General features: G+C 36.2%; 1 protein-coding gene, 1 long non-coding RNA gene and 1 pseudogene across 2 annotated transcripts; all 3 read right to left on the reverse strand.

Moving 5' to 3' along the window:
- Nucleotides 1-15,083: 15,083 nt before the first annotated feature.
- On the reverse strand, nt 15,084-15,540 carry LOC145048178 (uncharacterized). Its single transcript, XR_013682769.1, has 3 exons — nt 15,406-15,540; nt 15,256-15,311; nt 15,084-15,132 (listed from the first exon to the last, which is right to left on the reverse strand). It is a non-coding gene; the product is annotated as an uncharacterized LOC145048178 (long non-coding RNA).
- Nucleotides 15,541-25,565: 10,025 nt separating this feature from the next.
- On the reverse strand, nt 25,566-28,016 carry LOC144997666 (thermospermine synthase ACAULIS5-like). The gene is made up of 10 exons (XM_078957543.1): nt 27,803-28,016; nt 27,400-27,466; nt 27,194-27,288; nt 26,965-27,067; nt 26,759-26,847; nt 26,499-26,655; nt 26,323-26,398; nt 26,166-26,224; nt 25,933-26,069; nt 25,566-25,839 (listed from the first exon to the last, which is right to left on the reverse strand). The coding sequence occupies exons 1-10, from the start codon at nt 27,916-27,918 to the stop codon at nt 25,743-25,745; spliced, it is 996 nt and encodes a 331-aa protein (XP_078813669.1). The 5' UTR covers nt 27,919-28,016; the 3' UTR covers nt 25,566-25,742.
- A 12,115-nt stretch (nt 28,017-40,131) lies between these two features.
- Nucleotides 40,132-40,902, reverse strand: LOC145046619 (peptidyl-prolyl cis-trans isomerase CYP28, chloroplastic-like; annotated as a pseudogene).
- Between the last annotated feature and the right edge of the window lie 31,187 nt (nt 40,903-72,089).

Below are 72,089 nucleotides of genomic sequence, written 5' to 3' on the forward strand. Positions count from 1 at the left end.
TAACCAAAACCAATAATAATAATAATAATAATAATAATAATAATAATAATAATAACTAGATATGTTGCCAATGCTCCGCATGGGCCATGTGCGTTTGATTTGAGTGTTGTTTTCGTTAAAAGATGCAGATGGGATAATTCGACTCCTAATTTTCACAGACGGAAACAGATAAATAGAGGCAGGAAAAAAAAACAAAAAAATAGATATGCGGACCAATATATAAAAAATAGACCAAAAGAAGAAAATGAGAGCTGACATAAAGTGCAACGGACAGGAAAAAACAAAAAAAGTTAAATATGAGGACAAATCCGGACTTTGCCCCGGACCGTTTTTTGTATTTTTATGAAATAATATAAAAGTTTAGACTGTAAGGACCAAAAATATCAAAATAACTAAAGAAATAAAGGGTTGAAATTAGAAAGTTTTTAGAAAAGTGGTCAAAGTTGTAAATTCCTTAAAATTTTGTGGCTAAACTTTGAATGTTAAAAGTTTCTAAAAAATGTAAAAATTTTGATTGTAAGGACAAAAGATATCAAAATGACTAAAAAATAGGAAGCAAAACTGATAAAAAAAAAACATGTATATATAAAGGAATGATCATTTTTGCTAAATCCTTGTCAAAGGTAAAATAAGACACAATTGAACATGTATATATATAATAGAATGACTATTTTTGTTAAATCCTTAGCAAAGTTACTGTAACCCATGTAGAAGAATTTTAATATATATATATATATATATATATATATATATATATATATATATATATATATATATATATATATATAATAATTATTATTGTGAACAAAACGTTTTATATAGTCTTTGGGGGATGTTAAAAGAATTTTCTTCTTAATGATTAGCTTTATGGGTGCCCTTGGAATTTCTAACGGCAATTGTATGTAAAAATATTAGTTCATGGTTATATCTACCACTAATCATTATAGTCGTTGTTACCACATAATCATCATATTTTCTAGCGCTAACCATGAGATACCTACTATTAACCATCTCATTTTTTAATTAAATTTAAATAAAAAATACATAAAAAAATCATATAACTTTTTTTAAGGGAAAATGACATATATAGCCTACGAATTTTTTAGAGTTGACCCTTTTAGCCACTTATGTTTTTTCGTGGCTTTACAAGGGAACCAATTTGTGACAACCTGTGCTTTTTGTCCCCTTTACTTGTTTTAGTCAGTTTAGAGGACACATAAACAAAACTTGGAACACACCTCTCTCCCAAAGTCAAACCTGCATTCTCATCATTAACACCACCACTACAACATCACCCCTGCCATAGACCCACCACCGGTGGCCTTGGTGGTCGGAACTCACAACAGCAGTAGTGGCAACAAGCTGTTCGGTTGGCGGAGCGACAGGAGGAGCTGGGTTCTGTTGCTCCTACTTGTCCTTATGTTGATGAAAACGAAAGGATGAAAGGGGTGTTATTAGACGATGAAGCACAACAGAGCAGCGACGGAGGTTGGGGAGTTTCCTCGTCGGGGATGGGTGACGGGTGGCGATTTCCGACAGTAGAACACGATGGAGAGGGATGAGTTAATGGTAATAGTAGTCGATGGACTCAGGGGGGTGAAATGGGTTTGTTGTGATCGACACAAGATAAATAGAAAGAAAGAAAAAGGTACGGTGGTGGTGGTCATTCATGGTGGCTCACAGTCGATGGTTCAACACCCTCGATGTTGTGTTTCTCCGGCAGTGGGTTACGAGTTGGTCCGGTATCAACAGCATATGTGAGTGTGTTTGGCTAGCTCCGACAGTCGAAGGAGTGAGGAGACACGGTGGTCAATGGTGGTGGTAATGGTAGTTAGGAGGTGGTGATGTGTGGTCGTTAAGGGTGGAGAAGGTGGGAGAATGTGAGCTGATGACTTTTTGGATGTTAAGTCTTTTGTTTATAATCCCCAAAGACGATGAAGGTAGTGATGGACATGGTAACAGGAAGAAACAAATGTTTCATGTCTTTGTGTAATGCCACAATCGATCAGGAAAGAAAGAATAGTTATCACCTTTTTGCATTTAGTGTGTCGACCTTCAAGGGGGGGGGAGAGAGAGAGAGAGAGAGAGAGAGAGAGAGAGAGAGAGAGAGAGATGTGGGTCCAAATGTCAATGTTATAGGAAAATTGGTCAACAAATGTCAACGTGTCAAAGAAATAATCGGGTGACCCCTTCACTTTGGCAAAAAGGATGTAATCGACCTGACAAAAACAACTTCGTTCCCTTATAAGGCCAAAAAAATTGTTTAGTGGCTAAAATGATAAACCCTAGAAAGTTTGTAGGGCGTGTCATTTTCCCTTTTTTTAAATACTAATTTTCATTAATTTAAAATACCAAAAATGGAGTTGGAAGAATAAAGAAACATCGGCCTCACCAGAATTTGTTCCTGTTACATTTGAGGTCAATAACTTCACAGATCCAAAAACAAGCAATTCTAAAAATGGAGATAATGTTACACCACCTTCAAATCCACCTTCTTCACCATCGGGATCTTCTTTACCTTCAAGCTCTTCATCTGAAAGTCCTCCAAAAAAGTTTCGATCACTGGAGGATATCTATGCCTTATGTAGCTTTGCATTATATGCATCTGATCCTGATCCTATCTCTTATAATAATGCAACAGAGAAATAGGTGTGGCAAGATGCAATGAAATATGAGATTATAGCTATTAGAAAGAATGAGACTTGGGATTTGGTTGATTTGCCCAAAGAAAAAAATGCCATAGGCCTCAAATGGGTGTATCGTACAAAATACAATGTTGATGGTACAATCCAGAAGCATAAAGCTTGTTTGGTTGTGAAAGGGTATGCTCAACAACACGAAGTCGATTATGAAGAAACCTTTTCTCCGGTTGCTCGGTTTGAAATGGTTAGAATTTTCTTGCCTTAACCTCACAATTAAAATGGAAAGCGTACCAATTTGATGTTAAATCGGCATTTCTAAATGGAGATCTAGAAGAAGAAGTGTATGTGTCTCAACCGGAAGGATTTTCATGCGGCGATGATAGAAAAGTGTTAAGGTTGACAAAAGCCTTATATGGGCTTAAGGAAGCCCCCCGAGCATGGTACAACAAGATAGATTCGTACTTGAACGAAAACGGATTTGATAGAAGTAAAAGTGAGCCTACTCTCTATGTGAAAAAGCAAGGTAAAACTGATTTTTTAGTTGTCTGCATCTATGTAGATGACATTATTTATATGGGGTCGTGTGAATCTATTGTTGCTGAGTTCAAATCTTCGATGATTAAAAATTTTGAGATGTCAGATATAGGCTTGTTATGTTACTTTCTTGGCCTGGAGGTGAACCAGTGTGATGATGGAATTTTTATTTGTCAAAAAAAGTATGCTACTGACTTGCTTAAACGATTCAGTATGTTGAATGCGAATCTGTGTTCAACACCAAGGAATATGAATGAATCGCTTGTTGAAAATTATGGCACAAAGTTGGCAAATGTGAAACACTTCAGGAGTATAGTTGGAGGCTTGAACTACCTAACTCAAACCAGACCTGATATTGCATTTCCAGTTAGCAAAGTTTCAAGATTTATGCACAGTCCTTCAGTTCATCATCTAGGAGCAACAAAGAGGAGTCTTCGCTATATAGCTGGAACGGTTGAGTTTGGGATTTGGTACTCAAATGTACCTAATCCAAAATTACATGGGTTTACTGACAGTGATTGGGGTAGCTATTTGGATGATCGAAGGAGTACCTCTGGTTATGTTTTTTCACTTGGTTCATGTGTTGTTTCATGGAGCTCAAAAAAGCAAGATATTGTAGCACTATCCTCATCAGAAGCATAGTACATTGCAGTAACATGATCAACTTGTCAAGCAGTGTGGTTAAGAAGGATACTTGCTGATCTTCTCCAAAAGCAAGTTGGTCCAACAAAAATCTTTTGTGAAAATCAAGCAGCAATTGCAATGACAAAGAATCCATCCTTCCACAATAGGACAAAACCCATAGACATCTGTTATCATTTTATTTGTGACTTAGTTTTTGAGAAAGAAATCATTTTGAAGCATTTTGGAACTAACGAGCAAGTTGCATATGTGCTCACAAAGTCTCTTCCAAGTGTCAAGCATAATTTATTCAGGTTCCGTATGGGAGTAACAAGTTTTGAAGCAAGGGGGTGTGTTGAATAATGGTGCTCAAAACTTCTAGTAGCTTCTGTCCCACTACTTAGTATTTAAGATTTTAGTTTTGTTTTTGGTAGTTGTTACTTAATTTCAATTAAGTGGTGCATGATTACCCATAAATTAGTATTAGCAGTTGCCTATTTCTAGCTTTGTCAGTTTCATTTTTTTTGGTATTTATATGGCTGTGTACTCAATCAAATGTGGGCAGAATATTGAATAAGAGATCTTTTCACAGCAAATTGTTCTTGAGTTTTTTCCTGTTCTCCCTATTATGTATAAGAATTTCTTGTTTAAGTCTTTCTTTCTTCCAACATACGTGGGGTGTACTCAGGAGGTATGATCAACATACGTAAGCCTCACACTGATTGATTACGGGGTGGCTGACCGAGTACACAGAGCGTACTCCCACCTACGCGGGGCTTACCCTCCAAAGCCCATAACTTTATTAAGTGCTTAATGGCTTAAGCACTTAAGCCCAAACTTCATATCCATGGTCTAAATGCACCGCAGAGTCATAAAGTCTCCAACTTTATGACTTTACACATCCAAAAAGTCCTTAATACATGGTCTTAATTCATTAATACATTCCACAAGATACATGAGACACTTCTAGCCATTGGGATCTCATTTTTATAACTAAGGACCCCTCCAAAGGTCTGAAAGGACAGCTCAAAACATCTAAAACATGACATGCTCAAGACGGAGCATTTGGGACCAAAAAGAAGCATAAAGCCCCCAATAAAGAGATCTAGCAAACAAGCCATCAAGGTATGAACTTTATACCTCGGAATGATAGAGAAAAGGGCAAAACTTCCAGCTCCAAGCCTTGGTTCAAGTTTCCAAGCTCCTTGATGCAACATCTTCTTCCTTGAACACACCAACAACACACTCTTTAGCTCAAAACACATTCACTAAGGGTTAGTGTTTGCTAAAGACGACTCACAGGGTATGGAGGATGAAAATGCGGCGTGAAACGAGCCATATGATGCTTATATACCACCCAAACCCTAAAAATTTAGGGTTTTCTCCTGAAAAGAGTACGCCCTACGTATATAAGTGTACACATAGCGTACTAGGGCGCACCCTAGTATGCTCAGCATACCCTCCTGTACACTCAACATACTCATCCTACTCAAATTACCAAATTGCCACAAGTCTTCAAGGCTTATTCTCATGGACTTAGGGACTAAAATGCCATATGATAAAACATGAGGAGGTGCATGATCACGCATTCACCTTCCCGCGATCATCATAAGTACCTGTAACTTAATCCAACAAATATAAGCCCAAAGCTTAGTGAATTTCCCCCAAAATACCAATACATAACAAATAACACAATATAATAACAATATGCAATGGGTCCACAACTTTATAGACTGGATTACCCTTGAGCCCACAACATTGTTGGATAAGGTGTCTAAGTCCATAACTATTTCTGGTATGTACTTGACCCAACCCGGCATGGTCCATTTGGGTTGCATGGCACCATGCAATTGGATAGACTAAATGAGAGAAATAACACTTGGAGATTATTAATATATTATAAGTTCTAATATATTAATAATATTATTTGATTAGTTTGATCAAGAATTAATTTAGAATTAACTATGTGATCAAAAGATAACTAATTAAATATATGGGTTGATTATGTAAATCATCCATATCTTGTATAGTGGGCTAAGAGGCTCCATGGATTATCAAGTTGGGTTCCACCCATAGGATGCTCCATGGGAGTTACAAACCCATGGGTCATGGAAATGAAGAGTCATGACACATTAGGGTTTAACCCTAGATGTGTCAACACTATATAAGAAACATGTTCTCCACCTAAAATTGGCTACACTAAGAAACAAGAGGGCTTGGCCGATTTTTGAGAAGTGTGTGTTCTCTCATAAGTTCTTCCAAGAGCATTTGGTGTTGTGTGAAGCATTTGAGGCATCACACTTGGGGTGCTAGGCTCACAAGGTTTCAAGGAACACAAACAACAACAAGGTAAGTTATTCTATCTATACTTTAAGTTAAAATTGTTCCCCATGTATGCTAGATAGGAATATAACCTTGGAATTCAACTTTGCATGATAATTAGACAAACATAGATCCAAGGTTATTAGGGTTGCATGTACACTTAGGAAGTGTTAGAATGCTCAAAACCCATCAGTGGTATCAGAGCCTAGGCTTGTTTGTTTTTTATTTGTGCTTAAAAGTTGAAAAAAAAAGTCGAAAATCTTGCTGACTGCGAGTGGAATCGTCGAGTCTATAGGGGGGACTCGTCGAGTTCATGTGTATCTTCAACCAACTCGGCGAGTGAGTTCATGCACTCGGCGAGTAGAGTCGACTGATTGCAGAATTTCGATTTAGTTGCTGGAAATGAATTAGAAACATTACCCTAAACTGTTTTGGTAATTGAAAACTTGTTTTTGGTGGTGTAATGTCTTTGCTAATTCATTTACAACAACTAGTTATCAAAATTACAAAGTTTTAAGTGTAATTTATGAATGTGTTCATATTCATGTTCTTGTTCTTATGATGTTTTAGATGATCATAGGAATTATTTGTAACCTATGTGGTAGATTAATTCTTGATCATAATGTGTTTTAATGGAGTCCATAACTTGTCCTCAAGTTATGGAAAACTAAGAGTCACACTTGAATTAAAACCATTAAAAGAACACAAGAGTTAGAAAAATGAAGAGTCTTCATTTTATTACTCTATTAAACTCATAAGTTACAAGAAATGAAAAGTTTTGAAAGTTACAAAACTTGCCCTCAAGTTTTGGAACAAGTAAAGTTAAGTTAAAACTTTAAGTTCCAACCCCTAGAATTTTAAAAGTTAAAATTCAACCCTTATACTTATATTATGATGATTTAATAATTATATATATATGTATAAGAATAAAGTCGTCTTACCGCTAGTACGCCTCATTCACGAAGCCGGTCTATAAGGTGGGTATAAGGTTGTTGCCTATAAAATGGTGACTTAATGGGTTTCTACTCTCACCCACCGCTTGCTTGACTGGTGGAGGGTCGTTAGCCGAACGGGTAAGACAAGGACTTATAAATTCTCATTCAAAGTATGATGAATATTATAAAGTAACTAAATGTTTTATTTCCCAATCATAGTTACTTTAGGAAAATGTGAATAAGGTGCTAATCCATGAAATTACACTTTACACTTTGTCTAAGTCGTTGGCGGAGCGTGTGTGGTTAACCGGCACACTAACTTGGACTTAACAAGGTAGGTAAAGGGTGACTTAAGGTTTATTATAGTATCGGTGGAGCGTGTGTGGTTTACCGGCACATCGATTGAGTGATAAACTTTAAGGGTACCAAGTGATTTGCATGGTTACTTCACACCTCGTTTTGTGATCCTCGGTATCCCAGTCACAAAACTTGGAGGGCACTCTCGAGATTGAAACATGCCTTTGAAAAGTTCATTGAATCTCAAAGAATCTAGGAATTTCTAAAAAACCAATAAAACCTAATATCTAATATTTCAGTTTTCGTGGTGGAAATTGGTGAATCGTCATTCACCTACCTTTCAAATATGGTATAGCTATGATTACGACATACCTATTCTAAGTTATATTATATTGTGATTGGATCCTAGATTTAATATTACATTTGGGTGTTTTATTAAGGACTCTCTTATATCTACACTAAACTTGTTCTTCTCCTTCAGATGTCTTCAAATAATGCTTCTGGCTCGAATCCTAATGGCTCCTTTACTCTTATGAGTTTGTGTGGGAAAGTCACCTTCGATGGATCCAACTTCAATGAATGGATCAGAAACATCAGGATGATTACTCGCTACGAGGACAAAGAATATGTCCTTGACAAGGAGCTTAAGGAAATTGATGAGTCCACTGCAACTCCCCAGGAGATCGCTGACTTCCATACTCATGAAAGAGATGCTACCAAAGTAGCTTGCATCATGATGGCCACAATGACAGCTGAACTCCAAAAGTCTTATGAGGATTTCTACCCTTATGAAATGCACCAAGATTTGATGGAAAGATACCATCAAAGTGCACGAAAAGAGAGGTACGAAATCATTTGCTACATGATAACAACCATGATGAAGGACGGGGATTCCGTCACGAGCCACATGCAGAAAATGCAAAGATATGTGGATCGATTGCTGAAGGTTAATGTGAACTTCCCTGAGGAGCTTGCAATAGATATAATTTTGCGCTCCTTACCATCGTGCTATGATCAATTCCGCATGGCATATCACATGAATAAGGAAGAGGTCACTCTCAGCAAACTTCAGGGACTTCTCAAGACTGCAGAAACAGGTCTTAAGGGGAAGTCGGTTGCTATCACTTCTACTCCAAACTCAACTCCTGTCTTGGCAATCGGGAAAAGTCGAGGGAGGAAGAGAAAGAGATCTTCGAAGGGTACCAAGGCTCGGACCCTTGATGGCTCTTCTTCAAGTGGAACCAAGAAAGATTTCATTACTCCTTCTTCTGACCCAAAAGAGGCTGAATGCTTCTATTGCCATGAAAAAGCTCATTGGAAGCGGAACTGCCCAAAGTACCAGCATGATGTGAAGGATGGGAAAGTCAAACCCAACCATGCAGGTATTTACACTATCATTTCTAATAACTCACCCCATTCGAAATCTTGGGTCCTTGATACCGGTTGTGGTATTCATATTTGTTGTGACTTGCAGGGACTAAGAAGAAGTGAGGATGTGGAGCAAGGAAGAATAAACTTGATCATGGGGAACAGGAAAGCTTCACCTGTCACCAAGATTGGAGTTTATACTTTATCGCTAAGTAGTGGGTTTAGTTTAGATTTGAATAAGTGTTGTTACTCGCCAGGAATGGCAAGAAATATTATTTCCTTTCATGCTTTGTACAAACAAGGGTTTACCTGTTCGTTTAATAATGAAGTTGGTTCTATTGATGCTTTCTTTAATAATGTTCTTTATTTTAAAGCATTACCTTCTGATGGTGTGTATGAAGCTGTATCTATTGTAGATAACTCAGGAAATAATGTTTTAGTGTATTGATTCTACTAATAATAATAACTTGGATAAAGCATCATTATGGCATTGTCGTCTTGGACATATAAGCAAGAAACGCATAGGCCAACTCCAAAAGGATGGAGTCTTGGAGTTGTTTGACCTAAAGTCAGATGATAGTTGCGAATCATGCTTACTTGGAAAAATGACAAAGTCACCCTTCACAGGCTCGTGTGAAAGAGGTGAAGGTTTGTTGGACCTTATACACACGGATGTGTGTGGACCATTCAAACATGCCACAAGGGATGCTAATCATTATTATTTGACTTTTACTGATGATTACAGTAGATATGGATATGTCTACTTAATCAAGCATAAGTCAGAGACTTTCGAGAAGTTTAAGGAATTTAAACAGGAAGTCGAGAATCAATTGGGCAGGAACATTAAGATGCTTCGATCCGATCGAGGTGGTGAGTATCTTAGTTCAGAGTTCCTCGACTATCTAAGGGAATGTGGGATTGTCTCACAATTGACACCTCCCAGGACACCGCAGTTGAATGGTGTAGCTGAGAGGCGTAATCGAACCTTGTTGGACATGGTTCGTTCCATGATGAGTCGAGCTTCGCTACCAATCTCATTCTGGGGGTATGCCTTAGAGACTGCCGCCCATATCCTTAATCTAGTCCTTACAAAGAAAGTTGCCAAAACTCCTCACGAGATGTGGACTGGTAAAGTACCTAAACTAGACCACATCAAGATTTGGGGTTGCGAGGCTTTCGTAAGACGCGAGACTCATGATAAGCTCGAACCCCGAAGCGAGAGGTGTATTTTCATCGGCTACCCACAACAATCCTTTGGTTACCTCTTCTACAGACCTAGTGACAATGTGGTCTTTGTAGCAAGAAGAGGAGTCTTTCGAGAAAGAGAGTTTATAAGCCAAGGAGAAAGTGGGAGGCAAATTGATCTTGAAGAAATTCAAGAGTCAAGTGGTGAAGGAACTTCAAACTCTAGCCCTCAACTTGAGGAGGAAACTCCTGTTGAGCCAATTGACGAATCTGTACCTCTGAGGCGTTCCACTAGAGTTAGGAGTGCACCTGAGCATTACTATGGATTCCATATTACTGCAGAAGGTGAGACACTTATTAGTGATGGAACACTAGTAAGTCAAGATGACCCTAACGAGGAAGCCATGGCAGGCCCCGAGTCTGCTAAATGGAAAGAGGCTATGGATAGCGAGATACAATCCATGTATGACAATCAAGTTTGGAACTTGGTTGAGAATGTACCAGGTCGAAAGACTGTAGGGTGCAAATGGGTCTTCAAGAAGAAGACCGACATGGATGGTAAAGTACACACTTATAAGGCTAGACTGGTTGCAAAGGGATTCTCTCAAATTCCTGGAGTGGATTATGATGAGACCTTTTCTCCGGTAGCCAAGATTAAGTCTATTCGGGTTCTGTTAGCCATAGCCGCATTTCATGACTATGAAATTTGGCAAATGGATGTCAAAACCGCTTTCCTTAATGGAAAGTTGGCTGAAGATGTTTACATTAGTCAGCCAAAGGGTTTTGTCAGCAACGAGTACCCCAATAGAGTGTGTAAGCTTGAGAAATCCATTTATGGGTTAAAGCAAGCACCTCGCAGATGGAATCTTTGCTTTGATGAAAAGGTCAAGGAATTTGGCTTTTCTAGGAGTGAAGATGAATCTTGTGTGTATGTCAAGGCTAGTGGGAGTATAGTTAGCTTCTTGGTATTGTATGTGGATGACATACTACTCATAGGAAACGACATTCCAACCCTGCAGGAAGTAAAATCCTGGCTTGGAAAGTGTTTCGCTATGAAGGACCTTGGTGAAGCTGCCTATATTTTAGGGATAAGGATCTTGAGAGATCGGAGTAAAAGACTAATTGGACTTAGTCAAAGTACCTACTTGGATAAGGTGCTGAAGAGATTCAGCATGCAGGACTCCAAAAAAGGAGAATTGCCCATCCAGAGTAACGCCAAACTGAGTAAGACACAAAGCCCTAGTACTGAGGCTGAGATAGCACAAATAAGTCGAATACCTTATGCTTCGGTTGTAGGATCGATCATGTATGCTATGACGTGTACTCGACCTGATGTAGCTTTTGCCCTGAGCATGGTTAGCAGGTTTCAGGGGAACCCTGGCAAGGCACACTGGACTGCGGTAAAGAATATTCTTAGGTACCTACGAAGGACTAAGGACTGGGTCCTTACCCTCGGTGGGAGTGATGACTTGAGAGTTGTAGGGTATAGTGATGCTAGCTTCCAGACTGATAGGGATAATTTCCGCTCTCAGTCGGGCTGGGTCTTTACCCTAAATGGAGGAGCAATTTCTTGGAAGAGTTCCAAGAAAGAGACAGTGGCAGATTCTACTTGTGAATCAGAGTATATTGCAGCTAGCGAGGCGGCAAAGGAGGCGTTATGGCTGAGGAACTTCATTGGAGACCTTGGAGTTGTACCAGCTATTAAAGATCCAATGGAAATTTTCTGTGATAGTGAAAGTGTTGTTACCTTAGCAAAGGAACCAAGGGATCACGGGAGATCTAGACACATCGATAGAAAATACCATTTCATCAGACATCGGATCGAAGAAGGACTCCTCGTGGCAAAGAGGGTATCATCAGATGAGAATCCGGCAGATCCCCTCACGAAGGGACTGACTCGGGTTAAGCATCTCCAACATGCTCGAAGCATCGGGTTAAAGGATGATATTAGATTTAGTAGTTAGATAACCTCGAAATTTGTAAAGTGTAATTGACATCTGATGATGAATAAAAATGTTTTTATTTATGAGTAAAATGTTGCTATCTCATGTCGATCGTTTACTATATTTCTTTTGCATGTTTTGACTTCCAGGATAATTTTGTTTGGTATAACATATTATTCAAACCTCCACAGTCGGTCATATGTCGGAAGTAGGTATGAATCAAGACTGTCATGGTTGGTTGTAGAGGTCTTGGACAAGGCTACAGCAATCATGAGTGCTCATAAGTTCTGAGCATTGGACTCAACCCACGCTCACTGGAATCACTTCATGGAATTCTATCTCGAGTGATCGTGAGACGGTAATATCATATAAGTCTTCAAACCTAGAGATATGATTTGTTACTTACAAGTTGGTTATGCATTGATTGTACGAAAACGCATTGGTAAATCGATGTTATAAAACGTGCTCTTGTGTGTAATTCAATGAGTGGTAGAACAAACATATGAGTCGAAGTTTATCTGTTCCTTCTTGGATTAGAAGCTGATATCTGGGCCCCTCGATGATTTTGTTTTGACCAATGTACCGGGCCCGGTCAGAACTAAATTGATGTGTTCAATGAAGTTCTTTGTCAAACAAATCGGAAATCGGGAAACAAACTATTGGACAATAAGTAAGACGTTGTTCCGTGTATTTGTCCGACTGATATCTAGAACAGAGGATTATATGATCACTTATCTTAAATGGCGTACCATCATCTTCTCAGTTCCGAGAAACCTTGTAAAGAGATACGATTGCCGATCGATCCTGAAGTCATACTTGCAGTAATAGTTATTAGACTTATCCAAGTGGGAGACTATTGGATAAGGTGTCTAAGTCCATAACTATTTCTGGTATGTACTTGACCCAACCCGGCATGGTCCATTTGGGTTGCATGGCACCATGCAATTGGATAGACTAAATGAGAGAAATAACACTTGGAGATTATTAATAGATTATAAGTTCTAATATATTAATAATATTATTTGATTAGTTTGATCAAGAATTAATTTAGAATTAACTATGTGATCAAAAGATAACTAATTAAATATATGGGTTGATTATGTAAATCATCCATATCTTGTATAGTGGGCTAAGAGACTCCATGGATTATCAAGTTGGGTTCCACCCATTGGATGCTCCATGGGAGTTACAAACCCATGGGTCATGGAAATGAAGAGTCATGACACATTAGGGTTTAACCCTAGATGTGTCAACACTATATAAGAAACATGTTCTCCACCTAAAATTGGCTACACTAAGAAACAAGAGGGCTTGGCCGATTTTTGAGAAGTGTGTGTTCTCTCATAAGTTCTTCCAAGAGCATTTGGTGTTGTGTGAAGCATTTGAGGCATCACACTTGGGGTGCTAGGCTCACAAGGTTTCAAGGAACACAAACAACAACAAGGTAAGTTATTCTATCTATACTTTAAGTTAAAATTGTTCCCCATGTATGCTAGATAGGAATATAACCTTGGAATTCAACTTTGCATGATAATTAGACAAACATAGATCCAAGGTTATTAGGGTTGCATGTACACTTAGGAAGTGTTAGAATGCTCAAAACCCATCAAACATAAGTCTGGATTGCCGCACAGGCCCACAACTTATGTCTAGCTTACTCCCTGTCCTGATCAGTCAATAGACTGAATACCGCTAAGCCCTCAGTACGATTCTGGCATGCCTGGCCCGACCCTCAGCTCGTATCTGGAATGCGTGTGATTCCTCAATATGAGTCTAACATGCCATCCTTCGTCCTCAGCTCATATATGAGTCCAGCAAACTGAGTGTCTATAGCACAAAGCCGTACAACCTCAACCCAACCCACACAATATGTCGACATATAACTGATAATATCGTAAACAGATAAACAGGCAATTCACAGGTAGTCCTACAGATCTACCAGACTAGCATAGCAAGACTAGTATGCATAACTATAACATACTCAACATATCAGAAATATCAAGTTATCAAACCAATGGGCTGGCCTTGGTGCCTTCGACCCAAAAGTATAGTGAGGAAGAATCACCTGACAAGCAGCTGAAGTGACAAGATCTAACTCAAAATCTCAGCTCCCGACTCAAAGCCTACAACCATTATGACCAACCCATCAAAACCTCAAAATACCCAAAATGCCCTTAAAAGTCAAACTTGGTCAAAGTCAAAGTTAACAGTAAAGGTCAACAGTACATGCTGACTCAACTCGTCGAGTGCACCTACCAACTCACCAAGTTCCTTTAGTACTTAGAGAAACGGGGAAAACTCAAGCCAACTCACCGAGTTATCAGTAGAACTCGTCGAGTTCCTATAGTATCCAGAAAAGTGGGAAAACTCGAGCCAACTCGTCGAGTTCTCCCAGCTTGACTCATCCAGTCCTTTTTCATCCCTTCTAACGCTCAAGAATCTAGATATGGAACCCAAGAGCTAAAAAACACTACTAGAAAAAAGGCCTTTTACGACGCTCATTGCGCGTCGTAAAACGCTCAGACGACGCGCAAATGCGTGTCAAGGAAGGCCCTGTCATAAAGAGAGATGACGCGCTTTTGCGCATTTACGACGCGCATTTATGACGCACATTTACGACGCACAGTTATGACACGCAATGCGTATCAAGGAAGGCCCTGTCATAAAGGAAGACGACACGCATTTGCGTGTCGTAACCTTACGACGCGCGTGTTTATGACACGCAATGCGTATCAAGGAAGCCCCTGTCAAGAAAGGCCATGTCATAAATAAAGATGACACACATTTTTGCGTATCATAATTTTAAATGTTTTAAAAAAATATTATTTATAGATTTACTAATTTTTCATATTAAATAATACATTAGAAATCTCATAATAATAAATAAAATACCATAAATAACAAATATAATTCATTTCACTAATATGTCAAATACAAATAATTATTCCAATAGTGAGTAAATGTTATAAAAAAAATGAACTCATTTATATACAATTGCATTAATTATCTAGCTTACTATGTGCCAACAAACTTCTATCTTTTTCCTTCTCTGCATAAACTTCATTAGCAGCATCCTAAAGAACCTCTATCTTTTTCATCAGCAACATCCTCAAAAACTTCTATCTTTTTCCTTCTCTGCATAAACTTCTATATCACACTCAATGTAGTTTTAAACATCAGGTTTAAAAAATCAACTTTAAGGTTGCCTTGTTAAAGAGAATGACTAGAATAGATTTCCCTTTTTCACAAGGCATGTGCTTGCTTGCACATATATATGGAATCATTCTAACAAAAAAAAATTGTTCATGTCAACTACTCCAAGGACTATTACGTAATTTAACATGAAGAATTTTGTCCAGATGAAAGGATTGACTTTAAACTTTATAAAAATCATTTAAGTGAACTTACCTGACCATGAAGCGTGTTGATCCAGGATCTCCTTGCCTTCCTGCTCTGCCACGAAGCTTTGTAAAGCAAGAAATAAATTAAAAAAGTGAGTCTGAAAGTATATGCTAAATTTATGTAAAACCTTAAAACACAATACAGATGCAAAGTTACCTGATTATCAATTCTTCGGGACTCATGCAAAGATGTCCCGATGACATGGAGACCACCAAGTCGTTTGACTTCCAATCCTTCATGAAAGCAATGAATCTCACAGTCCTTTAGAACCGATAAATAGGCAATTGCAATGCAAGGACCCAGGGCCGGTCCAAAGAAATATGTTGCCCGGGGCAATAAGACATAATGATGCCCTAATTATATATTTTCAGAAACTAATATCATAATTCATAAAATTTACCCTAGTTCACTGCTTTTCAATCATAACTCAGAAAAAAAACACTAATAATTTTAGAAAGTAAGAAAATTAATATAAAAAATCATAATATTTACCTCAGTACTTTGATAGGTAACAGTGAGAATGCAATGACATGCAATGACATGTAGACTACTGATCCACCTTTAAACAATGCTTTAGGTACCTAGCTATCATCCACAAAACAACAAAACAGACAAAAATTTACACTAATCCCATCACAAACAAAACCAGCTGCTATTATCACAAATAACAAATATAATATAATCCAGACAGTATTAAAATGTAGCAGCATCCAAACATATTATCAGGGCCGGTCCTAAGGGTTTTCATGCCCGGGGAAAAAAAAGGTTAATGATGCCATATGTTTGTTTATTATATATAAAACCAACCCATTTATATTCCATTTAATTTGAACAGCAAAGACTATATGGAACAAACACTAGCATGGAGCGGCTGAAAGTACCAAATTATAACACATCAGAATCGAAAAAAATACAATGAAAACTAAAAGACTACTGCAAACAAGCCAAAACTATAAATAAAAAAAGGCCTTTCAAAATTTTTAATAAAGATGTTATGTCACCTCCTAATTTGAAAGGGGCAGGAAGATTCACCGCCTATAAAATTTAATCTTGTTGCACCTAATGAAGAGCCAAGGACAAGATTGTCTAATCACCAAACTTTTCATGAGGGAGTCCATCAAAAGCAGCAGAAAACAACTGCACCCAAGGTATAACACTAGTTTTCATATAAATAAATTAAAAATGTTAAGACTAAATTAAGATATCAAGTATATCATGAAAATCATTTGTCTTCTCCATTTAGTCCATATCTGCTACTGTGCTACATACCCAATAAATGTTCAACACATACAAGTTTAATAGTTTCTTCCTTTCTGTGTTCAACATGTTTTTAAAGTAAAATCTCATGTTAAATGACATTCATATAAGTCCCTATAGTCTATTAAACTGAAATTCTGATATTAGAAAGAAGTAATTAATTAAAATTCATTGTTACAAACAATCAAACAAATGAAAAATAAACAAAACATAATGTGCCAAAAATACATATGCTAGATAAACATACATTTGATGGCTTAAACAACAAAGTAACATAAAAATGTATAACAAAACTAACACTACATTTACATACTGTACCAACAAGATTAAAAATAATTTAATGATATATTATTAAGGGGAAAAACTATGGACTTACTTACTTTGCCAAACGAATATATACACTAAATCTCAATTGAATAAGTTAGCTTTTAGCATCTTTGAGTATAAATTGAAATTAAAGATTTTTAAGTAAAGCTCACTTATATCATTAGTTTACCATAACACACAGCCGATTAGCAAATGCATTTAAAAACTGAAAAGTACATAAAAAACTATATGCCTTTAAGGCTTAAAATTTTGGAACTACAAGAAGTATTATAAAAAACAATTAACAACGTGCAATGAATTTAGCCATTTAGGGCATTTTAAGAAACTGAGAAAGTCGTTTTACCTTGGGTCTGGCCGCATGACAACAATTCAACTGAGGCAAACTTGACACCCCATAAAGGCCGCTACTTTGACACCATCGGAAAGAAGCACCAGGCAGCAACGCCGGTAATTAGGTTGCCGTCAATGACTCAGCGAGGTAATAAGAAAGAAAACTAGAAATTTAGGAGGATACCTTCTTATTGATAAGAAAGAAAATTAGAAATTAGGAAGTAGAGCTTGAGTGATGAACGACCACTGCCACCCATAAATACTCGAATACCTTCTTATTTCTTATTGCCTCTTCGTCTTCTTCAACCAGTTGAATGCATTCTTTTAGCCGCTAAAGAATTGCCGCCATCTGTTTGGCGTTTCAACACTACAATATTTTTGTACGATCAAACTTTTGGCACAAGTGATACCCATAAGAGTTGGACAATATCTGATGCCCCATGGTATATTGTTGCCCTGGGCGACGGCCCAGCTCGCCCTGCCCTTGGGCCGGCCCTGCATATTATAAGATGAAAAAGTTAATAAGACAAAGAAGTAAGAAGTTCTGAAATAAAGAGAGAATATTATCTGTAGTGTAATATTCCAAATGGACTTGAAAAGTTCTTGTATCTTGACCATCTACCATTATCAAACCTGTCATTTTTATACCAAATTAAATTCAAAACCAAATTTTAGCTTGACCATCCATCATTATTCCGTCCCCTGAGAATTAGGGACAAAAATAGCCTTAGGGGTATGTTGGGAAAGTTCCAATTTAATTAAGTTTTTGTAATAAAATATGATTGTAGTTCGTGAATTGCCATAATATCACCTCCATTGTTGGCGTAATTCAGGAAAAAGCCCACAGGGGCATTTTAGGAAAATGCTTTTATTATTTTTGTTTCCCGGTTTTAGACTATGAGTCAAACTTTTTTTCTTTTAGTATAAATATGCTACGTTATAGGTATTTAGAAAGAAGTTTTTCAGCAATAAAAGTTTTCTTTTCCACCAAGCAAAATAAAAAATCCCATCTTTTTCTTCCCCTGTTATCACCTGTTGCCAGCCATGTAGTTTTTTTTTCCTTTTTTTCTTCCTGCTCTGTTTTGTTTTCTGTTCTTAGGCAACAAGGTTGCAGCAAGGTATCAGGTAGATACCTTACATCCATAACGTTCAGGTTCTTTGAGAATATCTTCTTTCAGTCGAGCTTCCATTCTCTCCACTCTTTCACAGTAATTTCCCTACATTAAACCACTTGACACTTGAGTATATTTAAATAATAAACATTAAAAATGAGAGAGGATTATTAGTATATACCGTATACTCGAGCATGTTTTTGTAGGGTCTTTCAACCTCACGAAGCAGAAAGGGCTTTCCATTAATGTAAATAACAGGTTCTTCTCTCATGTTGTGCCAAAAGACGGGTCTACCCAGGCCTCAAGAATGTTGTTGTAATGGGAAATTTATAAGGAAAAAGGTTCATTTGCATACTGTAAAAGCATGCAATCATAAAACATAAACTTCACAGAGAAAAAAAAAAGTACCAGAAGCTCCTATTCGATTTAAATAGATCAATGTGGCAATGACCATCCCTGTGGTAATACGCCCATGCCCCATTTGGCAGTTAAAGATTATTTCTGTCTTAAGATCAGCTCTTGAAATTCTATCAACCTATAAAGATCATAAAACACAAATCATATATAAAGTATAATCTAAGTTAAATATTTTCATTTTGTTAAATGAAAATAACACTCACCAATGAAAATAACACTCACCAACGTATCAAAATCATGTTCCTTGGGTGATTTTTCATCTGTTGCTGGAATGCATTCGTAGTCAACAAGGAATTTTCTTGTTTGGATTTCTAAATAGACCTACAATAGTGAAAGGAATTATGAAACAGATATTCAAAATGAACATTTAATTTCATAGTATGGTGAACCTGTAGTGATGTTTTGACAGAGTCGGTGTGACTGGCTCCCATTGATCCACTATTTGACCATCTGGTAGTTCATCAGTTACTAGGATCTTATTTCCATATCTGTAATCGAGATAGGTATTGAGATGATAAGAAAATGGATATCAAACACAGAAACATGTTAAAAAGAATACCTTGCAGCTTCTAGCAATATGTCTTCCTTTAACCGGTCTTCCATTTGCTCCACCCTAGCCCTATTGATACCCTATTCATAACATCAAAGTTTAGGTATAGAATGGGATAAATCAGCATGTTTATGAAGAAAAAAATATAGAAAAATATTGTAAATCTGAAGTGGAAGTTGGGATTTGAGCAGAAAAAATAAGCACACACCGTGTACTCAAGATTGAAGAAGGGCAGAAAATCGTTGAAGACTGGGACGACTGGTCAGCGTGGATCAGAAACCACGGTGGAATCGGTTTGTTCAATATAAATAAAAATATGAAATAATGGATTTTTCATTTAAAACCACCACCATTTCAATGCTCAGGGAGTTTTCCATGATTTGAAGTCGGTGAAACGAAAAGATGTGCTCCTCATATGCCTATGCTTCATTTTATTTGTTCTATTAAATTACTTAAGTAATAGAGAAATACCTCATTGGGGCTATTCTCAACAACCTCTTTAATCCTCATAATCTTATTAAAGATCTGGGACTGTTCTTCGATATATTTCATCTACAAGAACTTTTATATCCCCATAAATTGTTGATTGTATAAGGAATTAAAGTAGAATCCAAAAAAGTGGGATGGGGTCATACCTGTAACTTTGAGGCTACGATGGGTTTAAGGAACTAGGTTTTCTTTGATGTTCAGGGTTATCGTCAGAATAATTTGAAAATTCTAAATCATTCCTATCGTCTTCACCTCTAATGGAGTCCTTGTCTTCCTCATAATCTTCACTCTCGATGAAAAAGGCTTGGTCTGATATTGAATTCTTCATTTTCTCACAAATCTCGTAGCCTTCTTTTCAGATCTCTGAGACTTCAAAGAAAAGAGGTTAATCTCGTGTAAGATAAGCTTTAAACAAAATCAACTCATTAGAATCATACTCAACTTCAATATTAATCTAACCTAGGGCTTGTAAACTTGAACAATTGTTGTAGTCTTTGGTGAGGTCAAGTGAGCCCGAGGTCACCGGCGAAAACAGATAAGTCGAGGTCAGAGGTGCGTTGAGGTAGATTCGGTAGTGGTGGAGGCGGATTAGGGTTTATAGAGAAAAAGGGAAGGAGAGAGTGACGGTTGTCGGCTGGTGGCGTGCTTGCGTTGATCGACGTTGACGACCGGGAATGGCAAGTAATGATGGTCGAAGCGGGTGGGAAGAAGTAGGGAGCCGTCAATTTCAGGAGGGGAAAGAAGGAGCGTGGATAATTAGGGCAAGAGGGAAAGTAAGAAAAAGGAAGGCGGGGTTTTTAAGTTTTGAGGATTTCATTTCCCCCGCCCCCTCAACTATTAAAGGATGGAACCGTGTTTCCATTAAAATTTATAAAGCGACATCTTCAGACGTCACACATTTTATTATAGGCGCCCTCCGGGTTTTTTTGTTTAACACTAATTTAAGGGCACGCAAAAATGCGCGTTCTAAATCCTTAAAATTTATAGAGAGATGATATTATTTTTTGGTCACACACTTTTGCGTATCGTAAATCGGTGCGTATCATAAATTGCGCGTCGTAAAAGGCTATTTTTCTAGTAGTGAAACCATGTAAAGTTGCAAACTTTACGTCAATGCATAACACAAAGAGGCTAAAACACTCAAAGAAGGCCTATTAAGGTACTTAGAACATGAGGGAAGCCTAGATCTAGACAAAGCTTGAAACTTTAAGCCTAATGAGGCCATAAAACATCCAGATCTGAAGTTATATGTAACAACGTAAATTTTCAAACAAAATTTTCGTTTTAAAATCATATAATTCTCATAACACATTTCACAAAATTTCATTGAATTAATTTACAAAACACAACTCCATAATTATTTGATTAATACTCCACAATCCTCAAAACATAACTCTTTCTCTGGTGTGTACAATCAAGTCGGTGCCTCCCCGCGATCCTGAGAAAACCTAAAACACATATCACATAACACGGTAAGCACGAAGCTTGGTGAGTTCCCCAAAATACCACATACACATATTAGCCACTCGAGGCTATAACTCCGTAGGAACCTTTGCTCCGATGTGTCTCAGTGGGACCCTCCAGTCCCATGGCTCATTGGACCCTCTGGTTCGGTCTGGGTGAGAACCCTCTTGTCTCACAACTCGTTGGACCCTCTGGTCCAATCTAAGTGAGGACCCTCCGGTCTCATAGTTCGTTGGACCCTTTGGTCCGATCATAATATAGCACAGTTCGTTGGACCCTCCGGTCCGGTCTAAATATCACATAATATAGCACACAACACATATCACACATAAAATGCATATCTCAGGCAAGCACATAAGACCCTCTGGTCACGCATAATTACCACTCTAGGTAAAGTATAGTGAGAAGATCCACCTCGAATGATGAACAACCCCTAAAACGTTGTTGCCACGTACCGGTCTCTAACTCTGATCCAAATCCACAATTAACCCAATTAGGAACTAAGTCCAGACTCTCACTCGTTAGGTGTAAAGGAAGACCACTAACCGGCCCATTAATAGCCTAAAACCCATTGGGCCCACCAAGGCCCAATAATAAATGGGCTCTCCCAAGGCCCAACTCTCAAGTCCAAGAGGCAAGCCCAACTCAAGGGCCCAAGGCACATATACATATTCCTCTGGTCCAAATCTCTAGCACAACAAGCCCAAACTCCAGGTCCAACACTTAACGCCCAATAAAAGACTTAGCCTAAAATGTCCACAGTGGGGTTACGTGGGGTGTACCTCCCTTGGTACGCTCAACGTACTCCAGCGTACATGAATCTTGATTGGGGACACCAACCTAGTACGCGGGGCGTACTAGATTTACGCTCAGCGTATGCCCATAGTTACTTTTTCTACTCTTTTGGTCTTAATCAGTTAAGACCTTAACTCATATCACCGATTTGGACTCCCTAAAGACTCTTACTCCATAAAGTCAATGACTTTAAGCCTTTGCATGTATGATAAGTTCACAAACACCCAAAACTCTCATTCTCTTGTCTCAAAATGCTCCTAACTCATGCATGGCTCGATTTCAACATCCAAGACCTGATTTTTATGAATCCTCTCCACTAGAAACACTTAAAGGGACATATAATAGGCTCTAGAGTTCAACAGCGCATAAAGCTTCAAGATTTGGGACCAAAAACCTTAAAATGGACCCATAACAAAAACTAGCACAACAATAAGCAAGTTTCAAACTTGATACCTCTGGAAGATGCACCAATAAGAGAAGAACATAGATCCAAAAGCTAGATGCTCAAGCTATTCTCTTTCAAAGATCCTTATTCTTCAAAAGCCAAACATAACAAGTCACCACCCCCGCTAGATCCATAAGAGAAAACTACCAAGATTCAAACTTTATGCTTTCTAGAGCTAGATCAACCTGATTAGGTCTTGGATCCACAAGCTCCAAGCCAAGCAATGCTTCCTCAAGGAACTCCTTCTTCCACCATATGCACCAAAAAATCATTAAATCACCAAAATGCTCAAGAATCACTAAAATGGAGTCTTAGGGTCGATTTCTAGGGTTTAGAAGGATGGAGGCTAAAGATATTAGGGTTAGGTTATGAGATAAGGAGCTTAAATAGGGTCCAAGACCCTAAAATACGATTCAGATCTGATTAGCGTACGCCCACTGTACATATGGTATGCCCAACGTACTCCGAAGAACATTCGCGACCACCCCTGGTCAGTACACCCAACGTACTCCAAAGTACACCCAACATACTTCCTTTTTCACTAGTACGCCCAGCGTACTCAGCTAAGCCTAAAACCACAAAACTTCTGAAGGCCATAACTTCTTTGTTATAAATCCGTTTCCACTGATCCTTATATCCACGAAAAGGTAACGAGAAGCCGTACAGTTCTATCAACTTTATTCCTCCCGAAGCCCACTCGAACCCATATGCAAAATTCATGAAAGCCCCAAACTAGCACCTTTAACAATACATTTGGGCTCTAAATCACAAACCGAACTCTTTTATCACACAACCAACCTTACCCACATCCCAAAAGGGCCTAAACCTTTCTTATAGTCAGATTAAGGCCCACGGGTCTTAAATCACAAAACTATCCAGAACAGGATGTTACATTATAACTTCATGACATGCTCAAACCAAGAACAAACCCAAGAATCAGCCAATACGACAATAAACATTCAAGGAATGAGACCTAAGCTATAGATAAGCAAAGTGTCAAATTTATACCTCCAAATGACTGCAACACAAGAGAAGATCATGGATTTATAGCCTCTTTTCCACACAAACCACTTCAACCTTCAAGCTTCTTCAAAAGAACACCAAAAAAACACTCTTCAAGCTCACACACATACACAAATATGGAAGAGAAATCACGAGACTTGGGTTTATGGACAGGGAAGACGGGTAAGAAGGCCACCCAAAGGGTATAAGGCCTTTAAATAGCGTGTAACACCCTAGAAATTTGGGTTTCTTAATCATCCACCAACTCATCGAGTTTTCCTCACCAACTCGTCGAGTTGGTCCAAAAAGATCCGTAGCCCAAAACTTTCAGCACGTCGATTTGAGCCCATCAACTCGACAAGTTCCAAGGGAAAAGTTGCATTTTTATTGAAAATTCTCATACCTAGGAATCGGGATGTTACAGGATAGGACCGAAGTCGATGGATGCCAGGGTGCTCTTGAAGCAGGAAAACCGATTGGTTGTTTCAAGTTTTTATTTTGCTACATTTTGGAAACTTGAAACATGTAACAAATATGTTTTATTATTTTCATAAATTGTTTTTTTTTTCTATTAGAGTGTGACAATTACTAAAGGTGAATACAGAAGTATGTACACGAAAACACATTTTCAGCCCATGAAAAAGCAATAGAAAATGGTTGAGGTTTGTCTCACTTCACAAATATGTTATACATTTGATGCTTCTATATTTGTTTATGGTAAGATCATTATTATTTTTGTAGATAATGGAATATGCCTATCTTTTTGAGCAAGTAGGTGTAAATATGTGGAAATAATGATCAATCCATACAATTAGCAAAAAAAAAAAAAGGGTATTAACGTTGGTGTGATTTATTCTTAATAATTTTATGGATGATACTTAAAAAAAGATTTTTAAACATCAAAATAGTAAAAGTATGTTGCTATTTCCAAAAAAATTCTCATTGCGGCAAATCTCCACACTCTATAATGCTATGATGCCCAATAAATAAAGAATTTTGTCACTTCAAGATGTAGGGCTTTTCCTTGTGTTTTTCCCTTGCATCGAAGCTAAAACCCCTATTCCAAGAAATTGATTTCATCTAATTGATTATCCAAATAAGTGATCAGGCTCTCATCTATTAATTACCTAATCACAGTTAAATGCATGATCAATGTAATTTGCACCATACTAACTATATCCTGAATTTGATTGACGTATGGTTTGTTAGTTGCATGCCTGGACTCTAGAATCTTTTGCTTCTCGGGTGGTGGCGAACAATGCTGCTTGCGTTGAAAATATTATGTTAAGCAGTTGGAACTTATCACCCAGGTAACATTTACCGATATGCCCTTTTTTATATTTTGTTGATTTCTAGTTATTACTTTGCAAATAATTTACTACTGATGTTGACAAACAAATGCGGATGGATGGTTATCAAACCACATTCCAAGGAACTTTCTCAGGTGATTATCATCCAAGAAATGTCATTTTTGAAATGAATGAAATCCCACAAAGATCATAAGAATAACATCCAGACTACAAAACCGATGACTTCTCCACTGAAGATAATATACCTTTCATGATAGGATCTATCCACAAAAGGATTGCAAACGATAAGTGTGTGATAAAAAATGAACCTGTCGACTAGAATACAAGTTTAATCTAATCAGTTCAATGTAACTTAATAAAATCTTCCCGTTGTGTCGTTTTCTTTAGCGTATCCAACCCCGCAAGGCGGGGATTCTTCTCTAGTTTATTATTAATCATCAACTTAGTTACCTATTGTATTATTACTTTCTACCCTTATCCTAAAATGACCATATGGGGAGATATTATATCACCAAGAGTCCAAGGCAACCAATTTTTTCATGACCTTAAGAAAATAGCCACCGTTCCTGTGAACATATATCAACACGAACACGCTCGATAAAAATCACCTTTAATAAATTTCCGTAGGTGTAATTTATTCTTCGCCAATGAATATTTTTTATGATAGATTCAAGTTCGTTACCTTAATAAAGCTCGATAATGGTTCGTGACACACATTTTAACTTCCTTGCCAATATTAATGTTTTACTTGTTAGAGACACAATGACCAACCATGCACGCATGAATAAAATGTATTTTCACATAACAAGTTAAACATATTGGGTTGTGAATCCGTTTTCATAGAAGTTCATTAACATTTAGAAATTAATTTACCATTGGTGGCTACAAAATTAAAGAAACAAAATACAAAGAAAAGGTAAACAAAGAAAATTCAAATAAAACATCAAAATTAAAGGGAATTTGCTTCATCTTTCGTGCATCAAATCCGTCCCTTGTCAAGCATGATGATCGTGCTTCTGAGCTGAACCGTGTCCATGCCCATAGATGAATCTTGCTGCACCCTCTGTGTACACATGTGTTTCATCATCCAATCTACAAATATACAAGAAAATATGATATCTGTATAATTGAATTAAAAAACTGACCACAAATTTAAAAAAAAAAAAAAAAATCAATAGCTCTTACGATTTTCGAACTGCTTTGCTCAAGGTAGAAGCTGACACAAATGTTTTTCCATCAAGATATCTATTCTCCCCATTGATCCTTTGCTTCATTCTCAAATCCAATTCATCTGGACTCAGTGTTATCGGGTAATCTGATGCCTGTGGTCAAGTTTAATAGAAACATCATTAACTTATACGGCAGAAAGATTACTACAAATAAATTTAGCGAACAATAGAAGCCTATAGTAAAATTACCATGACCCATCCCCAAATGTCAGCATAGGAAGGAATGTGAGCTGAGTATGGCACCACATCTGTTCACCATTTGTACCAAATTAATAAAATATAAAGAAGAAATATGATCTTTAAAATAAAGTTAAAGCAATATTAATTGTCATGCATCAAAACTTACATTTAAAAACCTGCTTTAGAGTGTTGAAAATACAAGAGAAAACTTCTGTGTGGCTAAATACACCAGCTGGTCCAGCCTACACAAAATGTTAGATTATTATTTTAATAATCCTTCTTGTAATTATATTTAAATAATCCTTCAATGGCGTCTATCTGCTAAGTGTTTTCTAAATTTACCTGTGTGACAAAAATGCCACCCTCCGTGAGTCGTGGTTTAACAGTGAGTTCATAGAAGGTCTTGGTGTAGAGTTGGTAACATGGGCCACCTTCAAGGGGATCTGCCAAGTCTCCTATGATCACATCATATTTATCGTCTCTCTTTTCAAGTTCCACCCTACAAAGTAATTAAATTACATAAATCCTCAATCGTATTATAAATGATAAAAGGTTTATAGGAGCTTTTTATGGGATTAATTAAATTAACAAACGTATTCAACCTAGCGTCATTGATAATGAGCTCGAGTCTTGGATCACCGAAAGCTTCAGTGTTTACTGCCAAATAAGACTTGCAAAACTCCACCACTTCCTGCTCATATGGTGAGAGTTTTCGTTTTGAGTGCGTATATACATAATAAATGTGGTTAATTAATTTTACGTAATCTTGTTAAAAAGAGCAAAAGATGGAAAAACGAAGGGATGTCACCTCATCAATGTCACACATGACAACTTTGTTCACAGTCTTGTGTCTAAGTAGTTCCCTTGCAGTTGAACCCTCACCTCCACCCATAACAAATATGGTCTTCGGACTAAACAAAAAATTTCGATCAAATTACATATCATGATATAAAGTAACTTAATTTAAAAAAAAAAAAAAAAAAAAAAAAAAAACTTCTGAATATGATTCCTATATAGAACTGGATAGAGAGTTGTACTTCGGGTGATGTAGAAGTGGTGGATGAACAAGAGATTCATGGTAGATGAACTCATCGATCTCTGCACTTTGCAACTTTCCATCGATTACTAGAGCCTGAGAAAATTAAATATATTTACTTGTTATATTTATCGAAGACGATTTTTTTTTTTTTGGATTGGATGAAAAAAGAAATAAAGAAAAGTAAAAGTGGAGTATACTAAGTACCTTCCCGAAGGGTTTAGTGTCCAAAAGTTGAATGTCCTGGAACTGAGTGGCTCCTGTGTGTAGTATACTGCGTAAGAATATCATAAAGCAAAGTTAAACTCTAGCTAGAGACTTTCTTCCAAATATTAAAATGAAGTTGATAACCCATAAACGTATAAGCTTTTTTATATAGTATTATATTATTTGACCAAATAAAAAATCATAGGGGCCTGGGACGAGAATCTTGTTTGCCACTAATCTTTGTCTAGCTTTAACACGTACAAAACCTTTTAGCAAAAAGGCCGAATAGAAACATGTTTAAGGTTTAGAAGTTTATAAATTAAATCAAACTGTTTAAAAAAAGAACAAATGAAGATGGTGTTGATCATAAAGTAGAATTAATAAAAAGATTAAGTAAAGAAACCTGTTGAGAGCAAAACACCATCTCAAGTTCTCTTCGATCTCTTCTTCATACCAGCAGCTTTTCCTCTGAGAATAGACATTAGTACCATTAGCATTTGAGCAAGAAAGATCACCCATTTTCTTGAATTGTTATTAGAAAGGAATTGAAGAAGGGAATGTGGTGTTAGTTCTGAAGATGGAGACTTGGATTTATATAACAAGTTAAAGTGGGCGTAGTTGAGTTCAGATTGCGGAGTGGTGGAGTGGTGGTGATGCTGATGATATAAGTTGTTTGAAAGTGAAGGCAAAATCCTCATTGATTTCCCCAAAACCATCATACACTGAGATTTCGGAGCTTGATTTCCCCGCGTGCCTTCCTCCCTACTTTATTTATTTATTACACACAAATCCAACTTCAAATTCTTCAAAATATATATATATATATATATATATATATATATATATATATATATATATATATATATATATATATATATATATGATAATTTTGTTAGCAATTATTAATTTATTAGTATCATATAATCATATAATATCATATCATATTATACATAAATAAAGAAGACATTTTTTGTATCAATATATTAATTTGAAACTTTCATAAGCTTTTAATTTTTAACTTAATATAGATAATCTATTAATATATAATATTATATTAAATGAAAAATATTATCTTATTATTGATAGACATTTAGAATGATTATAGTACACTTATTTGTTAAATTAAGTATTATGTTAAAACCAAAATATAAATCAAAAGATAAAATGAACTTAAAAACATATCATCTCGACTTTTTCCTATTACCATATTAATTTGAAACTTCTATGATCTTTCAATTTTCAACTTAATATAATTAATCTATAATATGATATTAAATACAAAATATTATATTATTTTTGGTAGATGTTTAAAATGATTATTATAATACATTTACTTGTTAAATCGAATATTATATTAAATCCAAAGCATAATATAAAATAAACTTAAAAACATATTTATATACTATTTTTTTATATCATATTTAGAAGGTTTAAGTATTATAATGTAGAACAACATGTCAAAGTACATAAAAGATATTAAAAACTATTTTATATTATAATTATTTTTTTCCAAATAATTTGTTTCTAATAATTAACAAAAAATAAAATGACATTGTGTTAACTTAAAAATAATGGTTTATATATCAATTAGTCATCATGATCAAAATTTAAAAAAATAAAAATAAATAGATAAGTAATTTCTAAATTATTCAATTATAACTTCAAATTAAAATACAAAATCAAAAACCATGTTTAGTTATATTTAAACGCAAACCATGGTTAGATGTTATTGAATGATATAATTATGATATATGTATATTTTATAATATCGTTCAAAATAATTAAAAATTTATATATCAACACGGTGTAAGTTATTCTTTTCAATATGTATATACAAACTATTTAACTATATAGTTTTATTTTGCGCAACGCCCAAAGGTTCACCTAGTTCATGATATAATAGTCTACAACTTTTTACAATTTTATTATTATTATTATTATTATTATTATTATTATTATTATTATTAGAAAAAACATCATAAATGGTCCCTATGGTTACTCAAAATCTAAAGTTTAGTCCCCGTGGTTTAAAAATCTCATAGATGGTCCTTGTGTTTTCAAAACTTTTGATGTTTGGTCTTTTTTGCTAACTCCGTTAGTTTTCTACCGTTAAATGAAGGGTATTGTCGTCATTTAACTATCCAGGGACCTTTTATGAGGTTTTCTTTTATTTTGTTTTTTTATAAGAAAAAATAATTAAATTTAATATTCAATGGGTCTCTCTCTCTCTCTCTCTCTCTCTCTCTCTCTCTCTCTTACATACACACTCATACCTGCAACAGCCTCACCATTTCCTCTTCAATATCCTTGTTCATCATTAACTCCAAATCAAACACCTCCACCGTCCACTCCTCCTGGACCACCGACTGCACCCATCGTGGCAAATCCACCGCCCCACCGTACCTAATCCCACCATGCTCAACAATCGCCGAACATTTCATAGTCAAAAGCTTCAATCTTATCGTCGAAATCCCCCCTCGTTTACTCAACCTCCTGAAGATTAAACCCCACTGCCGATGAACACACCTCCGATGAAACATCATTCCTTTCAGCAACCTACTACCCTATTATCTCATCCATGAATTAATCTCAAAGAAACCCATATTGATGTTGATTTTTCCGACGAATCTGAGTCTCCTACCCTTTTCCCTTCAATCGACTTGTAGTTGTCAACCCTTTCATCTAGGTAATGCAGAATTCGTTCTTGCACCCACCAACTTGATCCACATCAGGTATACACCCTTTAATTCCTCCTTCTCAAATCAGCTCATCTGAATTCAGTTTTTTTGACCTTTTTACAGACACACCTGGACCAAGTTTTCTAGTATGTGCAACCAGCAATAACCCATTTAGGTTTGCATCTCTGTGTGTCTTCTTTCTCCCAACCCCTAAATCTTTTTTTCTTCTTCTCTTTAGGATTTGATTGATTCGATTCCATATCTAGGTATTTATTGATGGGTTTCGAGCAATACATCATTCCTATGGTGTACATGCAAACCTTAATAGCTTTTGGATCTAGTTTGTCTAATGAACATGCAATTGAATATTCAAAGCTATAGACCTTAGATCTAGCATACAATTAATCATATTGACATAAAATAGGGTTTAGATCTAACCTTTGATTGTTATATATCAATAACAATCTAATCATTGGCTTCACAAAGCTTAGTGCCTTAAGTGTTGCACCTCTAATGGAGTCACAAACACCACTAAGCAACAAGATGAAGAAGGGAAGAGAGAGGAGGCACCAAAAATGGCTGGAAACCCTAATACAAGTGTTAGCCACGTTTTTGGTGCCTATGGGCTCCTTATATACTTAGGCTATTAGGGTTATCAAGCTAGGAAACCCTAAATTGACTGCTTAGGCCCTAAGAAGCCCATGGACCCCTTTGGAATATCCCTTGGATGAATTCCTTATGGCCTTCCCATAGAAGTCATCCAACCTATATTCTTAGGTAATCCATAGCCCAATTGTAATTATCTTATAATTACAAATCCAATCCCCTAAGTTTAATTAATCTCTTTTAGCCACAAAATTAATTCTTGGCTAATATTAATTAAACATTATGATTTCTCCTTTAATATATTATTCTTATAATATATTAATAAATCATAATTATACCTTTCTCTCCTTAATTCATCCTACATATTGCTATGGTGAAGGCAACCCAAAAGGACCATGCTCATAATCGGGTCAAGTACATACCAAAATAGTTATGGACTTAGACACTAATCCAACAATCTCTCACTTGGATAAGTCTAATAACTATTCTCCGTTTGACTTCAGAACCTGGTCAGTAATCGTAGCTTTCAAAAGCCGTTGTCAACTCTGATCTTATCAGATACGCGTGTCCTTTAGATAATGGATTATATATACCTCCATTCTAAAGATATCGTATAGACACGAGACATGAATTTTAATCATTCTCTCTATATTTTTTCCTTACTTCCGATTTATGACGACTGACAATAGACTACAATTGAACACATCAACTTAGTCCCGGATTGGCCAAGCGCTTAAGGTGTCATCACTAGATCATCTAGGGGCCCACATCTATCGCTTTTAGCCTACTTTGGGTAAAAGGAATGGATAAAATTCGACTCAAATGCTCGCTTGCACCTACTGATTGAATCACACACACTAATAAGTTTTATAACAGCAAGTTACTGGTGTGTGTTCTCATCATCAATGTGCAACTGACCAGCAAATAACAACTCACACGTCTCGGTTTATAGAATATACAATATTATCATCTCACAATCACTCGCGATAAAATCCATGAAGTGATTCATGTGAGTGTGGGTTTAATCTAGTACTCTAATCTTATTAAAGCACTCATGAACTCTGCAGCAAAGTTGTGCTATGTCTAAACACTTTAGACAATTTACAGACATATTCATGACAGTCTTCCTTCACACCTACTTCCAACATATGACCGACTTTTGAGGTTCGAATAACCGAGTTATTCTGGAAGTCAAAACATGCAAAATTTAAACACAATAATAATACTTAATCCTATATGGCCCCAAAACTATTGAGTGTAAATAAAACACTTTAAAACACTTTTAAAACACAATAATAATACTTAATCATATATTTTCCATATGACAACTCATTCTTAATAGAATCTTATCTATTCATAATAATGTCGATATGGTCCATCCAACACTATACTTCCAACTACTCACAAGCAACAAATTCTTGGCAAACCTTAGATCATCCTTTGATAGTTGTTTAATTATTTTAGTGAAAAACTGTTCTAGTCCCTTTTCCCTCTTAATGCGCTAAGCATTTGGAAAATTTTAGAACAATCAAACATTATAGCATATGAAATCGATCCTATATCCGAAGCGTATGGGACACGATTCATAATGTCTTACATAAAGACGTGATACTTTACCAGTTTTTGCTATAATATTTCTAATTGTCATGTTCTCACAATTTTGATTATGAAAAGGGATGCCGTAATCATAACCAAATTTTGAGAATGCAATTATCCTTTCCTTATATATAATTTCCTCATGTTGAACCATTCCAACACAACATTCATATATATTTGACTAAATTTGATTAAAATTCCACAATCTAAGCCTTTAGATTTGAAATGAAGTATAATATTTTTTTCCCTTAATTATAGCAAAACAACTTTTCAACCCTTCCGACTTTGCAAAGTATAACTCTTGTTTTCGATAATCAATATTGCTAACTTGCAATACTTACCATAATAATCATGCTCCCACTAACACGATGATTATTTCCTTATTGTCATAACACTTATGCTCCCACTAGCTTTGACATTTATTCAGAAAACAGTTGAACTTCCAGAAAGCAATGCTTATTGAATTCCTTAAGTTCATATTTCTAATACTAGATGCTTTGATAATCATTTATCTAAGCTTCTTAAACTCATACACCTTTTCTTAGATAGCTTATGTGTGTCTAAACAATTTTAGAACTCATGTTACTAAGTCCCAAATGTTCAGACTAATTGCCAAATCTGACAATTCAAACTGTGATGAGGGATGCCATAATCATAATCGAATTTGAGAATAGAATTTACACAACTGCTATCTCCTTAAAATCTCTCTTAGTGAAAGCATTTCCTCACAATCATTTTCATGAAGGAGGGAAACCTTATGACACTTAGATTTTTTGATGTATGCGTTCCTATCCATGTAAATTTGTCATAAAAACAATCATAAGACAATGTTTGTGACAAATCCAACTCATATGGACTGAACTTGTTCAATCTCAATTTCCTGCCTCATGGCAGCACGAGTGTCCACGATTGCTTCTTGGTTGTTAAGCACCTCACCCTTACCTATCAATGCACTTTCCATTGATAAAGGTGCTTGCCTTTATGCATTCAAATGAGAACTCATAGAACTCACATACATAGTTCAAATGGAATGGCATAGAAACTAGAGTATGTCAGTCACGATAGGTTATAAACCTCAAGTCGTGCGCTAGTGATGATCAACTAGGTTTATTCTTGAATTTGTTCTTGAAACTTTTCAAGACATTTAAGACTCCCACTGACTCCTTGACATATAAGGTTCTCTTGTCAAGAACCATTTCTTGAAAAAACAAATATTGAAGAGTTAGTATAGCTTCTTATCAAGTTTAACACTTCCCTCAATTGGTCCTAGTTGGTCTTTGTCTTATCCAAGACATAACAACATACCAATTTCAAATGTACAAGAATAAGAAACTTTCTTATTCTACATTTGATAAATGTTACAAACCTACTTAAGACTTGTCACTCAAGTCACAATCTTGACTCTAATACTTGATATTGGAACGAAGTATAATTGACTTCTTGATTTTAACCATTTCTATAATTCTCGATTCCTCTTCTTAGGCATGTAATTGCACTAAGACTCACTTAGAGGATCAATTGAGACATGGTTCTTAATCATTAAGACCTATCATAAAACACAATAAAAGTTACTCTCCCTTCTTCTTAGAACAGAGAACCTTTTATCTTTCTGCCTACTAGATACTTCGTATTCGTTCTGTTATTGATTGAAACTCTTTCAATCAACTCAGAATTATACTCAATCTTATAAGGATAACCATATTTACTAATCTTTAGTAAATCATGACGAATATCTTTTTTACTCTTGTAGTAGACTTGATCAACGTACGACCTAGTGCACTCGATCTCTTAGTCCTTCAATTGACACTTTGTCAAAGAATTAGTCTAATTTCCAAATATGAAAGTTTTTCATTCATCATACAATACACATTGCATGATTCCAAGTTTCTATCCACTTGAAACTTGGGCGATGAGAAACTCTCCCTATTTGGTAAACTCTAGACACTTCCAAAAATAACCTAATTAAGAATCAAATCCATTTTTCTCATAATAGAAATACACAAACATCAATTTTTTCATACATGCCATTGTAAGGATAAATAAATAAGATAAAACTCAAAATTTATTTTATTGCGGAAAAACTTGTCCTTACAATGCAATTTAACTGAAAAGCTATGCTATTATATATTTCTTAGCAATCTACCCTAACTCTAAAGTAGCAGCTCAAAAATCCGATCTTTGAATCCATGCGATCGAAATCCATTTCTTCGTGATCAGATTCAGCACGCTTCTTCCTTAAGTTTCCTTTTTTTTTTTGATCCTGCAAACCTTCAAAATGTAATCTTATCACATCATGTATTAAGAACCAAAAAATAGGAACTTATAGAGTTAGTTAATGGATTTTACCTGAAATAGAGCCATACGTCTTGACTCTCCCATCTCGTAGATCTCTCAGGTAAACAGGGCGGCTTCATCTCCAATGCCCCTTCTCTTGGCAGTAAAAGCAAATGGACTCCTTTGGTACATAGCAATGGACAATCTCAGCCTTTTCTGGACTTCCAATGTAGCTAGTGTCCAATGAAGTATGAGAGTTTGATCGACCAATCAAGTTTGCTTGACCAGTGCGCCAAATCATCGCTGATTCAGCAGCAATAAGCAAATAGGTCAAATCAATGAGGGTCACATCGTGAACCATCGTATACTACTCTCTTACGAACTCACTATACGAATCAGGAAGTGACTGAAGAACCCAGTCAACAACCACCATTTTTGAGATATCAAGACCCAACATCCTTAACCTATTAATGTGTGACTTCATCTATAAGACGTGTGTACACACAGGTTTCCTATCTTCGAGCTTACTTGCCAATAGAGATTGAGTGACCTTGAACTTTTCAAGCCTTTGAACTTGTGGGTCAGGGAGAACAATTGGAAGAGGTGGAGGAAGTGAAGCATGAGCCTCATTTCCTTGATCGTATCTTGGAACGACATCTTCATTAGGAAAGCTTGTTGAAAAGGATTTGGGAAGACCATTGTAAGATTCAGACATCTACAAAAAGAGAGAAATTAACCACTTGGGTTATGGTGACTTGGTAAGGCATGTGGAAGATATGGTGGATAACCTATTGACCCATGTTCAAATCCTGGCACCACTCAGCCCTTGTGGCCATGGAGGTTCGCCTACAGTGACTCCAGGGCATGAGGAAAAGCTTTATGTTTGCAGCGCGGGATTAGTCGGTGCGCGAAAGCTGGCCCGGAAACCCTCTTTAGGGGATTTCCCAAAATGAAACATCAAGGCTAGGATCTAACACAATACTCTACAACCTAGAAGAGGGATGTCGTAATCTAGTTGCAGAATATTTGAAGGTAGGTAAATGACGATTTACCAATTTCCATCATGAAAAACGAAAATGAAGTTTAAGTTTTAAATGAATTGAAACTCCTAGATCTTTTGAGATTCATTGAACTTTTCAATGGCATTTTTAATCTCGATTATGCTCTTCAAGTTTGCGACTGGGATGCCGATGATCACAAACAAGATGTGAATAACCATACGAATCTATGTGGTGCACTCAATGCTACTCACCTAATCTATGTGTCGGTTAGCCACACACGCTCCATTGATCTATGATAAACATCGAGCCACCCTTCTCCACCAATGCCAAACCCAAATTAGTGTGTCGGTTAACCACACACGTTCCACTAGCGTCTCGGCAAGGGTACAAAGTGTCATCCCATGGATTAGCATACAATTTCACATTTTGCCTAAAGTAACTAGAATTTGTAATTTTGTAAAAGCATGTAGTTACTTTGTACTTCATTATACTTATAATGAAAGGTTTCGTCCTATCCTACACATTCGGCTAACAACCCTCCACTAGTCAAGAGTGCGGTGGGTAAAAGTGGATACCCATTCAATCGCCATTTTATAGGCAATTTCCTTAAACAACCCTTATAGACCAGCCTCGTGAATGAGACCTACTAACGGTAAGACTGACTGTTTACTCATACATATATATAATATTAGACTATTAATGCTATATATAGTATATGGTGTATTTTACACTTTTAAAATACTATGTGGTCTAATTTAGTCAATTATAATTTTAATATAATTAAATGTAAACCAAAACTTTATGGTTTTATTAAATCTCTTTTAATTATACACTTTAATTAATTAATAAAACCATAAGGGTGTAAATTGAACTTTTCAAATTACTTGGGTTTTAGAAAATAAAATTTCAAATTAAGACTTTTAATTAGTTTTAAAATCCAAAACTTGAGGGCAAGTTTTGAAACTTTTCAAAACATTAGGGTTTAACTATTTAAATTTCAAAACCAAAAGTTTTAAGTTCAAATTTAAACTATAAAACCTAAAGGGGGAAATTGAAACTTTTTCACAAGATAATTCAAATCTAAATTACAAATAATTAATCTTTATCTAATAAAAAAAAAGATTATTTAAAATTTGACAGTTATCTTCTATTTTGGCAAGGATAATCTCCAAATATTGATAAAATTCGTATTTTATTAACGAAACACGTTTTAGGTAATTATCCACAGTCAAAACAGGTCAAAATCCCGAAATCAGCTCCATCTGACTCTCTGACTCGTCGAGTTCACTATGGACTCGGCGAGTCAAGTCGAAAAAACTCAAAATTTTCAATTTTCAGCCAATTTTCGATCAAATAAGCGTCAAATTCACTAATGAACAGCCCTAGGCTCTGATACCATTGATAGGTTTCAAGCAATATATCATTCCTATGGTGTACATGCAAACCTTAATAGCTTTTGGATCTATTTTGTCTAATGAACATGCAATTGAATATCCAAAGCTATAAACCCTAGATCTATGATACAGTTAATCATATTAACATAAAATAGGGTTTAGATCTAACCTTTGATTGTTATATAGCAATAACAATCTAATCCTTGTCTTCAGAAAGAGTCACAAACACCACCAAGCAACAAGATGAAGAAGGGAAGAGAGAGGAGGCATGAAAAGCGGCTGGAAACCCTAATCCAAGTGTTAGCCACGTTTTTGGTGCCTAAGGGCTCCTTATATACTTAGGCTATTAGGGTTATCAAGCTAGGAAACCCTAATTTGATTGTTTAAGCCCTAAGCAGCCCATGGACCCCTTTGGAATATCCCTTGGACGAATTCCTTATGGGCTTCCCATAGAATTCGTCCAACCTATATTATTAGTAATCCATAGCCCAATTGCAATTATCTTATAATTACAAATCCAGTCCCCTAAGTTTAATTAATCTCTTTTAGCCACAAAATTAATTCTTGACTAATATTAATTAAACATTATGATTTCTCCTTTAACATATTATTCTTATAATATATTTATAAATCATAATTAAACTTTTCTCTCCTCAATTCATCCTACATATTGTTATGGTGAAGGCAACCCAAAAGGACCATGCTCATAATCGAGTCAAGTACATACCAAAATAGTTATAGACTTAGACACTAATCCAACATCTATCGGGCGAAAACCACTCCACATCTGGATATCTATTAGAGTTTCATTTGTTTTTTTGGGTTCCAAATCATTCAAGAAACGAAAGCCACACATGATATCTGGGATTATTCTGGATCTAGTCCCAAAATAGCCCCTCTTGATGTGTGAATTGTTTGATGCAGGTGGGTATTTTGTGTATAAATAAGAACAAAAACAAGAAGAAGGGATAGAATAGGAAAGGAATGGTTCAAAATGATGAATAGTGTTGGGTTTTATTTTTCTGTTTTCTTTGTATGTTTGTTTGCAGAAGGGTTGGGATGTATTTAATTCTCTTCCAAAAATGATTTCAGCTTCAAAAAAGAAAAATTGTTCCAGAAACGATTCTGAATTCACTGGTTTGGGGGTTTGTCAATGTAGGAGAAAAGGTGGGTGGAAGGCTTCAAATGCATTGTAGACGGCATAGGATTGATCCTTGAGGGTTAGTTTATCGATTATCTTGGTAGTGGTGGTGGTATGTTTATATGTGTGTTCTTGATTATTGAAGAAAAAACCAATATATGTGTTGGTTGTTGATGAGAGAGAGAGAGAGAGAGAGAGAGAGACCTTTTATATATTTAATTATGTTTAATTTTTTCTTCTTTTTTTTAAATACGAGAAAACATCATAAATGGTCCCTGAGGTGGTGAAATGACAAAATAGCCTTCAGTTAATGGACAAACTTAACGGAGTTAGCAAAAATGACCAAACTTCAAAAGTTTTGAAAACATAAGGACCATCTATGAGGTTTTAAACCACATGGACTAAACTTCAGATTTTGGGTAACCACAGGGACCATTTATGATGTTTTTTCTTATTATTATTATTATTATTATTATTATTATTATTATTATTATTATTATACACATGATATGAAACGTTAATTTAACTTAATGTTAACTCTTATTCCCTCTACTTGTGATGCATTTTTAAATTGTATAAATGCAAATTACAAAATGTTGGACAACATAATAATAATTATAGCCTTTGTTAATCAAATAAAAATTCATAATAAAACTATATAATATTGTACTGTAAATGAGATATTTTTTTATCACCATATTCTTTTGAAAGTAGCTTAACCTTCAAATTTCAACTTAATATAATTAATATATTATTTTAAAATATGATACTAAAAGCAAAATATTATATTATTATTTATTATTTTTAAAATGATTATTATAATACACTTATTTGTTAATTTGAATATTATGTTAAAATCAAAACATAAATCGAAATATAAAATATATTTATATAAAAACATATCATATCATGATACTATACTATAAAGAATATATTTTTTCTATCACCATATTAATTTAAAACTTGCATGACCTTTTAGTTTTCAACTTACTATAATTAATCTATTAATATAAAATATGATATTAAATACAATTTATTATTGGTAAACTTCTAAAATGATTATTACACTTATTTGTTATTTTGAATATTATGTTAAATCCAGAACATAAATCATTATATAATATCATATTATACTATACTATGAATGAAACATTTTTTCTATCCTTATATTAGTCTGAAACTTACACGTCCTTTCAGTTTTCAACTTAAACATTTAATATATTAATTTAAAATATGATATTAAATGTAAAATATCATATTATTATGGTAAACGTTTAAAATCATTATTATACTTATTTGTTAATTTGGATATTATGTTAAATACAATTCATAAATTAAAATAAAAACTAAAGTTAAAAACATATTCATATACTATTTTTCAAAGTAGTTGAAAAGGTTTAAATATTAAACAAAACTTCATTAATGGTTTTTGTAGTTTCATAAAATTTGAAGTTTCATCCTTAACTTAAGAAAAAAACTCACAGATAATCCATGTGATTTCAAAATTTTTAATGTTTAGTTCTTATGTCTCACTCTGTTAATATAATTTGATTGTTAAGTGAATGACATTTCCATCATTTCACTATCCCAGGGACTATTTATGAAGTTTTGTTTTATTTAAATAAATAAAATATAACTATTTAATGTCTCTCTCTCTCTCTCTCTCTCTCTCTCACACACACACACACAGAGTAAAGAAAAAGTAAAAAAAAAAAAAATCACCCAATCCATCTTCCCCAACCCATCTTCTTCTCTCCACGTTTTCTACCTTAACTTTGTCCAGATTACACACTACAAATATCTTCTCTCTAGCTTTGTCCAGACAAATAGTATGGTTACATTGAAAATCATTATTGTAGAAAAAAATAATAAAGAATAAATTTTGTGTAGGTTTCCTGGTTATGAATGGAAAAAAAAGGAACCATTATGAATGCTCAGAACACATTGTATATCAATGTAACTTGAATTCCATAGATTCAATTAGAAATTTCGCAAAACTAAGCGGAAGTTTGAATCAAAGTTCTAATCCCAATTCTTATCTTTTATGGCATAATACTCAAATTAATGAAATGAGGTTCAATTCCTTTACCAATTAATAGTTTTAAACACTAATTTAATTAAATGTCCAAGACAATTAAAGTTACCTTCAAGAACAGAACCAAAAACGATATTTCTACCATCACGATCAAGGCAAGGAACAAGGGTTAGTCGTGATCATGAACTCGACGTTATGATAGTTTAGATCGAGTTTAATACCACCATCATCATCGTTTTCCGATAAGAAAAACGATAAAAGTCACCCTTCGTGTGCCCTAACTGGAAAGCCATAGGGTCGATATTCTAACAAAACTTATTCTTAGCTTTACTTCTCCTTTATCACTCCATCCTTGATATCCCGCCATAAAAAACCAACCATGAAAGATCTTATGAATTAGTGTTCCTTTGTAGTAACCGGTGCACATGGATATGAAAATGGAAACAGTGATGGGGATGAGGTTGTCGTAGAGGCCGAGGATTATGCGGCCGACGGGTTTGGTATCAGGACAGAGGGAGAGATCTGATACTAGGGTTCGAGTATAGAAGTAGCTAGGGAAGATACTTAAGTCCATGAATACACAGTAAATATTGGTGGTGTCAAGTTGTTTTTGTGGTGGTGGTGAGGCTATAGAGATGGAAGAGGAAAGAGCGGTGGTTGTGGTAGAGAAGAAGAGAAGAGAGCTGTGATGGAGGTGGAGTTTGGAGAGAGGGGCGGAAAGAGGAGGATAAAAAGGGAGTGTGGCGGAGGTAGTAGTGGTTGTGATTGAGCAACCCATGGTGACGGCGTATTTATTGATTGAGAGAGAGAGAGAGAGAGAGACTTTTATTAAATAGTTATATATATTTTTTTATTTTTTTTAAATAAGGCAAAACTTCATAAATGGTCCATGAGTAGTGAAATGCCGAAATGTCCAACACTTAATGGACAAATACTGACGAAGTGAACCACAAGGACTAAACATTAAAAGTTTTGAAACCATAAGGACTATCTGCGAGGTTTTTTAAAGTTATAGATGAAACTTTAGATTTCGTGAAACCATACGACCATTTATGAAGTTTTGTCTAAATATTATAATGTTGAAAGTACGAGTCAAATTAAATAAAAAATAATAAACAGTATTTAATATTATAATTAATATTTTTCCAAATAAGTGATTTCTAATAATTAACAAAAAAAAATGACATTGTGTTAACTAAAAAACGATTTTATATATCAATTAACCATCATCAACGAAATTAAAAAAAAAAAACAATAGATAAATAATTTCTAAATTCTTTATTAATCATAAACTTAAATTGAAATATTAAATCGAAAACCATGTTTTGTTTTATTTAAACGCAGACCGCTGGTAAGCGTTATTGAATGATATAATTATGATAAATGTGTATTTTATAATACCGTTCAAAATAATTAGAAATTTATATACCAAACATAGTGTAAGCGTTATTATATTGTAGTTATTATTTTCAATATGTATATAGAAAAAAAATTAACTATATATTTTTATTTTACGCAACGCACGAATATACGTCTAATTTATTATATAAGAGTCAACAACTTTTTGTGATTTTATTGTTAGTGTTACTTATTACTGTTATGGTTATCGTTATTATTCACATCAGATAAGACATTAATTCAATTGAATGGTAACTCTTATTCCCTCTATAGCTAATGCATTAATTTTTTTTTTTGAACAACAGAATTTTATTAAAAAAAAAAAAAAACACTAGCAAGAAGCTAGCAAGAAATTACATTTTAGAGGAAGCTAACTTTGGGTTACGAAGCCAATCAGTCCAATGTAATTTTACTCTACTACATCTATTAGAAATCCAAAAGAAAGACTTCTCAACGACCTCATAAAAAAGAACTGATTTCTTTGGTATAACCGTCCCAAAAATAGAAGTATTACGAAAATTCCATAAGCACCAAAAAGAAGTGATAATTACCGCATCAAAAATCTTCCTTTGCCCTCTACGTAGATTGACATTTTCTGACCAGTTGATTAACGAATGCATTGAAAGATGAACCGGGATAGATACTACCCACCAAATAGCTACTCTTACCCATATGTTAATCAAGTCAGGACATACTGTAAAAATATGCTCAATGGTCTTTACTTCATCCAAACAAATATGGCACACAATAGAAGGAACCATAATACCTTTCCTAGATAATCTCTCCCTTGTAGGAATACTAGACAACTGAATCCTCCATATAAGAATATTGAGTTTAATAGGAACCCAATTATTCCATCTAGTAGCCATATCCCCTGAATCAACTAGACCACTATCCAAAGCATGACGAGCTGACGAAACAGAGTAAGAGTCAGAACTATCAAGAGACCAACCCAACTTATCCGGGACTTGTTGAAGTTGTACATTCTGCATCTCCTCCAAAAAAGACTCCCATTGAACTTGTTATATCCCACCTCTGGGCAAACGTCTTAGATCTTCCGTGTTCCATCCAATTAAAAAATGATTCCTTACATTGGTTGAACGATTAATATCTAAAGCAAAAATTCTATGAAAGGAAATAGCTAGTGGACTATCACCCTTCCAAGTATCATGCCAAAAAGAAGTACTATCCCCATCACCAATCCGAATAGGAGCTAAACTATGGAAATCAAAACCCCGGTCTTTTAGATTATCCACAATCCTTGTAATATACCTCCAAGGACCCGTCAATAATCTCTGCAAAATCATCGGATTTGTGACCTCACCCAAACCATATAAGATTTTAACCACCCTAACCCATAATAAATTTGGGTTATGGAAGAAACGCCACTTCCAACGTAGTAATAAAGCCCTATTAAAAGCAAAAAGACTACCAATCCCCAAACCACCAACATCAGTGGGAGCCAGCACTTTATCCCATTTAATCCAATTCATACAACGCTCATCCAACTCAGCCCCCCAAAAAAACAAATACCTCAATTTCTCCAACTGATTTATCACCGTTAGTGGAACTGGATAAATAGACATCAAATAGCTACCAATAGATCCCAAAACAGCTCTAACAAGAGTCATTCGACCCCCAAATGAAAGGGCTTTAGCTTTCCAGACCGTCAATTTTTTTTGCAAAGAATCAATAATAGAACCCCAAGAATCAATTCTAGACGTATTCTAACCAATCGGAACACCCAAATGAATAAAAGGAAGCGAACTCGAAGAACAACCCATACAAGTAGCCAAATAAGATACTTGATTAGTTGTCACCCCCACACCGTATAGCTTACTTTTATGGAGATTAATTTTCAACCCCGAAGCCAAAAAAACATCTAAGGATTCGGACAATATGAAGGGCGTTTTCCTGATTCCACTCTGCCATAAGAAGAACATCGTCAGCATAAAAAAAATGAGAAATATCAATTCCTCCATTTGTGATTCCCCTGTAAGTATTCGACAACATAATAGGAGTTATAGCCTTTGTTAAACAAATAAAATTTCATTTGCAACAATATAAATGACATAAAAGCACGTATATTTGGTAGAAATGTACGAATTTACGTATTTGTGTATGTTAGATTCGTTAAAGTCAGATGTTTGCAAATAAAACCATTTTAACCCTTTTGCGTATTTCTAGTTAATTAGTGCCCTTTCATTTGGCAAAAATATTCATTTTATTGTTTTCCTGGTTCATTCAAACCTTTTAAGTTTAGCGGAAATGTTCGATTTTACCAGTTAAAAAAACAAAAAATAGTGCAAATATATGTCTTTAATGAACCTAAAATATGCAAAAAGGTAAATTTGTACATTTTTATAAAACTTAAAAAATTGTTAAATCAATTGCCATATTTTTTTATAAAATTTTAGGTGCTCATATGTCTTATAAAATATACTTGGGCACAATATATAGGTGATCCAACACGTAACCAAGTCAAGCCTTAGGCCATCTACAATGCTTGTCATGAACAACGCAAGCACGAAGACCATCACGAAGCACAAACTGGTGATGATGTACCAGCACGACCAAAGAGAGAGGAAGAAGAAGAGGGTCGGCTGAGAGAAGCAATGTTTGTGGTCCTCCATCTTCCCCACCACAAATCACCATGACCATGAAGGTTCGGGATGATGTGCACGGACAACGCTCGTGGCCACATAGACCACGAGCCCCTTCGTTGTCGGTATACCATACTCCTTAGGGGGAGGGCACACCACAAAGTGCGGTTTGTGTCATGTGGCAATTTATGCCTACGATAACACCACACAATAGCCATTCGATTTTGCAAGGACACATACTGAAGAAACATATACACCACATTCTCTTTTCTCTTTTACTCCCTTTAATGGTCAATGTAATAAAAAAAAATTAAGTATTTTACCATTCTATATATGTTAATCATTAATCTTCTATAATTTCTTTCGTTCCATTACTGTAACACCCCAAAATTACCGGTTAAAAATTTCATTTTTAATTTAGGTTAAATCATAAAACATCATTACAAAACATTCATGATATTAATCCATGTCTGAAAACCGGTGACATCATAATAAGAATTCAGAGTACATCCCAGAAAATCCATAGTGCGGAAAAACAAAAGCGTATGTGTGATATGCAACTACCGCACCGGCTCTTTTCCCTTAGATGAAGAGGTACCTGAAACCAAAACTGAAAACCGTAAGCACGAAGCTTAGTGAGCTCCCCCATAATACCTCATACCATGCAAGCATATAACATACAACATTCAGCTAGGAGTTACGGGCCTCGCCCACACTCATTGAGATACAGGCCCTGCCCACACTTCGTTAGCCAGGAGATACGGGCCTCGCCCACACTCTACTACCTGGGAGATACGGGTCTAGCCCACACTCCACCCTCGGAGAGATACGGGCCTTGCCTACACTCAACCGCTAATCCATAACATACAGGTATCACACAGACAACAAGTATAGACAACTCTATCATACTGACACATATATCATAATCAACTAACCCAAGAGATACAGGCTCGGCCCACACTCTAGTGCTAACATCTCGTCTACACGGTTCGGCCTTGGTGCCATAGACCCGTTCCTACTGGAAGGAAAACTCACCTCGAAGTAGCTGCTGGTCTGTGTGGGAATTGACTGTCTATTGCTGCTACTGCTGCTCCAGAAATCCTCCAGCTATAATTCCCACAAAACACTCAATCAAACACCGCTAACTGACCCTTGGGTAAATTGACCATTTTACCCTTGATCAAGATAAAATTCAAAGCCAGAGTCAACTTTCAGTCGACCCGACTTGTCGAGTTAGCTCTCCAACTCGCCGAGTCCTTGTCCAAACAATTGTTCTGCAACTCGTCTCTACTCGTCGAGTTGGGCGTTGACTCGACGAGTTCTCCTTCTAAACTGATTTCCCAGTCCCTCATCCTACTCGCCGAGTTGTATGAACAACTCGCCGAGTTCATCTTCATCCGATGAACAATTTATGTTGTGACTTGCCGAGTTGTATGAACAGCTCACCGAGTCTGTCCTTGATTCTCAAAAGATTGCCTTGAACTCGTTGAGTCTGGGCATTGACTCGCCGAGTTCCCTTATGGGTGAGTTTTGGCTTCCAACTCACCGAGTCCACCCTGCACTCACTACAACGAAAAAGGGGACAACTCGGAGACTCATGGCTAAACTCACCAAGTCAGATGAGCGACACGCCGAGTCTACTCCATGCAAGAGCCATATACATGATTTTGCTCGAATCCAGTCCATGCCATTCATAGATCTGGGTTCCTAGAGCATGAATAACACGTAAAGTTTCCAACTTTACGTGTAAATATTCATCCATGGGGGTTTTAGGGTTCAAAATGCACCAAAAGAGTAGATCTAAGGTCTTCATGCAACATGGGTCCATAAAGGCAGTAGATCTGAGCTCCTGGAGCTCAACCATGCCTAGATCTAGAGGCCAATCAGCTTATTACGAATTATAATGCACATATAAGCTTGGGGAAGGGCTCAAGAAAGACTTTAATGGAGTAACAAGCATAGAAACAGGGGGAAAATGAGTTTTACCTCAAAGTAATCACTGAGAGAACACTAAGGTGCTTGGCTTCCTTCCCTTCCTCTTGATCTACTCCACTTCCTTCTCAAAATCTTCAAGAACACACACTAAAATGTCTCAAACTCACAAGAACAAGAGCTAGAACATAAGGAGGGCTTCTGAGGGTGAAGGGGGGCTGGCTTGGGGCAGAAATGAGGGCTTAAATAGGGTGCAAACCCCTGCAACTTAGGGTTTCATCCAACAACGGTGACTCGCTGAGTCCAGGATGTGGACTCGCCGAGTCGCCAATTTAAACGTGTCCGGGGTCCCATCTCTACTCGGCGAGTCGGACCTATGACTCGCCGAGTCCAAGGCTAATAATGGAAAATACTCAAATAAGATTTACGTACCAGGAACCAGGTGCTACAAATCTCCCCCACTTATTTTAGACTTCATCCTCGAAGTCTGTTGCTCGATCCTGAAACAGCTCGGCGTAATGCTCCATCATCTCTTCCACCGGCTCCCAAGTCCATTCCGAACCCTTGCGGTGCTGCCATTGCACCTTCACTAGCTCCACCCTCTTGTTCCTCAAATCCTTCGACTTCCGGTCGAGGATTGCGACTGGGTGGTCAATGTAATTCAGGCTGTCATCAACCTGTATATCCTATAACGGCACTACTGCTGAATCGTCCACTGGGCACTTCCGCAGCTGAGAGACATGGAAGGTGTTGTGGATCTGGCTGAGCTCGACTGGCAGATCCAGCCTATACGCCACCTTGCCCACCCGGGCTACAACCCTGAACGGTCCGATGAATCTCGGGCCCAACTTGCCCCGCTTCCTGAATCGAATGACGCCTTTCCAAGGCGACACCTTCAGGAGAACCATGTCCCCGACTTGGAACTCCAAGTCGGATCGATGCTTGTCGGTGTAACTTTTCTGTCGGCTCTGAGCAGTCTGAAGCCTGCTCCGAACCTGCTGGATCCTCTTGGTCGTCTTGAGCACCACTTCGGTGCTCGCCATGACTCTCTGGCCAATTTCACCCCAGCATATCGGGGTCCTGCACCTCCGACCGTACAACATCTCAAATGGGGGACGGTCAATACTCGCGTGGTAGTTGTTGTTGTATGAGAACTCGGCCAAGGGAAGATAGGTATCCCAGCTACCACATAAATCCAACACGCATGCCCGCAACATATCCTCCAAAGTCCGGATGGTCCGCTCGCTCTGACCATCCATCTGTGGGTGAAAGGCGGTGCTAAAATGTAAACGAGTGCCCAACTTGTCATGAAACCTCTTCCAAAACCTGGAAGTAAAACGCACACCCCTGTCCGAGATAACCAATACTAGCACCCCGTGCCGCGCCACGATCCCCCTAATATAGATGTCGGCCAATTTCTCGGCCGATATGCTCTCCTGAATCGGGATAAAGTGAGCACTCTTGGTCAATCGATCCACGATGACCCAAATCGAATCCACTCCCCGCGCGGTCCTGGGAAGCTTCGTGATAAAATCCATCGTGATATCTTCCCATTTCCACAACGGGATGTCTAACGACTGCATCTTGCCATGCGGTCTCTGATGTTCGGCATTGACCTTCCTGCAGGTCAGGCACCGCTCGACGTACCATGCCACATCCCGCTTCATGCAGGGCCACCAATAATCTGGACGAAGATCCCTATACATCTTCGTCGCCTCGGGATGAATAGAGAATCGGGACTTGTGCGCCTCCTAGGTAGTCAGCTGAAATGCCCGACTCCTCACCATTGGAGCCTCTGCCTTGCCCTGCCGGCCATCCGTGATCTGCAGGGTTGCTGGATCTGGCGCCTTCACTGATGTTGAAACTGTCAACTGGGGGCAATTAGCCTTCTTGTGGCCCCTCTGGTTGCAGTGGAAACACGACAACTCCGATGTCTATATAGTCGAAACAGGAGTAGCACAATCCCTGCTAAAGTGCCCTGCCTTGCCGCACTTGTAGCAGCCTGCTGATCCCATCTGACATGCTCCCTCATGTGTCCTGCCGCATTTCCCGCAGCGGCCCAGTCCCCCTTGGCCTTTTGGCCTCCCATCTGATCCCTTGGGCTTCTTCCCTGAAGCCACAACCGCCTGCCCCGCCTCTGCTTTCCTTTTCCGGATGTGCTCTAAATCGATCTCCGTTTCCCTTTCCCTGGAAATCATGGAGTCTAGGGTAGGGCAAGCTGAAAAGCTAACATGCTCCCGGATGTCAGCCCGTAGCATGTCATGATAACGGGTCCTCCTCATATCCTCATCACCCGCATACTGGGGCACCAACAAAGCCCTCTCCCGGAACTTGGCGGTGATCTCCGCTACAGTCTCCGTCGTCTGCCTCATATCTAAGAACTCCCTGGCCAGTTGCTGAAGCTCGACGGCTGGCACGAACTCCTCCCTGAACCTGGTCGCAAAGTTCGACGAGGTCATAGCCTCAACAGTCGAGGCTCCCAATGAGTCCCCCACGGACTCCCACCAATCCCTAGCTCGATCTCGTAAACACCCCGCTGCGAACCTCACCTTCGACCCCTCAGGGCAGAAGCTAATCATCTGTGCAGACTCAATGTCGGCAATCCATCGTCTAGCAGCTATGGGGTCTTTCGCCCCGTGAAAATCCAGCGCACCACTACCCCTGAAGTCCTTGAAGGACAGTGTGCGAGATCCCGACTGGCTAGATGCCATATCACTCCTGAATGCCCGAAGGCGATCTTCCATCAACTCAATTATCCCTTCCTTGATCGAACCGAAGATAATGGGGGTCGACTCAAGGATACCCCTGGTGATCTCTGACGCAATGAACTCGCGTAGTCCCTCATCCACTAGCTCGGAACCTGATCCCGAACCTGACCCCTCTCCTGAACCGCCATCTATCGGCCTAGATCGTAGTACCACCATTCTGTAATACATAAATAACAATCGTTAGCGATACTGGTACTTCTTGAGGGATCACAACTACCACAAGTTCCCTGGTCTTATCTTGGCCTTCCTTGGTTCGGGTATGGATCCTCCTCTTTCAGTAGTACGGGCCCATACTACCTTCCACATCTATCCGTACCTTCTTCAAGGACTGCCTCGACTCCACCAGGTCCCTTTCACTACCACTGAGCACTGCTATACTCATCCTAGGCTTGCCCTAGGGAAATCTCTGATTATTCCCTATCCAGTCCTCAGCTGCTGCAGGCCTCCTTGTAATGCCAATTATCCACTACCCGAATACCATCACATGTGATGAGGCTCAGATAATCCTTCGAGTACCCGACTCGTCCCTACAATGGTTGGACTCAAACAAGAGCTACGCAGTAGGATCAAATCCGGCACTTTAAGATTATTCAACCCTGATCACATGTGATGTGACGTATTCGCCTAATGGCTAACTCCCACTATTTAGAGTCCTACATAGCACGAAGCAAGCAGCATTCAGACAAGGGTAACAATCTCTGTCAACTATATCTGCTTACAGGAACTGTACTAGCATACAATGCTAAGCTCATACCATCAGGCATAACCTAATCAGGCTATCCTACTTGCTGTCTACTAAATACTAGCATGCAATTCTCATACAGCTGAGACACATAAAGCAGGCACATAAGGCATCACTCCTAGATCCTTAGTCCTATTCTAGCATGTTGTTCTACAAAAGTTGATAAACATAACATAAACTTGTATGGGTATTTTGGGGAATACTTACTTGAGCTCGGCCGGTCGCGCACATCACACACTTTTTTCTTTCTCAAACTCTTTTTTCAATTTTTAGAAAACATTTTCTTTTAGAAAATCTTTTAATCCCTCGATTTGAGTTCCGACACCCCCGAAGGTGTGTCCAAATCCCTCAAACCAGGGCTCTGATACCAACTTGTAACACCTCAAAATTACCGGTTAAAAATTTCATTTTTAATTTAGGTTAAAACATAAAACATCATTAGAAAACATTCATGATATTAATCCATGTCTGAAAACCGGTGACATCATAATAAGAATTCAGAGTACATCCCAGAAAATCCATAGTGTGGAAAAACAAAAGCGTATGTGTGATATGCAGCTACCGCACCGGCTCTTATCCATTAGATGAACCTGAAACCAAAACTAAGAACCGTAAGCACGAAGCTTAGTGAGGTCCCCCATAATACATCATACCATGCAAGTATATAACATACAACATTCAGCTAGGAGTTACGGGCCTCGCCCACACTCATTGAGATACGGGCCCTGCCCACACTTCGCTAGCCGGGAGATACGGGCCTCACCCACACTCTACTACCTGGGAGATACGGGCCGAGCCCACACTCCACCCTTGGAGAGATACGGGCCTTGCCCACACTCAACCGCTAATCCATAACATACAGGTATCACACAGACAACAAGTATAGACAACTCTATCATACTGACACATATATCATAATCAACTAACCCAAGAGATACGGGCTCGGACCACACTCTAGTGCTAACATCTCGTCTACACGGTTCGGCCTTGGTGTCATAGACCCATTCCTACTGGAAGGAAAACTCACCTCGAAGTAGCCGCTGGTCTGTGTGCGAATTGACTGTCTGCTGCTGCTGCTCCGGAAATCCTCCGGCTATAATTCCCACATAACACTCAATCAAACACCACTAACTGACCCTCGGGTAAATTGACCATTTTACCCTTGATCAAGTTAAAAGTCAAAGCCAGAGTCAACTTTCAGTCGACCCAACTCGCCGAGTTAGCTCTCCAACTCACCGAGTCCTTGTCCAAACAATTGTTCTGCAATCCGTCTCTACTCATCGAGTTAGGCGTTGACTCGACGAGTTCTCCTTCTAAACTGATGTCCCAATCCCTCATCCTACTCGCCGAGTTGTATGAACAACTCGTCGAGTTCATCTTCATCCAATGAACAATTTATGTTATGACTCGCCGAGTTGTATGAACAGCTTGCCGAGTCTGTCCTTGATACTCAGAAGATTGCCTTGAACTCGTTGAGTCTGGGCATCGACTCGCCGAGTTCCCTTTTGGGTGAGTTTTGACTTCCAACTCACCGAGTCCACCCTGGACTCACTACACAACTCGGCACAACAAAAAAGGGGACAACTCGGAGACTCGCGACTAGACTCGCCGAGTCAGATGAGCGACTCGCCGAGTCTACTCCATGCAAGATCCATATACGCGATTTTGCTCGAATCCAGTCCATGCCATTGATAGATTAGGGTTCCTAGAGCATGAATAACACATAAAGTTTCCAAATTTACGTGTAAATATTCATCCATGAGGGTTTTAGGGTTCAAAATGCACCAAAAGAGTAGATCTAAGGTCTTCATGCAACATGGGTCCATAAAGGCAGTATATCTGAGCTCCTGGAGCTCAACCATGCCTAGATCTAAAGGCCAATCAGCTTATTATGAATTATAATGCACATACAAGCTTGGGGAAGGTCTCAAGAAAGACTTTAATGGAGTAACAAGCATAGAAACAGGGGGAAAATGAGTTTTACCTCAAAGTAATCACTGAGAGAACACTAAGGTGCTTGGCTTCCTTCCCTTCCTCTTGATCTACTCCACTTCCTTCTCAAAATCTTCAAGAACACACACTAAAATGCCTCAAACTCACAAGAACAAGAGCTAGAATGTAAGGAGAGCTTCTGAGGGTGAATGGAGGGGGGGGGGGGGGGGGCTGGCTTGGGGCGGAAATGAGGGCTTAAATAGGGTGCAAACCCCTGAAACTTAGGGTTTCATCCAACATCGGTGACTCGCCGAGTCCAGGATATGGACTCGTCGAGTCGCCAACTTAAACGTGTCCCTGGTCCCATCTCTAGTCGGCGAGTCGGACCTATGACTCGCCGAGTCTAAGGATAAAAATGGAAAATACTCAAATAAGGTTTACGTACTAGGAACCAGGTGCTACAATTACTTTCCTATCAAAATAGATCCCAACAACCGCACTCCCATATTTTGTCGAAAAAATCTCGTACTACTACTTCAAATACAAAATAAAAACAATTTTCCTTTTGAAAAGGTTGTTATTGGCTTACCAACCCCAATTAGACACCCCTATTCATTCACTCCTCCAATTTCAATTTCAAAATGTCAAACAATATTATCATATGCTTACCCCAACCATTACCCTGAATATGTTCATGAACTTCTCAACTTTTCTCAAATATGTTCCGCAAACCCAACTACCTCCCTCCCTAGAAGTTGAGTTCAAACCGAACCTAACCCCCATCCAAAGGGAAAGGGAAAAAAGACTGCTCCACAAATGTGGACTACGGGGGAAGAATTAGTGTTGGTCTGTTTGTGGATTGAGACATATCCGCAGATGCGTAAACTGAAAATGTGCAAGCTACCGATCATTTTGGCTATGCATGACTGAATGCTTCTACTTATAAATGAGTCGTGGTGACTACCGTTCAAAACACCAATTGACAACAAAGTTTCGAGAGATGAACATTTCAATTACAAAGTTAAACGAGTTATGCAATAACAAAAAAAAACTCAAAAGAAAACCGGTCAAACACATGAATATTTAAAAATTAAAAATTTTTAAAATTTGTAAACTTGGGTGTAGTATTTGAAAATTTAAAATTTTGAATTTAAAAAATATTCCCTCTTAGGAGCGCCAAGGATCGCCGAGGACCGCTAAACCCGAGTTTGACTGATATTGACCAATTTCCACCAAACATTCATAATCGTAATGAGTTGCAGACCGTCTAGCACCGCCTATGTCGTTATTTACAACACACACAAACACACACACACACACACACACACACACACACATATATATATATATATATATATATATATATATATATATATATATATATATATATATATGTGTGTGGCTAGGTTAATGTGTTTCTCGCATTTATACATATATATATATATATATATATATATATATATATATATATATATATATATATATGTGTGTGTGTGTGTGTGTGGCTAGGTTAATGTGTTTCTCGCATTTATAATGTGCTATAATACACGAATAGGAATTTAGCAAAATTAAATAATTATTTAATTAAATAAAGATATATATTAAATGATTTCCATAATTGTTTTTATATTAAATGATATCCATAATTATAATTATCTTTTTATGGAAACTAAAAATATTATTCATTAATGTCAACAATAACATTTTTTCGGAATGAATTCACATCTAGGTTTTTATGTATGAGTTCGTTTTTTTTTGTTTCAGCAATCAACCACTTAAAATACAATAAATTTGAATCGAATATGCAGAACAAGAGTGTATTCTACTAGAATACACTCTTATTCTACAACAATACACTCTTTTTATTATAGATACGAATTCATTCTGAAAAAAATATTATTGTTGATATTAATGATGACTTTAATTAATTTTCATATATATATATATATATATATATATATATATATATATATATATATATATATATATATATATATATATATATATATATATATATATATATATATATATATATATATATATATATATGTTCAGGTTCATTTGAGACCATTCTAATTTTGTAAGACCGTGAGATCAAATCTAAAAATAATTTTAAAATGCAAAATGAATGGCTAAATCCAAAAATTATTTTTTTAAATATTATTTTCGGAACTAAAATTAACTTTAAAAAATATATAAAAAATTAACAAAATTTATTTTTTTTAAAAAAAAAATCCCGTCTTTTTTTTTTTAAATATGTGAAATATTCTAATAGAATATTACACTGACATATTCTAAAAAATAATTTTAAAATGCAAAATAAATGGAAAAATCTAAAAATGCTTTTTTTAAATATTATTTTCGGAACTTGAGTTAACTAAAAAAATTATAAAAAAATAAAAAAATAAAAAAAATTCCATTTTTTTTGAAAAATACGTGAAATATTCTAATAAAATATTCCACTATACATATTGTAAAAAATAATTTTAAAATGCAAAATAAATGGTAAAATCCAAAAATTCTTTTTTTAAATATTATTTTCGGAATTTGAATTAACTAAAAAAAATATAATAAATAAAAAAATTAAAAAAATACGTGTCACAGTCTCATAAAATTAGGTCGTCTCACATTAACCTAACACTATATATATATATATATATATATATATATATATATATATATATATATATATATATATATAGGTTCATTTGAAACCATTCTAATTTTGTTAGACTGTGAGACCAAATATAAAAATAATTTTAAAATGCAAAATAAATGGAAAAATCTTTAAATTCTTTTTTTTAAATTCATTTTTTTAATTAAGTGAAAAATAAGAAAATAAAAAAAATCGTTTTTTTTAATTAACTAAAAAAAGAAAATAAATATAAAATAATAAAAAAAAATAAAAAAAAAATCATTTTTTTTTTGAAAAATAAGTGAAATATTTTAATTAGAATATTACACAGACATATTCTAAAAAATAATTTTAAAATGCAGAATAAACGGAAAAATCTAAAAATTCTTTTTTTAAATATTATTTTCGGAATTTGAATTAACTAAAAAAAATAAAAATAAATTCCATTTTTTTTTAAAAAGTACGTGAAATATTCTAATAGAATATTACACTGACATACTCTAAAAAATAATTTTAAAATGCAAAATAAATGAAAAAATCCAAAAGTTCTTTTTTGAAATATTATTTTCAGAACTTGAATTAACTAAAAAAAATTAAAAAAAAATAAAATAAAAAAATAAAAAAAAAAATGTGTCGTACGGTCTCACAAAATTAGGTAGTCTCAAATGAACCTAACCCTATATATATATATATATATATATATATATATATATATATATATATATATATATATATATATATATATATATATATATATATATATATATATATATATATATATATATATATATATTATTGATTATTGATAACGTGAAATTTAAAGGTATTAAACATAGAAATACGACATGCGTAGTCCGTAAAAATTAATAGTAACTTTTAGGACATATCAAATAAAAGAATATACAAATAAGGTTGGTGTATAAAGCGATTTAAGACATGGTTATATGGTGGTTGCATAAAACCGGACATAAGTTACCAATATTAGGCTTTGTATTGCTCCCTGGGGAGGCTGTGCAGAAGAAAATTTTTGAGAGAGAAGGAAAGGGCGTGCTATTGGAACCATCATTCAATATTCTTGTATGCAGGCGTGCTCATTATCACAATCACCATCGATACTTGTAAATCATTTCAGTCCCCACTCTCACGTAATTCTATTCATTTTTTTAGTAGAGTTCAGTTTTGGTCGCTCTAGTTTATTACAACCTGCGATTCTAGTCTAATTTTTAAATTTGTTGATATGGTTCATCCCTTTGGATTTTAAAAGCTGCAAACATGGTCCCTAAGGTTAACTCCGTTAACTCTCATATGCTAAACTCTTGTAAATAATCATTATTCCCTTATTCTTGTAACATCAAAAAATCTCTCGCTAAAGTTTTTTTATTTTTAAATTAATAAAAACATCCATTTTAACAAGGTTACATTCAGGGCAACCCATTTGTTCATAAACTATCATTCAGAAATCAGAGTTATAATGAAAACAATGAGAAATCTCGAATCATAAAATTGTTGATGTATGTGTACAGTCCCACCTTCGCAATCTGATAAGTACCTACAAAATATTTAATCCAAAACTGTAAATAGAAAGTTTAGTGAGTTCTTCAAAATATCGCATACAATACTGTATAATAATCAACTAAGGGTTAGCAACAGCCATAGGACTATCAGTAGTCCTGAATATCACATACAACACAAAATATACACAAATATGGGCTAACAACAACTCTGGGGACTATCAACAGTGCTAGTGGGCTAATAGCACTCCATGTGGATTAACATGACACCTCACGGGTTATCAGCAACCCTGGAGACTATCAACAGTCTCATGGACTCATAACAGTCCAGGAGTTATCAACAACTCGGTTCACATGTAACAACAATTAATAAATAAGATCTAACTGATTAACATGAATATACTATCACACATGCAAGTATAGTGAGAAGAATCATCTCGTAAATAGTAGCTAAACACAATAGCTCTCACACAGTGCAGACCCGTACTACGAGACACCTAAGGACAATAAGGAAGTAACTTCTCAATCTACACACTAAAACCCTTAAATTGACCAAAAGTCAACTCATGCCAAAACTCAACAGTCAAGGTCAAAGTCAATAGCCAAAATCACCAACATTCGATACTCACGTCGTGATTAGCCCATGGTCACATCGTGGCTAAGAACTCAACCCCGATCCAAAACTCCAGATTTGACTAACTCAATCGCGATCAAAAGTATTGTCACGTCGTGATGGTCATGCCATCACATCATGATAGAGTCCATCCAAAATAATTGGGAAAAAATCCTCGTCGCGTCGTGACCCCCATATAGTCACGTCATGACTACAACAAATTGGGACAACTTATGCATTCAACCCTTAATCCTTTAAGCCATCCATTTCGACTTTCCAAAGGACCTTCTTAATCCAAAAATATTCTGAAAATTGATGCTTTATATACATACCTGTCTAATGCATGTCTTGATCTCATATTAGGTCAAACTGATGAAAAGTGGAACCATAATCACATGAATGTCTTCAAAACTTAGCCAAACTTCAGATCCATCATATATAACAATCAAGGGACCTCAAAGACCCATAAAGTTGCCAACTTTATGGAATCCTTCCATCCAAACTTCCACAACATGAAGAAAAAACGACAATAAATTTTGGATCTAGAAGCTAACAACATAAATTTTGGATCTTAAGCACTTACGATGGTCTAGATATGGCTCCAACACAAACTTCAAGCTTGCGAAGAGATTCTCTACATCACAAGGCCTTCTACTTCCTTCCAAGAGCACCAAAACACCAAGAATAAACTCACAAATGAAGATGAGGGTATTAGGGTTTGCTTCCAAATTCTAGAGGGCGATGGATGTTTAAAATGAAGTCGTAAATCCAAGATTAGGGGTTTAAATACGAGGGAAACCCTAAAAGATCATGGGCTTGGGCTGCAGCCATAGTCACGTCGTGACCATACTCATGTCACGTCATGAGATCCTTCCAGATACGTATTCTTATCTTTGACACGTCATGTTGTGGCCTCCTTATGGTTAGGTTGTGACACATGTTTTTTCGTATAAAAACATGTCTTTGACTCCTTTATGCGCTACATAGATCCATTTTGGAAGACGGGTGTTACAATTTTTTTATCTTTCATGTTATTTTACTATTTTATATACTTGAGGAGCCATTTATGTTACTTACATTAAAAGGATAATAAAACCCACCGCTATTGTTTTTTCCTATGGAACTTACAACCACCCACTCACTCGTCTCCACCCTCCATCCTTTTCGGTGTCTTCTTTCTCGATTAGTCGATTATTGAAGTGTTCCAACCAAATGGATTCTATATATGTACTCTATCATTTAGGTTTATACGTTTTCCAAAATTGGAACTTAAAGCATTCAATTCATAATAAAAAAACATTTTTACGTTTGTAAATAATCTTTCAAGAATATCGCATAGCTATTAAATATTTGATAAAAGAAGTTTTGCGACAGGGGAATTGCTTTTAATGCTTGCATTTCAAATATTGTGTGTGCTTATAGTTGTTAATTGTTGAATCTAATCCTATGATCAACACATTTATTTGGTTATAGTTATCAACGTTATATCCAACTAAATTGCTTTGATTTGGACTCAAATTTGCTCCTAATTTTGATGGGTTTTACATGTAATAACGTGGATAAATCCTTAACTCTTAAGGGTACATGCAACCTAAAGATCTAAGTCATAACATTATTGATGTAACATTCTATTGAACAACACAAACCCTAGGAACACCCTAGATATTTTGAAAATCAGAATAAATGTTAGGGTTTACATACCTTGTTGATTGTTGTACTAAACAATCAAGAATATTTTCTTCAATAACTTGGAAGCTAGCACCACAATTGTCGTGCCTCTGATGGTTCACATGCAACACTAGCAACAAGAAGCTTTTAGGAGAGGATATAGGGGATCAGTTTTCGTGTATGGCTCTTAGAAAAGAAGTGGCCAAAAATTGTAGGGCAAGGGTGTCGTTTATAGTGCAACTAGGAAACCCTAGATAACCGTAATTTGAATAAAATAATATTAATTCAAATTGGTAATTATTCAACTTCCTATTTATCTGCAAGGTATATTCCAAATACCCTGGAATATCCTAGAAATCATCCACCTCCTTCCAAGGAAAGTTCTGGAACCTCTCTTATTCAACTGTTGAACAATTACACTTTAACCCTTGCACTTTTAATTAATACAATTAATCCCAACATTAACTTATAATTAATTTTTTTTTATTAATTATCAATTAAATATTACTATTTCTAATTAATATATTATTTTCATAACATATTAATAAATTCATTTATTGCTATTTATTAATCATATATTAAAGCAGTAAATCAATGTCTCTCTCTAAAAGTCATCATATTCAATTACTAGATTTGAAGGCAACCACTTTGCTAAAAAATCAAGATTATATTAATTTAATTATTGGATTAGACACCTAATCCAACAGTCTCTCACTTGGATAAGTCTAAAACTAAATTACTAGTATAAATTCTAAATTAAACAGCAAAGAGTGCTTCCTTAACAACTGTCGAACTCTGAAAATAAATAGACATTGGTCATAAGATAAGTGAACCAATATTCCTCCATTCTACTTGATATCATATAAACATGAGACATGGATTAGAATCAATCTCATTGTCTAAAATATTGTTTCCCGATTTCCTGATTTGTGATGACGACATAAGACTTCAAATTGAACACATCAATTGAGCCATGCCTGGGCCCAACACTATAAGGTAGTGTTTGTTTTTTGTCTGCAGATCTGTGTGGCCTCTTCTGTATGTGCCGTGCAGATCAAGCGCAGACATTAACCTTCGCAGATTTTTTGTTTTTTAAAGACTGCAGACCTAAAAATTTATGCGCGCCCTCTTCTTGGCGCAGATGTGGACCAGAGTCTTCTAACATCTTCAGACATCTTCTAGCCTAAAAAAACATATATATCTTTCTTTTTTCAAGTTTGTTTAATTTATAATTTTTCTAACTTTATTAATGATAAACAATTTGAAAAAAAAATTACAAAACTTAAAACAAAACGTTCGACAATACAAACATGATATTTTTGACAAATTTATAAATAAAGATTTATTACAATAATAGTCATTGAAGTTGTTTGTATAAATATGAAAAAAAATCATAATATATTATTATATTTTTTTGCCAAATTTTGTAAAACATTATTTAATACAGTATCGTCAATTTTTCAATAAAATATTTATGGTACGTTTTTAATTGATTTAACTCAAAAAATTGAAGTTTATTTCATCCATTATGTATCAAGTTCTTTGATCACTAATTATAATGTTTAGTTATAACTTTGCAACCAAAGTTGTTGGTTTTTATCAAATATATACGTTAATTCATATCATTTTTATTTTTATTTTTTATACAATAAACATAAAAGTTGATCTATATTTGTTAATTATTTATAACAAAGTCATAAAAATATTAAAAAATCACTTTAAAGTTTAAAAAAAATAGTTTATTTAGATTTCAGTTTATTTTAGTAACCCACAGATGTTAAAAAAAACAAACACTCTTCTTTTTTCAAACTACAGACGTTTGATCCACCTCTTCTACTGCAGAGGTCTACAGAGTGGTCTGCAAACTGCAGATATTTTGCATCAGAAAAAACAAAAAGCACCTAAGTCAACACCGAATCACCGAGGGGCCCAAAGATATTTCTTTTCCTGTTAGGGAAAAATGAACGAATAAACTTTGATTTATATGCTTGTATCCTTTACTCACCAAATCATGTATGATATTGCATTTCATAACATCATGTTACTGACGCGTTTACGCAACACCAATGCACAACCAACTTGTAAATTACAACTCATATATCTCTGTTTTAAAAATATAAGATATTATTGTCTCATGATTACTTGTGATATAATCCATGAAGTAATTCCCTGAGTACAGGTTTGTCCAATACTTAAATCTTCATTTCTAAGTACTCATGAATGTTGTAGCAATACAATTGCTATGTCTAACTAACTTCCTTTAACAATTTACAATCCAATTCAGGACAATCTTGATTCACTACTTATTTCCCAAAGTATGAGCGACCGTGGAATTTTAATAATTAAATTATTTTGGAAGTAAAACATGCAAAGTGAAACACAATAATAAATAATTGACAAAGGCAGTAAACAAACTCATAAATATTCTCTATTATTTAATCACCAAAAGTCAATTACAATTATTTTGTTACAAGTTTCAAACTAATCATCTAACTACTAAAACTAATATCATCTTGCAATCCAACGCTTCTAGCATGCTTATTGTGCTTAAACCTACTCAAATCCTTTGTCAAAGGATTTGTAGGATTCTCTTCTGATGATACCCTCTTCACAATGAGATGACCTTCTTCTACTCTATGTCTGATATAATGGTATTTTCTGTAGATATGTCTTGACTTGCCATGATCTCTCGGTTCTTTAGTCAATGCAACCGCGCCTTCATTATTGCAGAAAAGTTCCACTGGTTCCTGAACGGTTGGAGAGCTACTCTAAGATCTTTGATGAAATTCTCAACCAAGCTGCTTTATTTGATGCTCCACTTGCTGCTATGTACTCTGATTCACAAGTAGAATCAACCATCATGTCTTGCTTGGAACTTTTCCAAGTACCTGCTTCTCCATTTAATATAAATACCCAATCAGATTCAGAATGAAAATTTTCTCTATTTGTTTGAAAGTTGGTGTCACTATACCTTGTCACTCTCAAGGTATCACTGCCTCCAAGAACTAGAACCATGTAATTTGTCCTTCGCAAATACTTGAGAATGTTCTTAACTATTGTCCAATGAGCTCTGCCATGATTTCCCTGATAGAAACTGACCACGCTTAAAGCAAAGGACACATCAGAGAGAGTACATGTGATAGCGTACATGATCGATCCTACAGTGGAAGCATAAGGGACTCGACTCATATCATCTATCTCTTCATCTATATTTGGGCTTTGAGTCTTACTCAATTTGACATTACTCTGAATAACTAGCTCTCCTTTCTTGGAATTTTCCATACTAAATCGTTTTAGTACTTTGTCTAATTATATACTTTGGCTAAGTCCAATTAGTTTATTCTTTCTATCTCTCAAAATTCTTATCGTGAGTATATAGGCAGCCTCTCCTATATCTTTCATATCTTAACACTTTCCAAGCCAAGATTTTACTTCTTGCAAAGTTGAAATTGTTGGATAAGGTGTCTAAGTCCATAACTATTTCTTGTATGTACTTAACCTGGTTTGGCATGGTCCATTTGGGTTGCATGGCATCATGCATTTGGATAGACTAAAATGAGAGAAATAACACTTACGGTTTATTAATATATTATAAGTTCTAATATATTAATAGTATTATTTAATTAGTATTGATCAAGAATTAATTTAGAATTAATTAAGTGATCAAAAGAAGACTAATTAAATACATAGGTTGATTGTGTAAATCACTCATACTTGTATATTAGGCTAATTCTCCATGGATTATCAAGTCGGGCTAAACCCATAGGATGCTCCATAGTGGTTATATAACCCATGGGTCATGGAAATGAAAAAGTCATAACAATTAGGGTTTACATGGTGTAACCCTAATTCTAACACACTATATAAGCTTCATGTTACACACCTAAATCGGCACCTAAGAGAACAAAGGAGGGCAAGTCGATTTCTAAGTGTTCCACATATCTCTCAAGTTTATTCCAAGTGTATTTGGTGTTGTGTGAGACATTTCAGGCATCACACTTAGGGTGCTAGACTCACAAGGTTTCAAGGAATCCAAATCACTTCAAGGTATGTATTTCTAGCAAAATTTTATGATTAAAGTTTTCCATGTATGCTAGATAGGATTAAGAACCTTGGAAATCAAATTTTGCATGTATTTTAGACAAACATAGATCCAAGGTTTCTAGGGTTGCATGTACACCTTAGGAGTGTTAGAATGCTCAAAACCCTAAAGAAATGTTGTTTCACATGAGTAGTATGTGATCAACATACAATACTAGAAAAGTTACTATACTCTCACTAGTTTTGACATACACACATGAGTCATCCTCAATTCTATAAAACCAAAACTCTTTGACTTTTTCATGGAAGCAAAGATTCCAATTGTGAGATGTTTGTTTCAATCAATAGATGGATTTCTCAAGCTTACACACTATATTGGGAAACTTTGCATCAAGAAAACCCTCTGGCTGACTCATGCAAACATCTTCAACCAACTTCCTATTAAGGAAAACGGTTTTGACATTCATTTGCCAAATTTCATAATAAGGAAAATCAACTATGGCTAGCGTTATCCTAATAGATTTAATCTTAGCCACTGGTAAGAAGGTCTCATCATATTCAACCCCTTAGGTTTGAGTGAAGACCTTCACAACAAGTCATTCCTTGAATGTGTGCACATTTCCATCCATGTCGTTCTTCTTCTTGAATTCCATTTGAAACCAAATGTATTTCGACCAGGTTGTTGATCAACCAAATTCCAAACTTGGTTGTCATACATGGACTTGATCGCACTGTCCATTTCCTCTTTCCATTTAGCTGCCTCAGGGCCTACCATTGCTTCCTTGTAGTTAGCTAGCTCATCCAATTTATCAGTGTTTGATCACTGATAAACGTATCACCATCTGATGTTATATAGAAACCATAAAACATTGGTGGCATGCTAACTCTACTGGAACGACTAAGAGGTAATAAACTGTAAACCATTTCAACTAGAAATTCTTCCTCTGGTTGAGAGCTAGTGTCTTCTAAGGTTCCTTCATTGGTTGACTCTTGAAACTCTTCAAGGTCAATTGTACTCCTACTGTCCTCTTTGGATATGAGCTCTCTCTCGCGAAAGTATCCTCTTCATGCTACAAAGACCACATTTTCACTAGGTTTGTAGAACAAATATCCGAAGGACTTTTGTGGGTATCTAATGAATATACATCTCTCACTTCTGGCTTCTAGCTTGTCACGAGTCTCTCATCTAACGAAAGCTTCACAACCCTAGACTTTGATATGTGCTAACGAGGGAACTTTCCATGTCCACATCTCATGAGGTGTTTTGGCAACCATTTTAGTAGGGATAATATTGAGGATATGGGTGGCTGTCTCCAAGGAGTACCCTTAGAAGGAAATGGGAAGAGTGACTCGACTTATCATGGAACCAACTATGTCTAAAAAGGTTGGATTGCTCCTCTCAGCCACACCATTATGTTGTGGTGTCCTAGGAGGAGTCAGTTGTGAACTATTCCACATTCCTTGAGGTAGTCATGAAACTCAATACTAAGATACTCTCCTCCTCGATCAGATCGCAACATCTTTATCTTCCTGCCTAATTGATTCTCGATTTCATGTTTAAACTCTTTGAACTTTTCAAAGGTTTATGATTTATGTTTGATCAAGTAGATATAACCATATCAGCTATAATCATTTGTAAACATTACATAAAACCGATTAGCATCTCTTGCGGTGGATCTGAAGAGCCCACACATTTGTGTGTATGAGATCCAACAAACCTTCACCTTTTTCATAAGATCCAATGAAAGGTAATTTTTACATATTGCCCAAAAGACAATATTCACATTCATCATTTGGCCTTAGGTCAAATGATTCCAAGACTCCATCCTTTTGGAGTTGGGCAATGCGTTTGTTTTTAATGTGCCCAAGAGGATAATACCATAAGCATGCCTTGTCTAAATCATTAGACAAACCAATGTGAAATACATTATTTCCTAATCTATCAATACAAGTCACAGTTTCATACACACCATTACTAGGTAAAGCTTCAAATATAAAAAAATCATTTTTATAAACCAGAATTGAACCATTCAAATCATTAAAAGAATAGCGAAAACCTTGTCAAAACAATGCATGAAATTAAATAATCTTTCGTTTCATTTTTGACGAATATAAATAATTTATCAAATCTAAACTAACTTCACTACTAAGCATAATTAGATAAGTCCCAATCTTGTTTACAGAAGAAGATCACCTATTGCCCATGATCAAATTCATCTTCCTATGGTCCACCTATTCACTTTCTCTTAGCCCCTGCAATTCAGAATAAATGAGAAAACCACATCATGTATCAAGGACCTAGGAACGAGTAGATGGTGCGTTATTGGTTTGAATATTGTATATACCTGATAACGATAGCTTCACCTTGTCATCCTTGATGTCTTGCAAATATTTTGGGCAATTCCTCTTTCAATGGCGCTTGTCATTGCAATAGTAAAAAAGGGTCTCCTTGGTGTCACTAACAACTGGAATGTATGAGTTGGGCATCGCATTTAGCCCATTGCTTGATGACCATGCATGGGCCATGTTCTTCCATTTAGTTTTGGGAGCAACCTTCCTTTTCTTCCCTTTTCCCTTTTCAATGTCAAAACCAAGAGCATTAGTAGAAGGGACCAAACTCTTTCCTTTCAATCCTGACTCGGTAGTCTGTAGCAAGTTGTGGAGTTGGGTCAATGTGTTTTCTATGTTGTTCAAATGATAAGCTAATATAAAATGGTCATAAAAACTTGGCAAGGAGTTTAAGACCATGTCAATGGCCAACTCCTCGTCAAAATTCACATTGAGCTTAACAAGGCGCTCCACGTATCTTTGCATTCTCTGCATGTGGTTGCAGACAGACAATCCCTCTTTCATCTTTCAAGACATAAGGGACTTGACCACTTCAAATTTCTCTTGACGATCTCTCTTGTGGTACTTTTCCACAAGATCATTGATCATATCAAACAAGAAGTAATCCTCATAGAACATCTGCAATTCAGGAGTCATTGTAGCGACCATGATACAAGCAACTTTTGTTGCATCATTGTAGTGTTTTCTATAAGAGGCTAGTTTTTCAGGAGTAGCAGTGGCTTCATCGGCTTCAATGTGTAACGACCCAAAATTTAAGACCAAATATTTCTTTTAATAAAATCATTACTTAAAGTAAAGTCATCATTCCAAAACATAACGTGAGTATAAGTTTTCAAAACACATGTTCATTATCAGAGTAAACATTCCCAGGCTGTCTAATCTATGGTGTGTGCCATGCGATCACCCCGAGCTCTTCCCTCCGCTACCGGAAGTACCTGAAACCAAAACTGAAAACCGTAAGCACGAAGCTTAGTGAGTTCCCCACCCTACCACATACCATGCATAACCACATACTACACGTACTGGGCCACGCCCCTATCTTGGGCCTCATCCCCTACAACGGCCCCGCCTGGCTTCGAGCCCTGCTCGGATACATATCTGTTTTACTTAGGCCCCGCCTGTCACAGGGCCTCGCCCGCCAACAAATAATAACACATAAACATTTCATAACTAACACATACAACGGGTTCTGTCCTAAGGCCTCGCCTATCCTGGGCCTCGCCCATATCCTGCTAGTGATGAGTCATGGAACCCCGTCCACGCTACTAATGGTAGTGAGGTACAGGCCTAGCCCACTCTCACTCTTGTTCTAGTTTGGGCCTCGCCCTTATTCTGCTACTAATGAGATATGGAATCCCATCCACACTCTGCTATTGGTGAGATACAGGACCTCGCCCACACTCACCTCCCTACCAGGCACGTACATGTATCACACAGACAACAAGTATAACTATCATATAAACAATTCCCTGGGCACCCGCCCGCTATTACTGGACCTCGTCCTGAAAATAATACTAGCATACTGTGCCTAGGGCTAACCCCCGAGTCTTCTACTCATAACTACATGGGCCGGCATTGTGGCCTTAGAGCCATTCACACAAAGGGAAACTCACCTGCACTGGCTAAACTTGCTGATGATCTCACTAGCTGCTGCCCGACAACTCACGGAACTCCTGCTCCCCTTGCTCCCCGAACTACCAATATCAATGCAACACTGAGTCTAACTGACCCCCGAAAGACAATCAAGTCCACCCTGGTCCAAAGTCAAAGTCCTGGTCAAAGTCAACCTTCCAGGTCAACCCTACTCGCCGAGTCACCCTACTGACTCGCCGAGTTCAAAATGATCAGATTCATTTCATTCGCGAGTCGACTTGCCGAGTCAGTCCATGACTCGCCCAGTCTACCGATTCTTGAGTCCAGACCTGTTCAACTCACTGAGTCTCCACCCGACTCACTGATTCGAGTCACAACTCGAAGGGTTTGGAGTTTCGCGACCTGACTCGCCGAGTCCAAGGCAATCTTCATACGACTCGACGAGTCGTTCATCCCACTCGTCGAGTTTCTCCACAACTTCAGGCTACTCGCCGAGTCCAGTCAAAGGACTCGCCGAGTCCCTTCAGTTCTCCTTACATGCAGAGGATTTTTGAGTCATGCATGGACTCCAAACTATAGATCCACCCTTCCCAAGCCTATTCCACATGTAAAGTTGCAAACTTTACGTGTAGAGAAGGAGATCTAGGCAAAATATACCATAAACTAGGGTGTAAGGCCAAGGGGCTTCAAAATCGACTTAATGGCTGATACTTTATGCTTCTCCAGGCCATAGCACACTTGGATCTGAAGTAGCAACTCCAGATCCGGCTTCTAACTCAAAATAATAACATTATGGCTAAAGAACCCCAACAACCACACATAGATCTAGGTGCAAAAGGATCCAGGAACTAATTTATTACCTCCAAGTGCTCAGAATGAACTCACAATCCCAGATCTATAGCTCCTTCTTGCTCCTCCAAGTTCCTTCTTCCTTTTCCAAGCTTTAATGCACCTTCCAAGGCTCTACTAGGAGATGTGACAGCTAGGGTTTGATATCCAGGGCTAAAGAGGCAGTAAGGAACCCTAGGAAGGAGATTAAGACATTTATATAGGCTCCAAGTCCCGAATTTAGGGTTTTCCATGCACAGACCAGACTCGCCGAGTCACCTTGACCGACTCGCCGAGTCGGTCGCTTACACCTCGACCCGGATCCCGCTCGGACTCGCCTAGTCCCTCCTTGGACTCGCCGATTCGTCCCTTAAATTAGGGCTTTCCTTTCCTTTCTTGGCCTTTGAAACTTTGGGTGTTACACAATGAGTTTTTCTTCACGGACATATTCTTTTCCATTGAATCGAAGAGCCATCCTGATATTGTGCATCCACTCATTGTCGTTGGTTCCATTAAAGGTCACTTTGGACACAATGGCGAGTAGGGAGAAACCCCGGTGATGGGTAGATAACGATGGAGCATAAGCATTAACAGGTGTAGACATATATAGAGAAAAAGAATAATTTTAGTTAGATGACAATTATCCTTAATAATTTAACCCATAATAAATTATTAAGGTTAGTGATATGTGCATATATATATATATATATATATATATATATATATATATATTACATCATATCTTAATATTATTAGCTATATTTATGCTTCTTATAGAAAAAAAAGGTACTTATTATGTTTAATATTTGTTATGAAGTGTAAAAGAGATTCTTGGAAGCAATATGGAAGCTGGAAGAAGGAATAAAGAGCTTCCGCAAGAAGAAGACACAAAAAGAATGTTGCTGGACACCTTGACCCCTCGTCAGTATTTTGGCCATATCTCATGACTCGTAACTCTGGTCCATGTGATTCAATATGATCAGAAAACTGCACACAATTTTGGACAACTTTCATGTTTTGAGAAAATGTTGATTCTCAATAACCACGACGTGGTGAATGGAATCTTCACGATTCTTGACGTTCTCTTGGGGAATACGGGATAAACATGAGGACCACGATGTGGTGCCATTACCGCGTCGTGGTGGCCAGATTTTAAGCAAGTATATATATCCAAACATTATGACGAATCGGGGGACTTGGAGGTGGCTTTCTGGAGAAGTATTATGTAAAAACCTCTTAGAATATGAGGAAACGATCGAAGCTCAAGAGTTTAAGAGATCTAAAAGAAACATCATCAATTCAATCAGTTTGATCATGTCACTTTTCCATGAGCTTGTGTGTTTGATTTTAAATATGAGTAGCTAAACTTCTTTACTTTCGTTTAGTTAGATGAAACCCTAATAACTATGGTTTAGTTTATTAGTTTATGGATTTATAAAATTTGGTTTGGAGCTTGTGTTTGATTAACTTACCTAGCATATTAAAGTGTTTCTCTTTGTTGCTTTAATTCAAGTTAAGTGTAACTTAGTGACCATTAAATTACATGAACTTGTTTACCTAGTGATTTAGTGACCATTAAATTGCTAGAGCTAGGATTTACCACATCTTAGTTAAGTGATAAAAGTAACAATTTAACTGTGTTAGAGAACATAATTGTGACCATAATTGTGTTTAACAAATCTTACATAGCCTAATTATAATTAATAACTAATTTTGTATTTGCTTATGTAGGACCTTACAAAGTAGTACATGAATTGGTGAAAATATTAGAGGATTTTACCAAATTTCTAATTACATATAAATTGGTAACCAACTTTATTAATCCATAAATAAGAGCTAACCATAGGAAAAAAGGTGGATTCAAACTAAACAAAAGTGTTTTTAATATATTGATTACAATCGTTTTTGTTGAGTGTTTAAGTTTGTCTGAACTTGCAAAATCAGATAATAACCTTTTTTAATTATTATTTGATTTCAGATTAATTTAGAGTAATTATTTTAGTTAATTAAATTTGTTTCCTTTGTTCGACCCCAGCTTACTTTACTACACTACAATCCGACTAGGTACACTACCTATGTGCATTTTAGCTAGTTAAGTTCGTTAGGTTATAAATTTAAAACTAATGGGTAATTTTTAGCACATCAGTTAGGATCCAAAATAACAATTCACAACTAAGAAGAGGGAGGTCGTAATCTTATTGCGAATTTATGAAGGCTGGTAAAAGCAATTTACCAATTTCGAACTACGAAATTCCTAGATCTTTTGAGATTCATTGAATCTATCAATGACCTGTTTAATCTCAGATTATACTCTTCTATTTGTGACTAGGATACCAAGGATCACAAACAAGATGTGGATAACCATACAAATGTGTTTTCCACTCTCGATGTCATTTATCATCTCATACTAATGTGTCGGCTAACCACACGCGCTCCATTAATCAATGATAATTTTCAAGATGCCCATTATTACTCTTTATAGTCAATATTAGTATTCCAATTAACCAAATGTGCTCCACTAACTACTATAAAATATAATGTGCAATTTTATGAATTAACATACTTGTCACATTTTTTTCTAAAGTAACTAAGAGTAGGATTTATATAAAAAAAGTTTAGTTACTTTAATAGCATTATACTTTTAATGAAGTTATGTCCTATCAAACCTGTTCGGTTAACGGCCTTCCACCATACAAGAGAGCGGTAGGTAAGAATACATAACCAATGACGGATATTTTATAGGCCACTTCCTTAAACTCTCTTTATAGTATGACTTCGTGAATAAAACATACTTGCGATTTGACTGGCTTAGTCTTATACGTATACTAATTAACTTTTAATATATATATATATATATATATATATATATATATATATATATATATATATATAAGGTGTATTTTAAAACTATTTCATAATACAAGGTTTAAATTTAATTTTCAAAATTAACGAATTAATGTAATTTAAAATAAACCAATTATGTTTTTAATCTTTATCTTTTAATTAATCAATTAATTCAATATAACTAAAACATATGGATAATTCACAAATTCAAGATAAGGATATCTAATTACTAAGTTAATTATTCACTTTTATATACTATTTAAAACATTATATATAGTAATTATCTTAATCAATTTATGAATTAAGCAAAAAAATGATTGTTAGATGATCAGAGGATTCACCACATCGTGGCGAACAATCACCACATCGTGGTTAAACGGAAAAAGATGCAGATTCGAAATTCACCACGTCATGGCAGAAGAACACCACGACGTGGTGCCGCTACATAATGTCGGTATGTTTCCTCCAATTGGGTTTTTGTTTAAGTTCAAGCAATGTACATTCAGTTATTAGACAACCATATGCTCTGATACCACTGATGGGTTTTACATGTAATAACGCAGATAAATCCTTAACTCTTAAGGGAACATGCAACCTAAAGATCTAAGTCATAACATTATTGATGTAACATTCTATTGAACAACACAAACCCTATGAACACCCAAGATATTTCAAAAAATCGGAATAAAGGTTAGGGTTTGCATACCTTGTTGATTACTGTAGTAAACAATAAATAATATTTTCTTCAATAAAGTGGAATCTAGCACCACAATTGTCGTGCCTCCGCCTCCGATGGTTCACACCCAACACTAGCAACAAAAAGCTTTTAAGAGAGGAGAGAGGGGATCAATTTTTGGCTTTGGCTCTTAGATAAGAAGTGGCCAAAAATTGTAGGTCAAGGGTGCCTTTTATAATGCAACTTGGAAACCCTAGATAACCCTAATTTGAATAAAATAATATTAATTCAAATTGGTAATTATCAAGCTTCTTGTTTATCTGCAAGGAATATTTCAGATACCCTAGAAATCGTTCACTCCTTCCAAGGAAGGTTCTGGAACCTCTCTTGTTCAACTATTGTTTCCCTTTAACACCTGCACTTTTAATCAATACATCTAATTAATTTATGATTCATTATCAATTAAATATTACTATTTCTAATTAATATATTATTTTGATAACATATTAATAAAATCATTTATTGCTATTTATTAATCATATAATAAATCAATAAATTAGTCTATCTCTAAAAGTCATCCTATTTAACTACTAGGTTTGGGGATAACCCAAAAAGACTTTGCTAATAATTCAAGATTATACTAATTTAGTTGTTGGTTTAGACACCTAATCCAATAAATTTTCTTGAATTTTAAATAATATCAACGTATTTTTAGTTTTTATTATAGGAGTGTATTTTTGTAATCTTGTATTTTCTATGGTTATAAATATATGGCAATCACACAATGATACGTGTGGTTGATTTTTGTAATCTTGTATCAAAAGGAGTTGAAACTATCAAAAGGTTTTCTATAATAATATCCAATAAATTTTCTTGAATTTCAAAAATACACTCCTATAATAATATCAACGTATTTTTAATAGGTTTTCTATTCGTGATTCTCTCATGCAACTATCAAAAGGAACATCCTCAATTTCTATGTATGGTCATCGGTTTAAGAATGTTTGTGATAAGCTTGCTGTCATAGGACAATCGGTTGATGAGATGAATAAACTTCATTGGCTCCTTTGCAGGTTAGGACCATCCTTTGAAACATTCTCAACTGCGATCAGGACTTCTAAACCCTCACTAACTTTTCGTGACTTGCTATCTCAAGCTGAAAGTTATGAGATGTTTCTTCAATCTCTACATGGTTCTATCACCCCACCTGTTGTGTTTATGTCTCAACAATCCATATCCAACAATACTCGGGGCAGAAAACAACATTACACTCGTGGAGGTAGTACATGAGGAAGTTCAAATGGTGGAAGAGGTAGTGGGGGTTGCCATCCTCTGTACTGTCAACTATGTCGTATAAACGGTCACTAAGCCTCCTCTTGCCCAATCTACATACCTACGCTTATGTTGCTCCCTCTACAGATGAAAACTTAGCTCAAGACTTCTATTCTCAGTGTCATGTCACTCAAGGAAATCCAGAGTGGTATGTTGATTCTGGATGCACACATGACTTCATCACCAGAAAACGTTTCTCGGTCGACTTCTTACTCGAGTAATATGCATGTAACCTTTGGCAATGGTGCTAAACTACCTATCTCACATATGGGCAGTTCCATTGTCTCAAATAAAATTTTATTGTGTGATATTTTGGCCATTCCTAATCTTACAAAAAATCTTCTGTCAATTACTAAACTCACTATGGATCATCTGATTGACGTTATTTTCTCTCAACCATTTTTTACGATTCAGTACATGGAAAGAAAACAAATAATAGCACAAGGACTATGTGAAGATGGTCTCTATGTGCTTAGGGATGGCTAAATGGCCTTGGTTGT

The sequence above is a fragment of the Lactuca saligna genome, chromosome 5 (assembly GCF_052625555.1).
Source record: "Lactuca saligna cultivar CGN05327 chromosome 5, ASM5262555v1, whole genome shotgun sequence".
Lineage (NCBI taxonomy): Eukaryota > Viridiplantae > Streptophyta > Magnoliopsida > Asterales > Asteraceae > Lactuca > Lactuca saligna.

Bases quoted from the DNA above. Each gene is read 5' to 3' on its own strand.
- LOC144997666 (XM_078957543.1), bottom strand. From the start codon at position 27,918: ATGGGTGATCTTTCTTGCTCAAATGCTAATGGTACTAATGTCTATTCT. The intron at 26,848-26,964 runs GTGACATCCCTT...CCATATGAGCAG, and splicing joins TCATGTGTGACATTGATGAG to GAAGTGGTGGAGTTTTGCAA. The intron at 26,070-26,165 runs GTAATTTTACTA...ACTTGACCACAG, and splicing joins ACATTTGGGGATGGGTCATG to GCATCAGATTACCCGATAAC.